This window comes from Neovison vison, chromosome 7 (assembly GCF_020171115.1).
Source record: "Neovison vison isolate M4711 chromosome 7, ASM_NN_V1, whole genome shotgun sequence".
In the NCBI taxonomy this organism is placed as follows: Eukaryota; Metazoa; Chordata; class Mammalia; order Carnivora; family Mustelidae; genus Neogale; species Neogale vison.
The window spans coordinates 136,328,874-136,400,962 of record NC_058097.1 but is presented as its reverse complement, the minus strand read 5'-3'; the positions used below and the strand labels follow the sequence as shown (position 1 = coordinate 136,400,962).

The window sequence follows — 72,089 nt, the reverse complement described above, 5'->3', positions numbered from 1 at the left end:
TCAGTCATGTTAATGCTGTAGAGCTCAAGGAAATCCCTTTCCTCGTCATATTCTTATGTTTTTCAATTTTCACAAAATCCGTTACCTCTTCTTGAGTCTCTCAGTCTCTGTGTGACATTCCGAAATCAAAAGGAGGGAGGAAGAAAGAGAACTTAAAATGGGCACAGGTGTGAATTCTGCTTAAATTATATTGACATTCCATTGCTATCAATTAGAATCTCCTGAGGAGAGTAAACAAATCTAGAGTATGAGTGTAGTCGAATTAAAACATGAGAAGTTTCACATGCGCATACCTACACATACACAGAGTGGGCTCCCTTTCAAGGGAGCTCAATGAATGAGAGCATATGTTAAAAAAATGCCACAACACTTGTAGTGATTGACATTCTCTTAGGACAAGAGTGTTGGATCTAATCTCTCTAAATCTAAATGTATGGTTGCTACAGTAAAACCCATGGTACATAGGTCTATGCGATACTTGTCTTGCCTTGTGATAATCTGAGTTATAGTTCGAATATCAGAATATCTGATCAGAATAATAACAGCATTTACTCAAGTTCAAGATTCTAGGGACTCTTCTAAATGCTTCAAATAGATTACAGCAGTTCTCCCTTATCTGGCAGAACAGGTTCCAAAACCCACAGTGGATGCCTCAAATGAGAAACCCACATCTACTGTTTTTTTCTATACATACTTCTGTATGACAAAGTTTAACTTACAAATTGGGCACAGTAAGAGATGAGCAACAGTAACTAATAATAAAATAAAACCATTATAACAGCATTCTGTAATAAATTTATGTGGATGCAGTTTCACTCTCTCAAAATTTCTTATTTTACTGAGTCACCCTCCCTGCGAGGACGGGAGATGATATCAAGCCCGTGAAATGACATGAAGTGAACCACGTGACACAGGCATATGTGACACACCAGGGTTAGGCTCCTGAAGGAGGGTCATCTATTTCCAGACCAGGGTGCCTTGGGAGTAACTGAAACTGTGGGTGAGGCAGGGACTACTGTAGATACTTAACAAGCATTTATGGTAGTGGTTCTCAACTTCCCTTAACCCATGCTTCCCTCCCCTCTTTCCTTAAGTAGGCTACATGCCCAGCATGGAGCCCAACATGGGGCTTGAACTCTTGACCCGGAGATCAAGACCTGTGCTGAGGTCAAGAGTCAAGGTCAAGGCTTAACCACCTGAGCTACCCAGGTGCCCCAACCCAAGCCCCTTTAGTAAGTACTAAACCATCACTCTCTTCTCTTCCCATCCTCTTTTATTCTCAGACACACACCAGTGACATGACATTTCACCTAGCACCTTTCCCCCTTCTACGTGTTACTCCCATCAGCCATGGCCCTCTGTTGCAAATCCAGCCCATGAAATTAACTTCTTCATACCCCATCCAGAACATTTTTAAATCATCTTAGATTTGTATCACAAAAATATTAGGTATTTTCATTTTCTAAATATAAAACTGTAAGATTGAACATTTTCCCTCTTGTCACCACTGCTTTGAGATTTTAATATATAGCCCATTCCCTCTTTCACTCTTGAAAATTTTTGATTTAAGGAATCTCGTATTTATTCAAAGTCTATGTATTGGTCCTGTGTTTGTGCTTTATATACTATGTCTTTAAATTCCACAGCATTACTTCAAGGTAAATTTATAATTTTCTATTAAAGATGGGTTATTTAAGACTCAGAGGTACAACAACTCACTTCAACAGTAACAAGAGCCAGGCCAAGCATTTGAAATCTAGTGTAGCAGAGACAAGTCTACCCATTCACCATCCATTTCATTTTCTGACAGTACATTTCCCAGGCACTCTTACAACTCGGTGGAAGGTTCTAAGCTCTGGTCAGTTCATTGTGGACAAATGTTATAGGGTGGGCTTTAGAGAATGCTTTTCAGTCTTTTATGTTCTCTCCCTCCCCTACTGCACACCCAGATACAGGGGACTCCAAAGTGGTGGAGTGACATAAGGGAAGAAGCCAAAATAATTGAATTTCTGCTTGTAGAAGGGGTGGATTGTAGAGTCACCCAGGGACCAGATCACAGCTTCATTTAAATAGAAGTGATCCTTCATTATGTTGTCATTAATGGTTTGTAGTTATTTGTTTCCACAGTTATCATGACGTCTCCTAATTAACACACTTGGCCAGTTATCAGCTTATTGCCACTGTGTTCCAAATCCATGCTCTTTTCCTGGCATTTTGATTCTACAGCTGGACACTACAAACATTTCTCCTTTGCCAGCAGGCACAGTGTAATGGCTTTGCCAGTGCAGGGTGCTAGAGGAATACTGTAGGAAGGAGGGGACTGTTTTCCTAGAACCGATGCTGCCAGAGGTCACCCTCCTACTAGCAGACAGGTTTCTTGCCAGAGGCCCTGACAATGACAGAGATCTACCAGTGCACACCCTCCAATGAGTTTCAGCAGCACACCATCAAGCAACTTCCCAGAAAGTGGTTCTCTGCTCATCAGCCAAGGCAGGAGGCACCCAAGTGAACTTTTCCACCATCCAATGGGCCTCAGCAATACCTTCCATAACGAAATCTGGATGTCAGCCTCGGGCAAGAAGTAGGAAGTGGGCAGGCTCTGCCAAGCATTTTCCTTCTTTGGATGCTCTCCTTCAGCCACAGAAGTGGTGGTTTTCCCCTACACCTGCTATTCCTATAGAGTTCCTTCTAACTCTCTTCATAATTAATTTGCTTTTACTAGTTAACAATTCCTTATGTTAAATGTTCCCTACTCACTGTATAATGTCTGTTTCCCTACTGAAACTTAACCGATTACATACATGAAATTTACTTCTTAAGAATTGGTGCCAGCTAAACGTATTCACATAAAATATGGTCCCATGGAGGCATATTGAAAATAAAGTCTTTTGAGTAAGCTAGTCTTGAGTTTGAGGACTGGCTTTGTCACTTGCTAGCTGCGTGATCTTTGGAGAGTCTCTAAATATCTCTCTGATTTGGAGTCTCTAAATATCTCTGTTGCTATGGGGATTAAGTAGTGTATGCACATCCTTGGCACAAAGTAGGTACCAGATAAATGGTATTTCAAATAATAATTCACTACGAGGATTTTTCAGTACCTGTGATTGAGCATTATTTTCTTCTCTTATTTTCAAGTGACTGTGTTCCCCACAGTCTCACTGTAGATCTTTGTGTACTTATGTCTAAATAAAGCATTTCTAAATGTAGCTTAAGTTTTGTTCTCTCACTTCATTTCTTTTGCCAAAGATTACAGTTGAATATCACTTCCCTTAAAATTAATCAGTATTGAGGCACCTGGGTGGCTCAGTGGGTTAAAGCCTCGGCTCAGGTCATGATCCCAGGGTCCTGGGATAGACCCCCACCCCAGCTTCCCACTCCCGCTGCCTGCCTCTCTGCCTACTTGTGATTTCTGTCTGTCAAATAAATAAATAAAATATTTTTTAAAAATTAATCAGTATTTAAGGAGTTTGTCAAATTCTTTCTTATAAGAGCTTCTTTTGGGAGATTCTATGACCCCACATTAACGTTTTCACAAGTTTTTTATTTCCCATCCTTCTTTGATCCCACTCAATATTCTCTCTCTCTCTCTCTCTCTCTCTGAAAAAGAGATTCCCAGATCCTACTTCATGGACTTTTAAGAATAACTACGTCCTGATTTTCACAGGCAAACACCATCTGGTTAAAGCATTTTTTAAATTAATTTTTAAATGTTAATTTAAATACAACATGTGGTATGATGCGTCTATTAGAACTTCCTCTACAGTAATTTCACAATGTCACCTAGTCCCCAAAAGTATTTATGCACTTTATTTTATTCTGTAAACCACTTGTCACTATTTATCTATTTATTTTGGGGATACTGACTGTTCAGTTATTTTTAGCATAAAGCACCTGTTCTTCCCTCAACTATGTCTTTACATATTTCCCTACTAGAGGAATATTTGAAGTAAAGCTTCCAATGCCTATGAAAGTTTTCCATTTAAGTGCTAGCTGTTGTTGTAAATAAGCATTATGGTCAAGAACATGAACTGGGAGGACCATGTCCACAGACACATTGGGTACAAGTCTTAACTCCCCTTTTCTTATTCAAATATAATTAACTTAGTGTTATATTAGTTTTAGGTACACAGTATGATTTAACAATTCTGTACATTTCTCAGTACTCATTATGATAAGTAAACTCTTAATGTCCTCTATCTATTCTACCCATCCCGCACCCACCTCCACTCTGGTAACCACTACTTTGTTCTCTGGGTTTAAGAGTCTGGTTTATTTATTTGTTGTCTCCTTTTTTCCTCTCCTTGTTCATTTATTTTGTTCATTAAATCCACATACCAGTGAGATCATATGGTATCTATCTTTCTCTGAATGACCTATTTCACTTAGAATTATACTCTCTAATTCCATCCCTGGCATTGCAAATGGCAAGACTTCATTCTTTCTGTGGCTGAATATAATCCATTGCATGTGTGTGTGTGTGTATACATACATATATATATGTATGTACATATATTGCATCTTCTTTACCCATGCATCTACTGATGGACAGTTGAGTTGCTTCCACAATTCGTCTATTATAAGTAATGCTGCAATAAACCTAGAGGTGCACGTATCTTTTTATATTAGTGTTTTCATTTTCTTTGGGTAAATACCCAGTAGTGAAGTTACTAGAATCAAGTGATAATTCTTTTTTTAATTTTTTGAGGAAACTCCACATTGTTCTCCACAGTGCTGTGCCAGTTTGCATTCCTACCAATAATGCTCAAGAATACCTTGTTCTCTATGACCTTGCCAACACTTGTTTCTTGTGTTTTTGAATTTATCCACTCTGAGAGGTGTAAAGTGACATCTTGTTGTGGCTTTAATTCGCATTTCCCTGATAATTAGTGATGAATAGCCAAACAAATCTTTTTTTTTTTTTAAGATTTTATATATTTACTTGACAGAGAGTGATCACAAGTAGGCCGAGTAGCAGGCAGAGAGAGAGAGAGGGAAGCAGGCTCCCTGCTGAGCAGAGAGCCTGACACAGGACCTGATCCCAGGACCCGAGACCACAACCCGAGCCCAAGGCAGCGGCCCAACCCACTGAAAAACAAAGCTGGAGGTATCACAATCCCAGGTTTCAAGATATACTACAAAGCTATAGTAATCAAAACAATATAATATTGCTACAAAAATAGACACAGAGATCAATGGAACAGAATAAATAGTCCATAAATAAATCCATAATTACATGGTCAATGAATCTACAACAAAGGAAGCAAAAAATATACAATGGAAAAAAGTCTCTTCAACAAATGATGTTGGGAAAACTGGACAGCTATATACAAAAGAAAGAAACTGGACCACTTTCTTACACCATTCACAAAAACAAACTCAAAATAGATTAAAGAACTAAATGCGAGACCTGAAACCATACAATTCCTAGAAGGAAACATAGGTAGTAATTTCCTTGTCTTCAGCCATAGAAACATTTTTCTAAATTTGTTTCCTCTGGGAAATAAGAGAAAAATAAAACTATTGGGACTATATCAAAACAAAAAGCTTTTGCACAATGAAGGTAGCCATCAACAAAACAAAAAGGCAGCCTACAGAATGCGAAAAGATACTTGCAAATGATATATCCAATAAAGGGTTAATATCCAAAACATAAAGAACTTATATAACTGAGCACACAAAACCACACAAATAATCCAAATTTTAAAATGGCAAAGAACCTGAAGGGACATTTTTCTAAAGGAGGCAAACAGATGGCCAACAGACACATAAAAGATGCTCAACATCACTAGCTCCACTTTTCACGACCATGTGGGCATATTAGTTGGGGTGTCTGAGTTACAAGTGGCAGAAAATCAACTCAGTCTGCCCTGAACAGAGGGAAAAAAAGAAACCAAAGAGGAATTTATTGCATCACACACCTTAAAGGTTAAGTCAGGTTTCAGACACAGCTGGGCTAAGGGATTCCGATCAGGTTTTCATTTGTTCCTACTCTCCTTTCTCTCCTTCTTAACTTTTCATCCATATTGGCATGTGCTTACCAAACTGTCACATTCTGTGGTGTGAGCAAATTGTGACTATTTCCCATGGCCCCCTATCTTAAAGCTCTGGAGGGGAAGGCACAAGAGAGCTTCGACTGGTTTAGTGGAATCACCAGCGCAACCGTAGATCTGTTACTTTAGCCAGGAAGAATGAGGTACTCTGATTAGCCTACTGTGGCCAAAAGGGCAGATACACTGACTAAAAGTTCCATCTAGAATCATATAATATATGTGACCATTGTTCTCTATCATCCTGTTTTCTGACCCATAAATCGTGAAATCACCTGCCGCCCCATAGGGAGATCATGATGAAATGGCATTTTGTTTGGGAAAGATATAAGACTTGAACAATAAATATTAACATTTATTATAATAATAAGATAAAAATGAAGAATATCATGTAGTAGAGACAGAAAATGACCTTTTTTCTTTTCTTTTTTTTTTTTTTTTTGATCTGTAACTGTATCTTTTGCCTGTCTTGTTAACTCTTACCCATCTCCCCGAGGAAATAGCAAAACTTAAAAAGCAGGGACCCATGACTTTTAGTTCTCATGTTTCCATGACAACCACCATCACAGAGAAAGGAAAGACACTAACATATAGTAAGCACTATGCATTTTAGTAGAGACCTTGACATGGGATCCACTTAAACGCACCAAATGCAGCAACTTGTTCAGAGTAGTCACTTGATAGCTGTTTGATTTAAGTTCAGGGAATGCAAATTGACTGATGTTATACACTTGGTATAAAGTAACTTCTTAACAGTGCAGTCCAAGAAGAAAATAGAAGACAGTGTATTGTATTACAAGCAATAGAATGCTTTGATATTTCACATTTTTTAAAAAAAAAACCACTTTCATAAGCTTTCTTTAAGCCCTTTTGTAAGAACATTTTGTTCTAATAAAAAGCATCATCTGGGCCAGTTGGCAATAGGAATTCCAGAGTCTTGTGCCTACCATTAATTACAGTTTCAAGGAGTACATTGCACTTAAGAATATTCTAGGGCCTGCACCTGGGGATTAATATTCTGAAAATCAATACAATTGAACAAAATAAGTTGGTTTGTTGAAATGAAATTTTCAGACTCATCAAGTGTGATGGTGTGTATAAACTTATCAGAAATACTTTGCCCCCTCTTTGACAGTTACATAAGCTTAGCCCATCAGCACCTCTGACATTTCTGCTGGGATTCCTTACACTCCTTTCTAATGTTGGAGAATTCTCTGTGCCTGGGGTGCCCAGAAAACAAAGGATATTCTCAGACCCAAACAGCTCAGATGCAGCCGAATCCAAATCCAGGTATAATACTCCTTCCAACATCTGAAAGCAAGTCATGAATTCAGAAGTGATGACTACCAGGACAGATGCCAGCAGTGGTAAAGGACACCTTGTGAGATTCCTTCCTGGGGACTAACAGCAGGACCAGTCTCCATACGGGGGCAAGATAATGCACTGGGGGAAATGATAACCCCATACCAATTTCTCCTATGGCCCTAGTTTTTTATCACAACTTTATTATTTATTTGCATATCATACATTTCACCCATTTAAAGAATAACATTCAATGGATTTTCATAAATTCACAATGTTGTGCGAGCATCACCACAATCAATTTTCAATCACTACCATCACCCCTAAGAGAAAACCTATACCCTTTAGCAGTCACACCTAATCCCCTCCAAGCCTGGGCAACCACGAATCTCCTTTCTATCTTTATAGATTTGTTGTTCTAATTTTGGTACCTCCAAAAATATATGCCATTTTTATCTGGCCGTTTTATTTCCACTACTTGGATTTAATAAATAACTAAGCAGAAAGAACAAGATTACACGTATCAATTTCTTGCTATGGTTTCAGAGCTATGCTAAAGTGTTCTTCATGAATCACCACAAGAGGACACCACCTCTCCCAGTAGGTAAGAGAGGTGTTTGGCAGCGTGCGGCGTATGGTAAGGTCTATTGGCATTTCCCGGGCTGACTATTGTGCTCTGTGCTCAAACAGTGCCCCCTCCAGAAATCTAAGAGGAGAGGGTTTTGTGTCACAGTTCAGAGCAGGGACATTGTGATTAGGCTTTCAGGGGTGGAATCCTTGCCTTGCCAGTCTGTAGCTGTGTGAGTTTTGGCAAGTTGCTCAGTATCTCTGCTCTTCAATTTCTACGTTTGTAAAATGAGGCAATGCGTAATTCTTTGTAGTGTTGTTGTGGGGATTAAATGACATAATAAAGAAAGGCTTACATATCAGTGACTACCCATGGTGTGTATTCTATAAATAACAGTGACTGTATCACTATCATACAGCCTGTGACAAGAGCTAAGCAAACGTGGAAAGAGATTTGAGTTACTTAGAGAGACCTACAAGGCTGCAGGGCTCTGCCATTAGGCCAATCCATGAAGAAGGTTAGGATTTCCAGGCCGGAATAGGCAAAGAATATTGTCAACAGACAATATTGTCAACAAAGAATATTGTCAACAGAAGGAAGTGTTAGCTGAACAAAATAGTCTAGTGTGGCTAGAACTGGTGTTTCAGGAAGAGAAGAGTAGACGCGTAGAGTCTATTTCCTCAAACACAACTGGAGCTGCAGTCTCTACATTTAAAAACAGCCGATTTCTTGAAAGAGATATCTTGGTTTGGACATTTGACTTCTCTCTTGATACATGGTAAACTGTTTACATATTTGAATTCCTACCTTAAGATCTGAGACCATGGGGCTCACCTTGGCGGCACATATACTGAAATTTAAATGATACACGGAAGATTAGCATGGCAATTGCAGAGGCATGACATGCAAAATTGTAAAGCATTCGCTATTTTAAAGGTTATAGGATCCGCTTGCTGAAAAAATAAAAATAAAAGATCTGAGACCACAACTTAGTTATTTGTATATCCAGAGAAGTGTCTAGCTGAATGCTGGGAGTACAGTCATTGTTCAATAAATATTTGTTGAGGGAGTAAGGGAGTCAATAAATCAATAGATACTCATTTTGAAGACTGTGTAAATAACAATTTTCTGCGGTGGATTAGGGCAGTTCTAATCTTATCATGCATATTTTAGACACCACATTTCAGTGGAGGTTTAAGAAAGAAAAGCAGTGAATTAGAGACTCCATGGTAATGAAAATTAATGCCTGAATGACCTGATGTTTTAAGAACTATTAGCAGTTGAAGCTCAATCAAAAATGCAAATCCCCTGGGGTGCCTTGGTCACTCAGTTAAGAGACCAACTCTTGATTTTAGCTGGAGTCATGATCTCAGGGAGGTGAGATCAAACTCGGTGTTGGGCTCCGTACTCAGCATGGAGTCTGTTTGTCCTTCTCCCTCCGCTTGCTCTCACTCTCTCTCTCTCTCAAATAAGTAAATAAATAAAATCTTTTTAAAAATGAGAATCTCTTCATTGGGAGATGATCCTTAGAAGTACTGGCAGAGGAGTAGAGAAGCAGGGCAGAAAAGGAAAGCAGGAAGGTCGTGATAACGACACTGTGTGAAACTTTGCCTCGGTCCCAGGGCAGGGTTGCAGGGGCTCTGGGAGTTTCTAGAGTAAGCTTCAGATTTATTCCACCTGAGGAGGGGAGGACTACTTACCTCTCTGTCAGCCTCAGATGAGACTGCTCCTGGCAGGGCTAACTCTGTGGCACTGGGTCTGTCCAGCATGCATGGCAAATACAGCCCATGCTTCTGGACAATGCTCAGGCAGAGCTGCAGGGGATTACCATCAGAAGCCGTGTGCTGAGGAGATGTGGGCATTTCCTTGCTATGCCTTGCATATCTCAGACTCACTTACACTGCATGTTAAGTTCAGTCTGTCCTTTCACTGATTTTTTTTTTTTAGGGAAATTATTTGTCATAGTTCCGAGAGAGAGACAGAAATAGAGAACTTATAATAAAGGCTTGGTAGGACAAGCTATAAACTCCACTGCTGTAGTTAATCCTGAGACAATATTCGGTACCCAGCCTTTTCCTCCTCTACCATTTCCATTCCCCTGACCTACCTGCTCCTAGGCTAGGGTGCCTGCGTGGGGCAAGAACTGATAGTTTTCTTCCTGAGAGTGTGAGGCCCTGGTTACATGTTCTCATCAAGATGTTATCAGGTCACATGCCCTATCAGTTCTCACGAAGCAGGGAAGCATCAAGAGGCATCCCTAGGAGTCCCCTGATTTCCAGACTCACCCCTCCCCGTTCTGTTATTTGGCAGCAATTCTATGCTCTTGGTAATCAGGACAAATTACCCCTGCCTGTGTAGTAACCTAACCACCTTCTCCGACAACAGGCCTGTGGGCACGAGGAGCCAAAAGTAATCACGCAGCAGCTGAAGCTGTAGATTCAGCCGAACCTTGACCGTGTCCCCTGGTGGAATTATCAAGACCTCTGACTCTGCAGAACGTGGGCTTGTAATGAGAGGAAGCTCACTTTCTTACGTTGGTTATTGAAAGTGAGAGTAGGAAGCTTCACTCCCACTTCGACCTTGGATGCACTCCAGGACCCCGCCCTGAATATACCAATGTTGGGTCAGAGGAGTACCACATGGTGAGCCTTAGCCATGTCGGTGTCATTCCCAGTGAAACACAGCAACATACTTACAGTCTCAAACCTGCTACAGAGAAGAGCCACCGCTGACTTTCTAATCAATCCTGGTATCCCTCTGGTGGGGACACTTCTTACTGTCTTCATGAAGGGGGTGTCTTTGGGTTTTCCTGAGGAACGTAATAAACTGATAGTTTCTCTGACATCACAAAATAAATACATTATCATATGCCCGCCTTTCTGAGACCTTGGAATTCTCCTCTAATACTTTGCCAGGGTAGTTCTGGCATCTCCACATCATTCATTTTAGGCCAACATTGTTTCCAAGCTTCAAAGAGCTATTTCTAGTAGCACATTGGGATCGGCTCCAAGTTCACTTGCCAGAGTGTTAAAAATTAACTCATTAAAGAGTGCTCTCCTAGAAATAGATTATCCATCATCTGGTGCTACATTCTGTCCTCCCTGATTGCCTCTCAAGACCAAATCGGGAACATTCTTCAGATTCCTACCAGTACTTACTTATTAGCCAGGCTCTGTGGTTCATTTGATTAATAATCCATCTCATCCTGCATACAGAACTTTGCTACTTTTCTACTCAGCTTGAACTGAGACTTGATCTTAGTTATTTGTCTAGAAGCAATGAGGGCAGATGGGAGCAGAACTTGAGAAGGAAAAGCATCACCTTATAAAACATCCTCCTCAGGTTGGAGTGTTGATGTGGCAAGTAGCTGTTCTCCCCTAGGGAAGGGTAAGGACCTTTTTTTCTGGGCCACAGTTTCAGAAGACTCTTGCGGGTCAAGACTCCTAAGAGCATCTACCCAAATATTTCCTTTTCTATTTCAGTGTCTATCTCCTGTCCTACAAGAATTCTGATTTTAGTGGAGGGGACTTGCAAGCTCTGTGAAGTCAGTCTCCTTTAAAAGTCTGCTTCTCCTAGAATCAAATCTTGGGCCTGATTTTCAGTATATCCTCTCTACCCTGTAGTGGCAGGAAATGAAGATCATTTTGATTATTGTTTGGAGGTCTTAAAGCTTTTACACCAAATCCTGAGATGACTGTTGGCTGACTCAAGACTATAAGGTTTCCTCCTACAGCGTTTCTAGAAGTTAACCGACTCTACAATCTCATGTCTTCCAAACACAAGAGCAATAGACTTTCTTTCCTTCCATATTCTATCCCAATCCACCTGATGAGTCATACTAGTTATGGTGTTACTGTTTACTGGGGATTAGCTCCACCTCATTGTTTACTAGCAATGGAGTCCTTGTTGCCACTCATGTACTGAATGATTCAGTTCAAGAAGCTGGTGCTGAGAATCTGCTTCTTAGGCCATCTTTGTCTCAGCTAACTTAGGCTAGGTTTGGGCTCCCATAAGACCCTGATACAAGGACTTGAATGAAAGTAGCTTATTTGGGAAGTGAACCAAGTTAGGACCAGTAGAGGAAGTGAGGAAAAAAGAAAAGGAAGCCCATATAAGATGAGTCAGATAGAAGGTTCCCCCTGTGAGAACCAGGGGTGTAATCCCACTGGGGACTTTTGTGAGACTTCATAAAGCATGACTGAGAATGTTGTTCTTGAGGGACAAGGAACCTAGGCTACTCAACCCCCAATTCCTACTATCACTGGTTGAGAGCTGCTCCTGGCGACATTCACTCCTGGAATTTCTCACCTACCTGCCTCATATGTCAAGTGCTTCAGAGGCCAGAGAATGCCCTCAGCAAATGAGTCACAAATACTTCTAATAAGAATCTGAGTGGTTGGTGCTTATAGAAACAGTGAATGCCAAGATAATATCTGGACGGAACACTCAAAAACATCTGTTACAAAAGATAAAGTTCCTGTGTATTATGTCAGTGCTGCCTTTTTTTTGGAAAGAGAGAGAGAGCATGAATGAGGAGAAGCAGAGGGAAAGAGAGAATCCCAAGCAGACCCCATGCTCAGTGCGGAGTCCAATGTGGGGCTCCATCTTGTGATTCTGAGATCCTGATATGAGCTGAAATCAAGTCAGACACTAATCTCACTGAGCCACCCACACGGCCCTCAAAGGTGCCATTAAATGCCATTAAAAACTAGTAGCTAGGGCGCCTGGGTGGCTCAGTGGGTTAAAGCCTGTGCCTTCAGCTCAGGTCATGATCTCAGGGTCCTGGGATTGAGTCCCGAGTCGGGCTCTCTGCTCAGCAGGGAGCCTGCTTCCTCCTCTCTCTCTGCCTGCCTCTCTGCCTACTTGTGATCTCTCTGTCAAATAAATAAATAAAATCTTTAAAAAAAAAAAAAAAAAAGAGGTAGCTACCCACAGCATATCAGCACCATAGCCCTTGTGTAAACCAAATGGTACCATGCATATTTAAGTTGTTTCTTTGCATGTCGATGAGTGTGGTACCTTTCTTGACCAGAGAATATGAGAATATATTCCTCTGCTTAACCAAGAATGAATAGATACAATGCTTGGCCTAGAAGCTGATATGAACAATAGACAGACTCATCTCAGTGTAACAGTGCCCAGAAGTTCTTTCAAGTGTATGTTTCTCATCCCCTTTCTGAAGCAAAATTTTAGAAATGGGTCTTGAGAGCCACGGACACATAGTCAAAGAAAAAAATCACAACACTAAGACACTTAGAGCCTTTTCAGAAATAGGGAAACAGCATCTTTTAATGTTTTCTTTTCCACTTGTGAAAATATATATATTATATATTACATGAACAGAAGAGTCCCACAGCTTGAGTCAGAGAAAGCTAGCAGAAAGGCACATATGGAGACAGGTCTGTTCATATAGTTTTCAGTTAAACCGACATTTAGGGCAGGGCGAGTGACAATAAAAGCAACAAAAGCACAGAAAACCTATGTCCATGACTCTGAAGGGCTACATTGGAGACAACTCTTCAGTCTGTTGAAAATGGAGGTCATCTCTGGAGAAAAAAACTGTTTCTACTTAATAGGCCTGTCAGCCCAGCAGAGAATGCACTGAAATCTGGACAAAGGCACCAGAGCAAAATGAATACCAGTGCTCAACTTGACAGCTAGTCTGCTCCTCTCCCCTTTCTCTTTCAGACCTGAGGCCTTGGCTGATTTCAAGAAACAAGTAACAGGGCCGATGCTGGCCCTACAGAATTGCGGTTGGCTACAAGACAGAATTTTGTAACAGACTACATATTTAACAAGCCTGTAAACACTGTGCTGATACTGGCAGAAACATAAAAAAGAACATTGGCTATTTTTCTCTCTTTCAGGAAAGGTACCAGCATAGATCTTTGGCTTGCCATGTGTGTATCCCCATCCTGACATTTACTCAAATTGGTAAGAATTGAGATATGAGATACTGGGATTATTTCTGTCAGATGCCAGCAAAGAAGCCTACTAGGATTTGGCACAGCTGGAGCAGCTGACAATCTTGGGCGACGTGAGATGGGGCTTCACGATGTCAGGCTCGATGGACTCCATTAGGTCACACTCATTTGCAAGTATATGTTTCACCAGGCATCTGGAGGCTTCATCAATGTTGATATTCTCCTACAGATGGGAAAAAAACAAACAGCTTTTCTTATCAATATTTTAAAATAATGGCAGAGCAGGGATCTATAAGTGACAAAGGACAATATTTTTTTGGCAATTCCTTTAAATACCTCTTTTATACCCTATCCATGTATCCTCTATCTAGTACCCTCACTCTCATTCCTTCCACGGCCTTACTTTTTAGTCCTTCACCAAAACAAACAAACTTGTTTTGTCCTTCAGGAGAAATCGTATTTAGTGGGCTCACTTCCTTTTAGTAGGTTGAATTTAAGTTAGAGGGAGATTTTCTAATTTTACATACTCTTACACTGTAGCATAATTTTACGTGAGGCACACAAGTCTCCAGGCTGACTTAGGTTCATAACTGCCTTCTGACACATACTACTTTTGTGACCTAGATAGGAAATAAGAATAATAAGAAACCTCTTCTAGGAGTCAGCAGTGATTTCACAGGTATTTTCTGGCTGGCTGCCTTTAGATCAAATGGTAGGAGCGCACTGCTCGTCACATCTTTGGAGTGAGTCATGGACATGTGACTTTCAGCGGACAATGAACTGGAAGGAAAAATGACGTGTCTCACTTTCATATAGAAGTAATAAAAGGCAATGCTTAATTCGCCATGCTCATTTCTCCCTGCCTCCGCAATCACAGAAGCACCGAGATGGAAATTCTCTTGGCCTGGGTCTATGAAAGAGGATCAAGAGAAGCCAAGTATTCCATGAGGATGTATGTAGCACAGGTGAAAGTTACGACCCTGTTGTTTCAGGCCACTGAGATTTAGGGCCATCACTATTATATTCCCTAGACAATCCAGATGGATGTAACTCTTCAAAGGAAAATATGAAATCAGAAATCTGAATATGCTGTTCAAGAATAAAATAAGCTTCAATTTGGGGAAAATATGGAGCAAACATTTAAATCTAAAATACATTGTTTATTGAGGGGCTGGGATAGCATTATCAGTTAAGAATCCAACTTTTGGTTTCGGCTCAGGTCATGATCTCAGGATGGTGAGATCAAGCCCCATGGTGGGCTCTGTGCTCAGCATGGAGTCTGCTTGAGATTCTCTCTCCCTCTGCCCCTCCTGCTTGTGCTCTCTTGCAAATAAATAAATAAATAAATAATCCTTTAAAAAATAAAGTATATTGTTTATTCAGTTACTCTAATTTTTTTTTCCCCCTGCTAATCAGAAAACTGTGAAATACAGAATATTCACTACTGGCATACTAAACAAAAACACCTTCATCTCCAGTAAAGTCAAATTGCTGATCTCCAGTAAAGTCAAAGTCAGTAAAGAACGTCTCTGAGTGTTTCCTCATAGTCAATATAAAGAGATAAGGACTTTATAAAATTGTTTCACTACAAGACCTTCTCCAATCTGAAGTATAACTACTTATCTCTGAATTCTGTATGTATGTTGAGATCACCGCATGAAGCCATACTACATGGAAAATGTAAGAGGTAGTGATGGTTTTCGATTGGTATCTATGGCTAATGGCACTAGATGTAAACATTCATTAGCATATTCCCCATCCTTCAAGTCCAGTCCTGAGTTCACCTGCTACAAAAGCTTAAGGTAATTTCTGGAGTTCCAGGAAATAGACTGATTATTTTCTCTCATTTACAGAGCCTTAGAGAAAATGCTTTTTCTAAATCTAAAACAAGATCAAATTCTAGTTGCTTTTTTGGCTTGTTTGTCGTGTCCTGGTTGATGGTGGTTTTTATACCAGACCAGAATTCATGTCTCTGAGCCCTCCATTCCTCATTTACACATCACTCTTGATGACAATATGTACTTAATGAAAAACTGCCTCTCCTCACAGGAGACAGTGGTCATTGGTGCTTGTATAATGTATACATGCTCGGTACTTTATACACATAATCTTACTTAATCCCATTTAAAGCCCTGTAAAATAAGAGTTTGTTTTTTCTTACTGATTCTTTTGTTATTGTTCAGCTGGGCCTGGGGATGGCCTTGCTACCTTTGGCTCAAATATGTGCCTCATTCCATGGAAGCCAGTCCACAGAGATCAGCCTCCTTCTGCCCTGTTTCCTACTGGGTGGGTTACTGGGCCTTCAAGTCACTGCCCACACTTGGCAAGCCTCCTGCCACTCTTCCTCTTCCTGGTGTCATGCCTGGGGGGTCACACTTGAACTATCAGCTCTCAGGCAGTAATCTGATCTAGACGGGCCTGGCTCTTTGGGAGAGACTCAGCTCAACAGCTGCTCTTGAGCCCAGTCGCTTATGTGACCAACTAGAAGCCTGGCCCAGGTTTTCTACTGCCTCCAATTCTAGGAAGTGCAAATGGACAGCCTCACTCAGCCTTCCAGGCCTTGGCTTCATGGGCCAGCTCATCTCACCGAAGAAGCCCTACATTTGAGTGGTTTTAAGGTGCTTGCCCAAGCATTAGTAAACCAACACTTGGGTTCCCATTTGGCTATTGCTTGTGTTAGGGAAGGAGACAATAAAATTTCACCTCAAATACCAAACATAGGATGTCAATATATCTGTTTACAGATAAGAAAACTTATGTTTAGGTAGATTAATGAGACAGGGAAACCAAAGGATTCCATAAAAATCCGCTTTCTGCTCCTTTTCCTCCTTCTATTCTTTTTTTTTTTTTTCCTGCTTCTATTCTTGATAAGACCTGCACCCCACCCCACTTTACACATGCCTCAGGATGCACAGAGTGTATGTCCTTGTAAGGGACAAGGAGTTAATGATTTCTCTAGAACAGATCCCACGTAGGGAAGGACCAGGTGAGGATGACCAGTCAAAGCTATCACATGTGTATTCCAGACATCTTGACACAAAGGAACCCTAGATCCAAGGAATGACACCTGGGCCCTCATCTCTGTTCTAACTAAGTTCTGGATGCTTCGGAGGGCATGTACACCAGATCACTGACCTCAGTAAAAAAAAAAACCCAGACCCTGAACAAAGACAAGACTCGTGTTCCTTTCCTTTCTGAGTCTCCTGGATACTCTGTCTATATCTGTTCCTCTCTGTATCTTCAACACTACTCTCATCTCCTGCTGGCTCACATTTGATTCCCATCCTATGCACAGCCAACGACACTCTGACGGACCTTCTCTGGGTCCCGGGACCTGGCCTGCCAGCACCGTTAAGGAACTTCCCAAGATTACAAAGTGCCTGGGTTGGGGCCAGAACTCACACCTACGTCGTCCTAACATCAAAGCATGGCTTTTACCATGCCATACTCCTCTCCAAGATTGTTTTGAAGATCAAGTGCAATAACAAATAAAAGTTCTTACCATGGTGTTAGGCCCAGTAGGTGCTAAATAAATCTTAGTTCCTTGCTCTTTCATATATTAGAAGAAAAACATGTGCATGTGGTAGGAAAAACACATTTTAAGCATTAAAAATGCCCCCCTACACATACAATGTTAAGTTAAACTAATCAGTAGTATTATTTAAACCTCCACTCATATTAGCATGCCATTAAGTAGGGTGCTCTTTCCTCAGCGTGCACCGTGGCAAACTCTACTAATGAGGTGAGTGAAATGCGAGTGTGGACAAATGTATGAAAGTTTATCAGCATTAGAGGAAAGACAACAAAACCTAAGCCCAATTAGTGGCAGCCTCAAAGGAATGTTTTAGTAAAAGAGAAGACGATGCTGCTAAAGTTGTTCGTGAAGTTTAACACACCTAGTAGAGGCTAACTGGTGTCAAGGCTAGGACATGAGGTCATGAGGGACAGGGCTGTTGACAAAGGAAACCATCAGAGCCACAGACCGGCAGTGCCTGCTTTTAGGTGCATATATACGAAAAACATAAACAACGGCAGCTCAAGACGGCTGAGTGACATTCATTTGCCCGTCCAATTGATATTATTCAGATTCCCACTAAGTAGTAGACATACCAAGAAAAAGGTGATAAAAGAAGTCCCATCCTTAACTGAGCTTAAACTCTAGCAAGGTTCATGTAAAGAGCGGAGCTATGTGGTGAGGGGGGGAAAAGGCATCCTGCACTGGACCACTGTGGAGTCTTGAATGCTAAAGGGGTCAGGTAGAGTCACTGAGGGTTTTCTTCAGGTGAAGTGTCAACAGACACAGTATGATACGCATCCGGGACTACACAGAACTGGAGAGACCATTAGCGCTCCATTTGATCAATCAATCTATCAGTAAGTATTTAGAAAATACCTATGGGACGAACCATGGTGTTTTCGCCATGGCATACCTAGTTTAGATTAGAAATTGAAAGAGGACTCTCTCTCTCTCTCTTAAATAAATAAATAAAATCTTTTTTTAAAAAATGGGGTGGAGAACTCCCTCTGAACCCTGGCTGCAACAGCTCCCGGATTTCGGACTTCCAGCCTCCAGAACAGTGAGAAAATTAATTTATGTTGTGTAAGCCTCCTGGGCTGTGTTGTTTTGCGGTGACAGTGTGCACTGGTGAACCCATCTTAGGTTAGCTTTGAAACACCTATTAGCCTGCAAAGATAATTAATAATTTTACAGTTAAAAATTAATTAATTACTTAATTAATGGGGCGCCTGGTGGCTCAGTTGGTTAAGGGTCTGCCTTTGGCTGAGGTCATTATCTCAGGGTCTTGGAATCGAGGCCCACATCAGGCTCCTTGCTCAGCAGGGAGTCTGCTTCTCTCTCTGTCCCTGTCTGCCACTCCCCCTGCTTATGCTCGCTCTCTCTCTCTCTCTCTCTGAGTCAAATAAATAAAATCTGAGAGAAAGAAAGAAAGAAATTAATTGAAAGAGGAAGCCTGAAAGAGGAGCAAACACTGTTATTTACCACATGCATTCTACGAAAAGGCCTGGTATGTAGTGTTTTGAGCACAGGCAGGAAGCCAAACTTGACCTTGGAAGAATTACTTTAACCACTCTCCATGCCTCAGTGTCCTCATCTGTCAACAAGGAATTAAGAAATCTACTTTACAGGTGATTGTAAGTTAATACACATTCATATTTAGAACACGTGAACTACTTAGACAAATACTCAGACAAGGGCACAGCATACAGATTGAATAAATGTTATCACAATATTCTCATTGAATCATCAGAAGAACACAAGAGTGTGTGTATTCTATTTCTTCATTTTGCACTTGAGGAGACAGGGTGATTGGCTGACCTCAAGACACACACTAGTTAGTCATGGGGCCACAAGTGAGTCCAGGGAGAAGAGTCAATAAGAATACCTACCACAGTATTTACCATATGCTCACAAAAAGCAAGGTATAAAATGTTGAGAGCACACGCTTGGAGCCAGACCCTCATCTCAGCTCCTCCAAAATAGTTCCCCAAATATATAAGAACAGTATGTCTGGAGAACATGTTTCCAGCATAAGAAAAAAAAAAGTAAGAGCCCTCGGTCAGGGCCTCCAGCAAAGCTGATCTGTACTGCTGGTCCTACTGTCTTTCTACACACCACCGAGGTCACAGTCAAGGGCTTAGAAGAATGGCAAGACGGAGCAAACTTCCGCTCTCCTTCTGTCCGTGGCTAGCCTAGATAATCAAACCTGCCTGGCACAACTATAGGCTCAGACCCTTTGGGCGATGATATTGCAATGTAATTGCCTGAGCTACTTGGCATCCAAGCAGACACAGCCAAGTCCACGTCTTCTAGGTGCTGTGAAGACACACCGCTGCGGGCTTAATTGCAAAATACGACCTGGGGGGTTTTATTTGCATTTTTTCTAGACGCTAGTAAAGTCTCCAGGAGGAAATTTATATATTCCATGACTTTCAGGATATGTACACTTAGACTGAATCTGACTGACTTATTTACAGACTGCAGTGTGACAAGATGTTCTATTGCGCAGACTGTGTTAGGTGTATGTGTCCCCGTCTTCGTGTCTCTGTTCAGAACCGTTTCATTCGTATCATGAATGTAAGCATGCCTCAGAAAAAGGCTTAAAATTCCTAACAAAGCATTTTAGTGAAAACAAATGGTAGTAGCTATTATTATTGGTGTTAAGTGTCTACTCCATGCTGGGCAGATAGTGGGTGTTATGAAATATTAGTTATGAAATAATGCTCACATCCAATCCTCATAAAAAATCTATTAAAAAACTAATTGCCATATATTTTTTAAAGATTTTATTTATTTATCTGATAGAGAGATAGAAAGCACAAGTAGGCAGAGAGACCAGCAGAGGGAAAGGGAGAAGCAGACTCCCTGCCAAGTAGGGACCCCGATGTGGGGCTCGATCCAAGGACCCTCAGATCATGACCTGAGCCAAAGGCAGCTGCTATTAAGCCATATCTTAAAGGTAAAGAAACTTTAACCTTCAACAAGGTTAGGTAACTTACCAAGAACACTATGTGATCTCAGTCAATCTGTCTTTCCAGCCAAGATTGGTCGACCTCCACTTCCTATCCTGTTCCCATACATTACACTGCAATGTCTTCCAGAAATAAGACAGATGTTAAAATAATTTTATTTCTAAATCAGTAGTTGGCAATCCTGGCTGCATATTCAAATTATTTGAAGGGTTAAAAAAAAAAAAAAAAAAAAAGATCTATTGCCAGGGCCCTCCTCCTGGGTATTGAGATAATTGGTCTGGGATGGGGCCCAGCATGGATATTTTTAAAAAGATTCTCCATTTCTTTAAAATGTGCATCCACATTTGAGACACACTTGTACAATTAAAAATGTCTTTAATGACACTGCTTTTTATTTCAGTAGTGAACTTTCTGGAAGTACCATTTAATAAGTGATTTTAAGCTGCACTGATTGTAATCTTCCCGTAGAGGATGGCATATTAATCTAACTATCTGAGGTCTTGGGTACTTGTCAGTTTTTTAATTAGCTCTTCAGAACATCTGTCTGGTGGCAAATTATTTAATCTCTGACCCCCGGTGCCAGAGAGCAAAAATATTCTAGCGGAAATGCTTCACATCTGCCTAGTTAGGAACTGGCAAAGAATTCATCCTCCTTGTTTTTCTGAAAATAAATAAATTGGAAATAAAAAAAATAAAAAAAAAAAGAATTCATCCTCCTCTAATCTTTCCAAATGCATCAACCTCAAACAAAACACCAAGTGTACCAGAGGCTCTGAGGTTAGGGCACTAAATTCCTCAGCTCTGTGAAGTTTTAATTAGAGCAGATGGCCCCCGGGATACCACCACCTCTGGAAGAAGTCTCATGCAGAACGGGGGTTTTCAAGTCCTTTCTCTAAGAGTCAGGGCTTGTTTATTGAGCACATAAGTGCTAAACAGTTTGCGTGCTTTCATATGCTTTAGTTCACATCTAGTATGGGGCGGGCAAAGCAGACACCTGCACCTTTGTCTGCTTTGCGCTTCTTTCCTTCCCCACCCCTAACATCGCTCGCCGCATCCTTCCGGTAACTGCTTCTTCCCAATCATGAGCTTCTACTGGGGCTCCTCTAACCTGAGCCCTCTCTCTCAGACGTTGCTCTCAGAAGTTGGCATTTCATTTAATTTTCACAAAAAAGCTGAGGCAGGAGGCATTGCCCTCCTTATATGGATGAGAGTGAGGAACACAGAGGCTAAATGACACATGCAAGGTGTCCGGGTCAGGAAGGGGCAGAACCTGGCTTCCAGCCCCAACCCTCTGAGCTTCTGTCTTGTCTTTTCCTTCTCCCTGCTGGCTTCTTAGCAGCTACGACCAATAGTTGGTTAGTGCCCAAGCAAAGGTCTGCCTGAATCCAAAGCCCAAGGTTTTACACTGGAGAATGCGTTTCGGATAAACCAGGTCCTCGTGATGTCCTGTTGTCTGAAAGTCACTTTTAGTCTACCTAACAGGCACTGCGAAGGACAGATTGAGCCATGCTGACATTCACTTCAACGACAGGACAGAGTCACAGGTCCGAATGTAGATACTAGTGAAGAAGAGCAAGTTCACAGATAAAAGCCATTCCAAAGACTGTGTCCCACTGACAAGCTCCCCGCCGCCCCACCCCAGGCTTGCCTCAGCCCTGTCCAGGCACTCGATGTCCAACTTCACTCCTTACCCCGTTTCTCCCCTCTCCTCTGTAGCTCCAGGGCCTCGTACCTTACAGCTCTCTTCCCTATTCTCTCCGTCATCCTTCTAGCAGCTCGGGAACGCTGCCCCAGTCGGGAAATACCTCCAGGCTTGCCACTTACCAGGGAAATCAGATATTGCTAATTCAACCTGCTCTCTTTGACACAACCAGAAATCCAGGCAACAGAGAAGGTAAGTGACTTTCCTGGCATCACACAGACTGCCTCTTAGATCTTGCTGTTTGCATACTTAAGCTTGTTTCCAGAAGCCTTAACTCTTCCGAGCAGCCTTCTCTCAGCACCATGAAACGTATCGTCAGGGCTCCTTGGCACTTTCTACCCACCTGGCACTTACCACAGCCTATCCTCCGTGCCCTTAAAAATGGATTTTACCTTATTACGTTTGTGTTCCCGGCTCCCCGCACAGTGTCTGGTGCATAAGAGGTCCTTAAACAAAATTACCAAAGTTAGCTGACACCTGGGAAAACTGTCACGTCATTCACCCTATGAACTAAGCTAACCCTCATGAAAAACTCAGGGGAGGAAACTGACAGACGGAGGGTTTAAAATTTTTCCCAGAGTCACACAGCCAGCAAGTCAAACTTTCCGCACTTGGTTCCCCAGCCAATGCTTGGACCCTTCTCCTCTGACCTCGGAAAGGTCAATGCTATTAAACGGCAAAGCCTGACTGGAGCCCAGAGCCCTTGCTCCCAACCCAGGGCACCACACTCCTCTCCATAAACATCTCCGGAGGAAATGACACACATCTCCGTGCCTAAGAGCCACTGCTTTCTTCCTGCATTTCAGAAACTGTGAACGAGCCGTTGCCACGTGGTACGTCTGGCCCACAGGTATTTATTTATTTATTTTTAACTGTAAATGTCCTTCAGTGACACAAGGACACACTCTCCAGTTTGCCACCTACCTTACTCATTCCTTAACTTCCTGGCTTCTGGAGGAATGTGAGTTTCCCCATCCCGGTCTCTTCTCCCATAGTGGACTACCAACCCTAGGACCAGGCAGGCACAGTTCCCAAGATCTTTCATAGAGTTTACCATTCCTGGACACATGGGCAAATGCAATATGCAATGTATGACTTTCTACTAAATGGCTATAAGAATCAAAACCTTGGGCGCCTGGGTGGCTCAGTGGTTTAAAGTCTCTGCCTTCGGCTCAGGTCATGATCTCAGGGTCCTGGGATCGAGGCCCGCATCAGGCTCTCTGCTCAGTAGGGAGACTGCTTCCCCCTCTCTCTCTATCTGCCTCTCTGTCTACTTGTGATTTCTGTCTGTCAAATAAATAAATAAAAATAAAATAAAAATAAATTAAAATAAAGAATCAAAACCTTTCTAGATTTTGCCTCAATCAACATTTGGCTTTAATACAGTGTTTTGTTTTGTTTTTTAATTTCCCTCACTGTGAGTCCCATACTGAAACAGTGATAGAGTACCAATAATCAGTCTTGAAAAGAAAACAAAGAATAAACATAAGCCTAAAAACTATCATTTAGCCAGACTTTATAAACCCCATTAATAAAGACACAGCAACCTTCAGTTACAATACTTGCCCATACATCAGTTGAGAGGATAAATGGCCCACCAGACACAAAATATTAATATTATGCTAAAAGTTATGTATGTAGCACACTGACGATGGAACACTTAGGTACGATGCTATGTAAGCTTCATGAATGACCTCATTTCACTCTGAGTGTAGGCTGGGAGGTGGATTTATTATTAATCTATTCCACAGACTAGAAGCCTGGGACACATAAAGGATAAGCTGGGTGTCCAAAGGATTTGCTGGACTTACTCAATTCAAGTTCAAGTCTCATTTATCGAGTGCTAGCTGTGAGCAGAAATTATCTATTTAATTTAATATCTATCTATTTAATAATTCGCTTTTGTGATAATTAGATGCTTTCATTCTGACACCTCCATGTACCAAATCTGAGGCTTGAGACTGGAACATCGTCATCCCAGAAAGCAGCAGGATATAATGGAAAAAGCAAGATTTGGAGTCAAGCTTTAAACCTGATATTGTCCCTGTCTGTGCGGCCAAGGGCAGATCCAAATCCTGAGCCTCCCCTGCTTAATCTGTAAACTGAGGCTAAAGATAACCACACATCATAGGGTTCTTGTTAGAATTTAAGAGTTAAATGCTACACACGGAAGAAGCACTTAGACATTACGTATACATCCTCAGATACACACAAGCCCCCCTACGATGTCTGCTTCTTTCATCTTCTCCCTTCAGGTCATTCTTCTGTGATCACCTTTCACAAGAAGTTGCCTCTGACTCCCCCAGGCTGGGGACAAGCACCCCTCTACTCCAGCACCTGCCACGGGTCAGTATGTAATAGCTCGTCAGTCTGTAACCTCGACTGTGCTGAGGCTTCTGTGGGCTTCCTGGTTGCAGCCCAGTGGTGAGCCCAGTGCCCGCAGACAGTAGGCACCTGGACCATACCAGGTAAACATCTTTGGGTAGATATCTTTGGAAGATATTGGTAAAGATAATGGGTAAATGTGTTAATTCTAACACACAAATGCATAAACAAAATAACAAGGGCCCTGCAAAGAGTAACAAGACCGGTTTCAACCTGAAAACAATTTTAGGTGTGGGCGATTTCTGCAGGGAGTGAAGAGGAAAATGTGTTTACCACAGAATTTATCTCTCAAGTCAAACTGCCTGTTCTTACCTTGTTTTCCAGGGATAATTTGACACCATTCTTTTTGGGTGAAATGGAAGGAAGACTGACTGAACCATTTTATAAAGATCGGGCTGAACTTCTAAAGGCTTTGCAGTTGAGCAGACCTATATTGGATGCTGATTCTGCTCCTTGAAAAATAAGTCTTTATATCCCAATGTTTCAAAACCTATTCCAGGTGATTTCCACGAGTTAGTAACTAGATGATGAACTTGGGCAAAATAGTCACTTTTCTTGGGTGTCACCTATAATATAAAGATAATAGTACCCAACAGAATTAAGAAGATTAGATATAATTATATATGGGGCAAAAGTAGAAATGGGGTAGTATCATACATATTTATGACTATATGTTATATATTAGTATTTTAGTATCATCTTTTCTTAACAACTTTTGTGAAACTGAATGATTGGTCAATTCAAACTTCACAATTACTTTTCGGGTCTGTCCTTTATCTTTTTTTAATATACTGCCCTTTTGTCTAGCCCTCAACTATCTAGCAGAGAATTTGAAACCTTTTGCTTTTCCAGATAGCATAAATGAAGCTCTTTCCACCACCATTGTTAGAATAGCATTAGCTTGGGTGAAAATATATAGCGATAAAAACTATGTGTAAAAGGTGATCTGTTGTTAATACTAAACAAATCCTTCTTTCAGCACCTTTTTTTTATGTTTCAATGTCATGCTATTAGCAAACTATCAGAGTTCTGGCCTCAAACCTAGGACCCAAGTCTACGCTTCCCTACCACATCTCTTATGTCTGACTCCTAAATTCCACACTCAGCTAACAAGTCATTCTTAGACTGGGCAACCTCCCTGCAGTAGCACTCAGCATGGGCTAAATAATTTTCCTTTTTCTGATGTGGAATAACCCTACCCTTTTCTTCATTCTATAAACTTATAGTAGCAAAGAAGGAGGAAATACATCACAGTTCCTATCATGTAATACTGAAGCATCATATAACCAAATGAAATCATTTATTATTCCACAAATAATCATCGATCCCTTTTCATGGACAAGGTACTTTCATGAGTCTCTACCATCTTCACGTTAACACACTATGGCGCCAGTCATTATGTGATTATGTTATTAGTCCAGGCCTCTCCTGCCTCTGCTTAGAAACAATGATAGTGAAGTGCTCCATCTCACGGTCACTGTGACCTATGTAGCCAGGCCCTACAGAGTCTCTTCTATGATCTCATGCCTCCATTTTTCTTCCCATGGCCATTGTCTTCCATGTTCCTTCCAGACTGTCTCCCGACTACTCTAACTCAAGAGTATGACAGACCTCACCCTGATTCCCAGCTAAAAACTTTGCTGGCTCACATTGCCTAATCAGAATCAGTCCAAAGCACTAAACTGATGGCCAACCAACAGGGCTCCAACTTAATTCTCCTGGCTCATGCCTACCGACGCCCCTTACATTAGCTGGGCTTCAACTGAACTGTGCCAAAGTCCATTCCCTCAAAATGCTTTGCTTGGCTTGTTCTTACTCCTTCTCTATCTGTAGGCCCTCTGCCTACAGAGTGAACGTATCTCATTTGGAAGCAGTTAGCTACTGACATCTAACTGATTCACAAGAGCTTCATTTTACTCTGCTTTGAACATTCAAGTGAAATTTGGATACAATTCCCAGTTTCAGAATCTTCTCAGTATCTTGGATTTTGATTCTTTGTGTATTTACTTATTTAAGAGTAAAGATGCAGTAAGAGAACTCAGAACTAACCTAGTTGCTAGCTACATAACCTCAGGGAAGTCACCAAAAGTCACCATGCATGCAATTGTGCATGACTGGTGCCTCCATTTCTACACCTATAATTGTGGTAAAAAATAATGTCATTTTCACAAGGTTGTTGAGGATGTTAATAAAACCTGGTGAGCTATGTGAAAGAACTCAGCAATTGTGTCAGTATATAAAAGCCCTGCAAAAAAACAAACAAACAAACAAACACTTGAGGAATAGCACAACATTGCTTAAAGATTAAGTTAGATATGAGAATGTTTGGAAGGACAGGCATAACATACTTCTTTATTAGAGTAAGGTATGTCAACGTGGGTTCTGAAGTTTCATAACATGGTATGGGGGGGAAAGGGCATCTTATGGTTAAGTAAGTTCAAGTAAAGTTAAGTTAAAAATGATTCAAAGATGTTTCGTGAACCCTGGTTTCCTCAGAGTCCTAGTAGCTCACAGAACGTGGCGTGGGATTCAACTTCTTGTATTAAATGGAGAAGAGTTTTGGCATCTTGAGTGGGAGGACGTGAGGGGAACAAAAGCAACACAGCAGACGGGGGAACAGAGGGTAAAGGTCCACAACAATAATGTGAATCTAGGATTCACATGGGGGTGGGAGGGTTGGAAAGAAGCAAGCAGTTCCCCTTTCCTCTTCCATCTCCGAGTAGAGAACAAGTGTGTATCATTGCATCAACGCATCTGATCACAGAACTCTCCTCTCGTGCTCTTACAAAGCTGGTGTTGCCCTACGCACAATCTGGCGTTACTGATGGGGAGCAGTGGCAGCATATCTAGAAAGCAGTTGTGGATGGCCAAGGGGTGGAGTGGATAGAGACATCTCTGTAACAGACTCTCTGTTCTACTTCTGGTTTTCTACCTTTACCTAGGTGACGCAAGGTGTTTTTACCTTTTCTTGTTTTCCTGAGCCTAGCCCCAAATGAAGTTTGTGTGACTTTTAAATGTGACTAAGAGAGTTGAGAGAGATAAGGCTAATAATAAAGTAAGAGACATTGGGCCTGGTTGGTGATGATAAGTTCCTGACATTATCCCCTCTGGGAGCTTTCCCTGGCGGATGTTTGTTGGGGCTCTTTGGTGCTTCCATTGCAACCTTCGTGGTCGCTTTAATCGTGCATGGTTGCAATGACTTCCAGCCCATTACTACATATTAAACTTATTGAGAGCAGAAAATGGCCCTTTTTTGTACTCGGAGTGTAACCAGCAGCTTATATAGGGCCTGTTGCACATACGTGCTCATCAAGTACTTTATGAATGAAATGAGCTATAAAAGGGAAAGAGAAATGGACCAATACCAATTAAAATCACAAGAAAATATTGTGATCTCTTTTCTGTTGTTGTCTATTACACTGAACTTCCTTTAAACTCAGGACAGCTTTAGACAGATAATTAAGGGAGCTGGGTCCTAGCCCTGACGTCATGACAAACTAGCTGGGTCACTCTGAACAGGTCAAGTTTTCTCTTTGGCATCAGTCTGATCAGCTGTGAAAGGAGAGAATTTATATTCTGCCTTCCTTTCAAACAGGAATGAAGGTGACTCGAGACTATCTTCAGCCCTTGACTAATGCAGTTAAACTGGTGGAAGTTCTAAGAATAATGTTTCCTTAAATGGGAACTATTTCTCAAATTGAGAGTTTAAGAACAAGACACTTACTTAAGCAATCACTTACTAGAGCAAGTGCACTCTATCAACATGATTAGCCATACATTTTTGGTTGCAAGAAATCAGAAACCCATCAAAGGATAGCTCCAAGGAGCGACAGAACTGCTGAAAGATCCAGACAGGGCTTTCAAACACCACCAGCTCAGCTTCATTCTTCTCTATCTGCCCAGCAGCTTTTTGCGTAGAAGGTGGGAGAGAGCTTCCAGAAGCTTCTGGGCTTACATCCTCACAGCTTTGCCCCCCAAAAGGAAAAGGCCTCTTAACCCCAAACTTAGCTGTAGGAGTACTGGGGAAGAACCCGAATGAGCCTGGCCACCTGTTCAGACTCAAAATTTTGAGACTAAAACAATCCTGAATCCACGAGAGAATGGCCCAGGACCAGCCCCATTCAGGTCATGTGGGCATGATTAGCCAATTATGATGGCTTAAAGACAGACAGTATGCGGGAAATGGTAATTTCCATTTGGATAACCTGTGGGGGACATTTGGGAGCAGAAGCCCAAAACTGGTCACGGAGGAATCAAGGCAAATCGGGAAACTCTCTGTTGCATTTACTTTACAGCTTTTTGGACATTTATAATCTCCTACACTAATGTGTGCTCGTATTGTAGACAGACATAAGTAAGGTATGATTTTAAAAGAAAAAGAAAAATATTTTTTCCATAGAGTTGCACATTATTAAACAGATACAGCTCTAGTGGCATCTGATAACTTTCACATATGCAGAATAACTGGATGACTGAAGCTCTTACATTGGCCATGCACAAAGAAGTAAGTAGAGTTGAAACATACATGATCTGAAAAGAAGTACCTCTTCAGAAAGGTAGGAAGTAGTTGCTTAATAATTTTTTTTGAAAAGGAATAAAAGAGGCTCTTGGAACTTAAGACTTAAACTTAGTTCTGATTTTCTGGTTATTTTTATAGATTTCCATGGAATTAAGCCAATTCAAAAGAACGAGAACTTTGCCAGGTAAAGCAGATTTCTGTTTCGAATGCAAACTTTCAAAATCTTAACTGTGTTCCTGAGAACCATTTAAGATGTACTACATGCTTTCTTCCATTACATGATTCAGAAGACAACTTAGCTTTTCTTATGGACCCTGGGTTCCTTTTACTTTTTCTCTCTTCCTTCTTTTGCTGGTGTTGTGTACATGTAGCTTTAGGTCTACAGCTATAAGATACAAGCCAATTCTGTGTGTTGACAACTTAAGAGTAAATACAGCCTAAAATGGAGAGAACAGGGTACTTTTTAATAGACCCCTATTTCTGACTAACAGAGACATTAAAATGTTAACAGTGAAATCAGTTGGTGGTTTGATTATAGATAATTTTATCCATCTATTTTATAATTCTGGTTACTTTATAAGTTATTTATAAAGTGTACATACCATGTTAGCATTCACATTCAGAGGAGTGATTAATCTTGAATCATGAATAGTGTAGGTCCTAATATCTTTATTTTACTTTCAAAGCCCAGAAAACAGGAAGGAAACAGCACATCTATAAATATTTCATGAACTGGAAAATAAAATTATGGAGTATGAATGGAAACTTGTGTAGGTTTTACTCTGAGATGTAAAGCAATCCATAAGATTGAGTCTAGAGAAAATTAAGGATGAAAAGCTCAGATACAGAAATTCTAACTCTACAGTCATGAGTAACCCAGTGAAGAAAAAAGAGGAAGGAGATCAAAAAGAAACCAGTTTGACTACAGGAACATCTCAGTTAAGATTAGGTTTAAAAGTAACATGTACAACAGGTAGGCGAAGGAAAATAAACCTGAGCTCATCCAGATAGGGTCAGGATGCACAAACCAAGTCTAAGGATATGCCTGGAGAAAAAGATAAAAGTAGAAGAAGACAGTGCTGGGGTTTAACCAGAGCCAAAGAATTGATGGCAAAGGGAAAGCCTAATGCCGAAATAATGCGACGTGAGGTTAACAGATGACACAGAGAAGGCCAGGCTAACACAACAAACTCACTTCCCTCTCTTCTAATAATAATGATTTCAGATTGAGCAATCAGGAGCCTACCTTTCAAATGTTTTGTTTAGTAAATGCCTCTCACCACGTCCTGTGAACAGGGGGCTGTGGACTGGTTCCAAAGTAAAATGAGTAGATAGTGCCACAGAGCTCAAACCCCTGTTGGGACCTAACCGCATTTTTATCAGAACTTTGAATGAAGTCATAAAAGGCATTATGAGCAAATTTTTGTTAGCCCCACAAGTAAGAGACGGAAGTGACGGGATGAAGTGTGGATTTTAGAATGTTCTCAGAGAGATATAAACACCAGGCAAGTATAAATTAGCTCATCATTTTTGAAAATCTATATGAATGTATGCAATCAGAACTGTACAAACATCTATTCCCTTTGATCTAATAATCTTTTAAGAATAAGACCCCATTTAAAAAATCTTAAATACATAAAATAATTGATGTATAAAGATATTCATAATGACATTATTTATAATAGTGACAACTGAAAACAGTCAAAATGCAGAATAAGAAGAGGAGGGTCAAATAGAGGGGATGCTATGGCGCATCCTTATGGTGTGATATGATTCAGCTACTAAAAATGACATCTACAGAGAGTTCGCCATGGAAAATGTTCATGATGAATTTTAAAGTTGTATATGATACAACGTAATTAGGAAATATGATGCTAACAGTGATCAATCCTGAGTGGGAGCTTCTGTGTGATTTTGTTTTTCATTATCAAGTCCCATTTTTCTAAACTAGCTAAGATTTACTTTATCCAAATTGGCATTTCCACTCATGCCCTGATTATCTACACATTATACAGTAGCTCCTCTTCCTTTCTAACAGAAACCTGATTAGTCATAGGTAGCAAAAACTGGATTTCCCTGGCTTCTCTGTGCTAAGGGTAGTTATGATTAATAAAATATAAGCAGAAATCTATTTGGTAAACTTCGGGTAAAACTATTGTTTCCTAAACTTTAAAGAGGAGGTGGGGTGGGAAAACTCCATTGTTTACAGGTCTTTGCCCTTACCCTATCCAGAATACTTGCTCCTGTCTAGAAACCAGTATAACAGGCATAAGTCTAAGCTGCCCCAACATTTCCACCTCCCAGGGTCCATGACCACTGAGTAGAGATAGGACTTACGAATCTGATAGGATACTCACTCCCCTAATTAGATTACCTTACATAAGACTCCATTATATGGGGCGCCTGGGTGTCTCAGTGGGTTAAACCTCTGCCTTTGGCTCAGGTAATGATCTCAGGGTTCTGGGATCAAGCCCCGCAGCAGGCTCTCTGCTCAGCAGGGAGCCTTCTTCCCCCCCCCCCCCGCACCGCACTCTCTCTGCCTACCTTTCTGCCTACTTGTGATCTCTGCTTGTCAAATAAATAAATAAAATCTTTAAAAAAAAAAAAAAAAGACTCCATTGTAGATGACTGGGGAGAGATTCTCCCTCTGACCTTGAAGAGGTAAATTGCCATCTAGTGAAAGGCCATGTGGCTAGAAACTGACGTCAGCCTCTAGAACCTGAGAGCAACCCCCAATCAACAGCCATCTGTCATTGTTTTTAGGGTCTTTTCCAAACGTGTATGGATATAACCTTAACTGAATTTGACATTTTACTTTTAGCAAAAGTAATAGATTAAAATGAAACTGGAATCATAGATTAAAACCTCAGAAGAGAATTTAATAGATAGTAGTATAAAATCCAACACTTGGGCCTAAATGATCAGCAGCTTAAATCAGTAGTCTAAGATCTTATCTGACAACTTGCCAATTGCAAAAATAAGGAGGCTTTTCAATGACCATGAGTGTAGCATGTGTCAACAATTTGCTATGGCTGTTAAAATAAATTAAAGCAGCATAATACTACAAAAAATTAAAAATGTGATCAAAGTAAGGTAGGTTAAAGCCTCATTATACCCTGCTCTGTCTAGTCTGTCTGGTATATATTATCAACAGCCCTGGCCACTACACTAAAAAAAGGCAGATGGGCCGATTACAGAGCACCCAGGTAGGGAATCCGAATGACGAGGGTTCTCAAAGCCACTTCACATGAACAATGAGCAGGAGTTCTTAACAAAGAATTTCACAAAAGAGTGAAGAATCAGAGGATTTGTGAAAGTCATTAAGAAACTCAATATTAGGGGCGCCTGGGTGGCTCAGTGGGTTAAGCCGCTGCCTTCAGCTCAGGTCATGATCCCGGGGTCCTGGGATCGAGTCCCACATCGGGCTCTCTGCTGAGCGGAGAGCCTGCTTTCCTCTCTCCCTCTCTGCCTACTTGTGATCTCTCTCTGTCAAATAAATAAATAAAATTTAAAAAAAAAAAAGAAACTCAATATTAGAAACTTCCAAAATGCAAGTACTCTTCAAATGTTAAATATCATCATTTTGAACATTGTTGGCAAATAAAAGCTGATTTGCAGTCTACATGATGAACTTAATTTACAAAGTTTGTAAATGAAACTGAAGTTTGCATTACTGCTCTTAGAGGTCGATCTGAGTATCTCCCACCTCTGTAAAACCAAGTGAAAGCCATGCTCCAATCATCTCCTGGAGACTGGCCTCCGTGAGACCACCCACGGACTTGAAAGAAAGTGCACTGTTGATAGCATTGAGGGAGAAAACGATTTTATCACTTTCTTACTTTGCCTTTTAGACCCCTCAACTAGCAGAAAGGCAGCAAGTAAACCCAAATTGATGCCTTCAAGAGAGAGCCTATGCTGTGTAATCTTTTCTTGTCCATCTTTTTCCCATTTTACTACTAAGAACAGCACAGGAAAAGAAGATGAAATTTCAGGCTACTTACATGTAATCTTATTAGGGTTCTACACTGAGAAGAGTTCACCGAGTTCCAATCTTAGCTTTTCCAGAAAATACCTGGGCCATCTACTACTTCCGCTCTCCCTGGTCTCTTTTTCCCATCCAAATGTGGGAGTGCCCAGAGATCAGTACTTGGTCCTTTGACCTGCCACCTGGACTTTTCTCCTCAACCCCAGAATGAGGCACAACCGTTTGCTGGACATCTGCTCTTAGGTGTCTTCTAGATGTTAACATACACAAAACTAAGTCTACCTATCTCCTCACAGACCCCTCCACACCTCAGGATTCCTACCTCAGAAAATGGCAACTCTCTTCTAGCGGCTCAGGCGAAACACCACGGAGCCCTGCCCAAATGCTCTCTTTCTTGCAGAACCTTCCCTCAGATGGTCAGGAAATCCTATCTGCTACCTGTTCAAATCTACGTATAGAGTTTGACTACTTCCCACAATTTCTCTTTTGTAGGTGCTGCAGTCGAGTCCCAGCTAATGTCCTGCTTCCAGTTTTTCCCACTACAATCCAGGCTCAACATGACCACCCAAATGATTGCTTAAATCAAATCATATCACATCCCATCTCACTGGAAGCAAAACCCAAAGTTGTTATAATGCTCCAAACCCTCAGCATGATCCCTGTCACCTCTCTGACAAAAAACAAACAAAAACAAACAAACAAAATAACACCTCTGAGTAGAGTGAAACCTTCCCTCATCACCTGCCTGAAAGGGTTCCCCTTCCTTTGAACTCTTTCCTGTATCCTGTGCATATGCACCATACTAGCTCTACACTCCTTCCTTGCTTGAATTTTCTTCTCAGCATTTAGTTCCACAGACAAACGATACATTGCACGTATTCATCTTTTTATTACCTGTCTCCACCATGACAATGCAGGCCCCAAGAAGGCAAGGATTTTATTTGTCGTGTCCCCTGGTATAACTCTGCTGCCTAGAACGGTGTCTGTCACATAGAGGAGAGGTACTCAGTGACTATTTGAAGAATGAATGAATGAAACTATAAAATAAGTAGTTAGACCACAAGATCATTCCCAAGTCCTCTCCAGATCTATCCTCCTGTGTTTCTGCTCAATGGTAGAGGAAGACATAATGACATGATAATCTGGGGGTTAAGTGTGGGCTTCTCTTACTGTGGTAACAGTAGACCTCTTTAGACCTTGATGATTTGACATTATTGTTCACATCTGTCCTTTACAAAATCTGAAACACAAGAACTAAACTTATAACCAGATGAACCAGAGGGTAATAATACTCTTTCCAAAGAACTCTTCCTCTTCAAAGGGACTTACCCAGGGAAAATGGTCATAATGAGCTTTTTGAGGTATTGTTAAAAAATGGGACTTACACAGTGTTTCAGAAACATACTGTATGCATAATGCTAGGCACCCCATTGCTGACAACCCACTCTTTTACCTTGGGAACCCTGGGGAACATGAAAACCAGAGGACTTGCCCTTTGGTTCACAAAGATTGTGCCCACCCTAGAAAATTCAAAGGGATCAAGAATTAGAAAAGTTATCCATAGAGAAATTCCTTCCCCTAGAGCAACCTTTGACAGGCAAGTGATTCTCAAAAGATGATTCTACCTCATTTGGTTCAAAGAAATAGATTTACAACCCTTGATTTTTCTGTCACTGGCTTTTCTACCTTATACCTAGGACAATCTAATCACTTCAGGATATCCCTGAACACGTCAGGCTAACCTAGTCTTCGAACAGTGTCCTAGCATGTCAGGTCAATGGACAGGCTGCTGAGAAGCAGCTGCTGCTTCTCATTTATATCTAATGGATATTGCTTTTTCCTCCAATCCCAGCAGGCTAGCCCAAGAAATCAATACCTCACAAGTCAGTGAGGCAGACAGAGAGGAAACAAGAAGCCTTGGGAGAGCAGGGCTGCCGCCCACAAATCTAAGGCCATTTGCTTCAAAGATGGCAAACAATACATATCAAAGAAGGTAAAGGACCACAAAACAGGGACAAACAAAATCAATACTGAAAAAAAAATGAAGTAACACAGCAAGGGGAGAAAGCAAATATGTCTTAGTAACAAAACCCCTCCTGACACAGGAAGCAGCCCTTCCCAGAAGGTTCTGGCAATGGTTCCGACAGAGGAGACACAGCTTGTGCCTGTCGTTTTTCTCTTCAAGGTGGAATGCTAGTACAGAAAACACCAGGCAGATCCAGAATCAACCAGACCTAAGTGTAAATCCTAGTTCTGAGACTCAGAGTTGTGCGACCTTGCGTAACTTACTCAAATCCTGTCGTGCTTTAATTTCCACATTACAAAATGCGGATAAAGTCACCCTAATGTTCAAAGAAACTCTAATGAGTTAAACTATATAATGACTAAGATTGTGTCAGAAATAAAGTAGACCAGCAACAAAAGGCCAAAGAGTACGTGCACCTTCTAGGTAAACATGACAGACTTGCCAAAAATGCTGAAAAATTGATTTCAAGGAAACAAAATATTTCACTTAGAATCTCAAGAATTAAAAGAATGTGAAAATGTGCAGCAGCATTCAAGAGATTTCAATGCACTTTTTAAGGAATCTGAACATAATGAATAATATAGTGGATTTACAAGAACAAGGGCTTTGAATAGAGGGATCTGGGTTCTAATTCCGACTCTGTCCCTTGCTACCCATGTGATCATGGGTAAATCATTCAAACTCTCTAAGCCTCAGCTCCTTAATTTGTAAAACAGGCATAATAACAGGATCTCATTCATAAGGGTTTGTGAGAAGTAAATGAAATAAAGCATTCAGGACAAGGCCTGGTAAGAAGAGTAAGGGTGGGCTACATAAATATAAAGTTTCACTATTATTCTTAATAGTAAGATATTTTGTTGTCCTGTATTGACAATTTTCTGCTGAGTGATAAAGCTATTAATTCTGCAGCAGTGACATGTTCTTACTTAAGATATCTCAGAGGGGCGCCTGGGTAGCTTAGCTGGTTGAGCCTCCACCTTCAGTTCAGGTCATAATTTCAGGGTCCTGGGATCGAGTCCCACATCAGGCTCCCTGCTCAGTGGGTGGCCTGCTTATCCCTCTCCCTCTACCCCTCCCCTCACTCAAGCTCACTCTCTCTCTCTCCTTCTCTGTCTCTCCAATAAATAATAAAATCTTTAAAAAAACAAAAAGAATTATTAGAATAAAGACAAAAAGCTTATCTTCACTTTTAAGAATACCCAGGATCTCCTAACGGTGGCTTCTAATGTCCCTCTGCACAGCATCCCTTGAAAAGGAATTCCTCTCACTAGTCCTCCTTGAACTTTCCACTGGGGACTTTCTCATCCTTGGTGACAAGGAAGCTGTCTCACTCTCAGGCAGAGGCAACAGCCTTTCCCTCAAGTGTCCTCACAGCTTGCGTAAAAGTCACCAATTTTTTATGGATATTGATACTGTATTATAATTATTTGTCTTTGTGAGTTTCCTTCTAGGAGACTTAAAACTTCTTTTTTACTTTTTAAAGATTTTATTTATTTATTTGTAAGAGAAAGAGAGCGTGTGCACAAGCAGGGGGAGTGGCAGGTAGAAGGAGAGGGACAAACAGGTTCCCTGTGGGGCAGGGGGAGCCCGAAGTGGGACTCGATCCCAGAACCCCGGGATCATGACCTGAACCGAAGGCAGTTGCCTAACCAACTGAGCCAGGCACCCCAACACTGGAAACTTCTTAATGGGAAGAATCTGTGCCCTTAGGCATCAGGGCCCCACTGCTTGGCGAAGCAGTCTACATAAATACATAGTAGCCATCCAAGGACTGCTTGAGGGATGAATGAATGAATGAATAAATGAGTGGATGAATTAACAAAATATAACACAAGTCATCTTAACTAGGATGCTTATCAAAATCACCAGAGAACTATTTTCCAAAGACATATTTTGTGCCCCTCCAGACACCTCAGAGCAAGGCTGAGCCATGTGCAATCTTGGCACGTTCCTCAGAAGTTCCTGATCTATACCTCTTTAAGAATCATTGTCACTGGGGCACCTGGGTGACTCAATCGGTTAAGCATCCAACTCTTGATTTCAGCTTGGGTCATGATCTCAGGGTGGTAAGATCGAGCCCCATATCAGGCTCCATAGTCAGTGGGAAATCTGCTTGAGATTCTCTCCCTCTCCCTTCCCCAACCCAACACTTGTGCTCTCTCACTGTCTCTCTGAAATAAATAAATGAATCTTTTTTAAAAAGTCATCGTCACTGGATTGAGTTCTGGACTAGATATGAAGTCTCAGCCTGGTTTCTCCACTCAAAATCATTGAAAAGCTTCTCTGCAATTCCATTTTACCAGTAGTAAGAAAAAAACAGGATGATAGCCATTGCGCGTGGCTCAAACGACAATTACTGAAGAAAATGAGAGATGACTGTAAACAAGATGACAGGAATTTCAATGAGGAGAAAACTGCTAAATTGTGATCCTGGGGTGTGAAGGAGAAGTATGCTGGATAATAAGATCCACAGGCTAATGGGAGATTCTTGTGGGCTCTTATGTGGCATGACCAAGCAAACAATCCTGCAGTTCCCAGTCTAGGCCCTAAGGCATGAAGTGGGGGAGGGGGTGTTTCCCTCATCTTCATTTTCCTTCTCTGCTCCCCCTCCACACTGCAGGGCACTACAACCTCCCCGCTGTGCAAAGTGTCTATAGAGCTTTCTGGATGAAAGGAGTTATATAATGGAGAGTTCTCCTGGGAAATACAGCAGTAAATTAATTTTTCTGCTTCTGCACAACTCTCTAAGGACAGAAATACCCCACCAAGGGTAGGGAAAAGAATAACAAGTAAAAGAATCTTCTGAAAGAGTCCTTGAAAAGCAGTGCAGCAAAATGTTCTGTCCTATCTAATAACAACTTACCACATGACCACTCTGCGTGTGCAAGCCACTGAGCTGGTGGACAAGATGGAGGGTTTCCCAGTGCAGTGCAGGGACCAGGCACCTAAAGAAAGAACCTTAACATAACTGTGGTAAGAGATGGGGGAAACTACCTGAGAGTCGGTAATGGAGAGCGCTTGAGCCGAGTCCTGAGGGAAGACTTGAGAGAGACAGGTGCATAACTGTAGGAAGCATGTCCCAGACAGGGGGAATAGCAAAATATGAACGGGGGTGTGATGCAGTTTCGTGTCATTAGGGGACAAACAGAGGGACAAGGTAACCAGAGACAGAGCCTGGAGGGGCAAGAAAGAGCCTCACTGTGGGGTTTTCTGTGCTCAGGAATGGAGGGGTTCTGAAGGATGTGTAACCGGGTTCTAAGGGACCATGAGTTAGATGTCCGGGTGGATATGTGGTCTCCACATCAGATGATCTGATGGGCAGAAAAGCTAATGAATTTAGTTTCAGATGTATGGGTTTTGAAGAGTTGTCTAGGCGATATCCAGGTAGAGATCCAGAAGGGTATGAAGCCTGAAGTTTGGGAAGGAAGTCTTGGTTGGAGATCAAGATCCAGGAGGAAAAAGGACTCCAGAAATGTAAATTAATGAGCATGGCTGTGGTTCCGATAATACTTCATTTACAAAATATGGGGCAGGCTACCTCTGGGCTGCAGGCTATAGTTCACTGACCCCCATTCTAAGGTGTCTAAACTTGAGTCAAGAAGTTGAGCCTACAGAAGATCTTGGATTATCTTGGGTAGGTTGAGTTTTTAGCACCATACAGTATAGACTACCGCGGGCAAGTTTTTAGAACCATACAGTACATGTGCAAGTTTTTAGCACCATACAGTACAGACTACCATGGCACAGACTACCATTTAAGGCCATCATTTCCTTTCCTTTTTTTTTAATGATTTTAAATATTTTATTTATTTATTTATTTATTTATTTATTTGAGAGAGAGAGCGGGGGGAGAGACTGTGAGAGAGGGAGAGAAATTCTCCAGCAGAGTCCCTGCTGAGTGCAGAGCTTGACATGGGGCTCAATCCCAGGACCCCGAGATAATAAACTGAGCTGAAATCGAGTCGGCTGCTTACCCAACTCAGCCACCTAGGCGCCCACCATCATGCCTTTAAATGATGTCTTCTAACTTTGCTCTGATTTCTGATTGGGCCCTTCCTTCAATGTCCCTAAGTACAGACAGCTCTCGTCAAATCACCTAAAATTCCAAGGTTAAGTGTGCTGGGAGCAAGTAAGTCAGTGAAGGCACACCTTACAAGCTCATCTAAATTCTTTGGCAAGGGATGCCTAAAATCTGTAATATCTATTTCCTATAGGAAATTCCAGCATTTTAAGAATAAGAACTGGCACCTCATAGCATATCCTGAACTCAGAAAGGCCTTAATATACATCATTCCCCACACAGACCTGGACAGTCACTCAATACAAATTGTGTTGAATCAGTGAATGCACCAGTGACTGTCGAGAATTTTCTCATGGTTTGACATTTGAAAAATGGGAATAATCAGAGATGGCCTACTACCCAATTTAAAAATAAAAGGGTTTTTTTTTTAATGGTGTTCTATATTTAACCCACTAAAAAATGAATTAGAATGACTCTCCACTCATACCCAGGTAATTATCTATGCATTTCCAATTTGTATAAGGACATTATGTTTCTAAGTGCCTATTTTCCAGAAGCTTATAAAATAAATGATAGGTGATACTACTCTTCAAGCAGCTTCCAGAAAAACTAGCCACTTCTTAACTGCTGCGTATCTCAGCCTGCAGGGTAATAATGATGATGATGATAATAACAATAAAGAACTCATAAACAAGGAAACACAGAAAACTTTTCCCTTAACTGAGAATTCTAGGCCAGCATTTCCTAAGCATGCCCCACTCCTGTGTTAAGTATTGCACATGATCAAACGTATTTAGGCACTTCTGCTTGGTGTCGTCTCTCTTGGAGAACACACTAGAAAAAGCCATTATTTGTATGGCACACCATCACTTTAGAAATCTACACTGGCACTGGGGCATATTTTGATTTTGAAATGTTAACATATGAAAGAACAAAATGAGCATGTTAGAATAAAAAAAAATAAGATAGTGATTATACAGCTTTAAAGAAGTCACCTACATCTCAACTTTTTATTTCTTGCAAAATAGTGAATAAGAATAAAGCCTACACCATAGGCTCAGGCTAAGGCACAAAAATCTTTGCATGAAGCTCCCATATAGCAACCAGCAAGAAATACAGCCACAGTTCTTACTGGAGATTCAGAATGCATATTAGAATAGCAAAGTCCCGAGAAGTCCCACAGCAAGGGAAGCTATAGTTCAGGTTGGTTTTCTCAAATGTATTTGACCATGTGTATTAATCCATGTTCTCTGTTTCAAGATGGAATCTGAAGCTAGCTAAGTATGAAATAGTTTATTCAAGAAATACTGTTTGTGTAGTTTGCAGGATGATTTAATAGTCTAAAGAAATGGGTTCAAGCCTAAGTTTCCAGAAACTCAAACCCCACAGAGAACAGGCCTGATGAGGACACAGCTGCCAGCCACCATGGAGCACTGGGTCCTATAAATCCACAAAGCTTCAAGGAGCTCAGCTTGAATGCAACTTAACCCGGGACCAACAGTGTTTCTCTTTCTGGGTCAAGCACGGGACCTTGCAGACTCTGCTGCCTCCCAAGGATGCAGGCTGCTCTTCTTCCACCTACTCCCCACCCCCCAACAAAAAATGGATTTGGTATTGCACCTTCTTCTAGTTGCTCAATCAGTATGACTGGTAGAATCTAGGTCATATGCTTGGGCTTTGGCTGCAAAGAGAACCAAAGAAGGGAGTTTTATGGGTTCTTCCTGGGGAGGTAAGCCGGCTGTGGCTGGAAGTTCCAATCCAAAAACATGAAAAATATCCACTATGCTGAGGACCACCACTCCTCCCCGTAAAAAATGAGTAACTTCTTACAGAGAGCCCTGCTGAGTATACTCCTTCCCCCAGAAGGACACACGTCAACATTTTTCTCTTTAACTGCAGGAAAGACACTAAAACTGAGTGCAGTTTAATGTAAGAAAGTTTCTTCCTGGGGTGCTTATTGATTTTAGAACATTCTGAGAAAGAGGGCGGGCCTAAAAAGTCACTATATCTAGGATAGAAATCTGCCAGGAGTAGGCCACGAGGTGGAGAGGCACTGCAGGTCTGCGATCTTGGTTCCTGTCACTACCACTGGAGAGATAATTACTGTTCCATTATTTCCCATCTACCCAGGCATTTTTTTGGTGTCCTGTTTCTCAACACAGCCACACGTGAACCACTGCACCATAAAAGCAGGATGGAACAGTCTGGAAAGGACAGAGATACAGAAATAGACTCTTCCACTGAGTGTAACTGCTGTGTGCACCAGAGCTGAGTATGGATAGTGACATCTAGCCCCATGGATGGGCGGAGGAAACAGATGACAGGGATGTTATGTTTGAGGGGTAGCTTTGGTGTATATGTGTAATAAGGCATAAGGTAAATATTATGTCACTCAATGCTCTCGACAACCCTAGAAGGTGGGTGAGTGTGGCCATAAAAGCAAATCTTAAAGGAGTGATTGGAGGATATTCAGGCCATGGCACAACTATATACCAGGTAAATGGGCCAGCAGGTAGCAGAGACCCACCGGCCACTAAGAAGGACCCAGAAGATAGGAATCCCAACACTGGGGATGGTCCAACAAGAACAGACCAGCTCTCATCCTAAAGAAAAAAATCTACCAAAATGTATTTTGAGGACTGGGTTTGGCCACAGAAATACATAAAAGAGACATTATTAGAGTTCAGGTATGATGCAGACAGGGAGAGGTTCTGGAGCTCCTGATCTATAGGATGATTGTGTAAATCTATATTACAACCCAGGAATGGGGGTGTTACAATAACTATCCTAGGACAGCAGAATAAACCAGGAATGTCCTTGGAAAATGGGACATGTGATCACTACAAGTATCCATTATCTGGTCCTAGTGAATCCACAGGTGGAATTCAAGCAAACACAGCTGAGAACACTAAAAGAAATTCGACTTAGGAGAGACAGTTTTCTCTTTTATTCCTTTGGTTTTAATATTTGAAGAGATGGTGTAAAAAGTCAGTGATGCCAGCTAGCATACATTTTATTTTTTTGCTCTTAATGCACAGCCAGAGGCTACCATGAGTGTTCCAGCAACATCAATGAGACAGGAGAACTCTCATGGAAAGTCATTCCAGAAGACTGAAGAGCAAGAGGGCAAATTTCCTTTAGCAGTAGGGCCAGCAGCAAGATGGAGGCTAGTCCTAGTGAGTGAAATTCAGCTTCAGAAATGGCCAAGCCCCAGTGCTGTTGCAAGACTTGGCCATGGAGACAAAGCCAAAGGTGCATTTAAGTTGTAGAGACGTGAAAAAAAAGGAAATCAGATGTTTATCACCAGACAGAATGATTACTACATCACTCAAAAGGATAATTATTAGTAGCTTCACTTTCTAAGAGAAAAGTCTCTATGGAAAATGTTCCCCAATCCTAAACGTTGTAATCAAAGAAGAGGAGGACTGTAGTCTCCAAATGCTGCCATCTTGTCTTCAGGTAGACAGTCTGATTTTAAGATTTTATTTATTTGAGAGAGAGATAGAGAGTGAGAGAGAGACCACAAGCAGGGGAGAGGGAGAAGCAGGCCCCCTGCCAATGGGCTCCCCCGCCAGGGAGCCTAATGTGGGGCTCAATCCCAGGACCCTGGGATCATGACCTGACTCAAAGGCAGAAGCTTAAATGACTGAGCCACCCAGGAGCTCCCAAAGATTTTTTAAAAAAGACTTTTGGAGCAGTTTGACACTCCAGCATCCACGCTGCAGTACTCTTCCAGAGATTCAAGATGCTGACTTTGCATACTAACCTGGCACCAGGGAGACACGTTCGTTATGAAGACATTCAGGACAATTTCTATAGCAGTACATTTGGAGGGAAGAAGATGTTGAATGCAGTACAATGAGGCCTTGTGCCCTCTTTAGCATTTCAGCGCACTTCAGGCTTGTGAAATCCCTCCACCCTCTCTCTGTACAAAGCTTCTCTTTAAAGTTTACACTAGCAGGGATTTGGAGGATTAAAAATCCCATATCTAAGTACCGTGGGTCAGTCAGGCCTTAAGTTAATGAACCTCATGCTCTTAAGCAGAGTTTGACTGCCATGGTCAAGCAAGAACCATTAGAGTGAGGTGAAAGAAAACATCCAAGAGTTTCTTCAGTCCACAAGCAATTCTAGCTCTCCCTGCAAATTCATAAGTCTCTTTCTCTCTTTTCTTCTCCTTTTTTTTTTCTTTTCCTAACATTTTCCCCCCAACACCGTATATATTTTACCTATACATTATTGTTTGTTATCATTATCCACAAGGTCAGGATTCTGTTTTATACATTTCTATATTCCCAGAGCTTGGTACATAACAGCTGTTCAGTACCAATTTATTGAATGAATGAATGAATGAATGAGTGAGTGACGGAAGACTCCCTTACCACAGAGATATGAATCATTCATTCCAGTTTGCCCTTCAGATGGAAAGTAACCTATTGAGGGAAGGAATTCTTGAAGGAGAGCAATTCTTTTGAAAGAAAGGAATTTGAAGGAATATACAGAAGCCGTATAAGGAAATTGAGCATGGAGCTAAGAAATAAGAATAGGTAAAATCACATGCATTTTTTGCCATGTAAAATGAAAAAAACCGGACTAACATCCAAAATCAAACTATAAAGAATGTCATATTTCTGGGGCACCTGGGTGGCTCAGTCAGTTGAGCATCCAACTTTCGATCTCTGTTCAGGTCTTGATCTCAGGGCCATGAGTTCAAGCCCTGCATTAAAAAAAAAGTCCTATTTCTCAAATTTCTAAACCTCATCAGACCTTTGAGTTTTGCTCTACATTTTTCTCTTTATAGGAATCATCCCTCAAACAAACAAACCAAAAGGGTTCACTGACAAGAAAAGTAGAAAGACAACAGTAAGTGATGGATACCCTGTCGTGAATCAAAGGAAAAATCCTAAGAAATAGGGAGAAAGAAGGGTTTTGGAAGAGAGGAGAAAAGCATACTAAAAGTGCTCCATGGCTCCAAGAAGGAAGGCAAAAACCCCAGGAACTTCTGGAAGTAGCAACTTCTATACACAGGCCAACTCACAGATACCACTGAGACAGGAGGTAGACACTGAGACCGTCCAGGTCATGCAGCTGGAACAAAAAAGTCTCCCAACTATGACCAAGAAAGTGGCACCACCACGCTCTTCTATCATCCCGCAGACCACGCAGTTGCTTAATCCCCATTGGTGTTTAAACTTCAGCGAGGGACACCTGGGTGGCTCAGTCAGTTGAGTGTCTGCCTTTGGCTCAGGTCCTAATCCCAGGGTCCCGGGATCGAGCCCCATGTTGGGCTCTCCATGCGGCAGAGAGCCTGCTTCTCCTTCTCCCTCTGCCCCTCCCCATGCTTGTGCTTACTCTCTCTCTCTCAAATAAATAAATAATTACCTTAAAAAAAATAAACTTCAGTGAGAGTCTCAAATCAGGTTTTTTTTCCAATCCCCACCATTTACCCTCATTCAAAGCCTCGCCATTTTCCCATAGGAATGTAATGACTACCATGTTACTCTGCCTCTTACCTTTCCCTAGTCCCTAGGGAAAATCTGACCATCCTGCTCTCCAGCATAGAATGGGTCAGAGACTCCTTCTCAGTCTATTTGAATGATGTCCATTCACATTATATTTTCAAACCATTCTCTAATGATTGCTTAAATGTTTACAATAAGGCCTTCGTGTGATTTCCATAAGTAGAGACAATGCCTATCTTTTTCACAGCTGAATCCCAAGCAACTAGCACAGGGTCTTTGCTCTGTCTTTAAGATGTTTTCCATAAATAAATAAAAATGGGAAAATTATGATCTAAAACTATGCAGAATGCATTCCTAATAATGTAAAATTTATACATTTATATGTAAATAGATACATATTACATAAATATACAATATAGATTTCAATATACATTTCATTTATAAATATAAAACATATAAATTTCATATATTTTATATTTATATTTTATTTCATATAATTATATATTAAAAATATATTAACATAAAATATATGCACACAGGAAATAGAAAAATACAGTGGAACATTTATTTTTTTAATTTATGCTTTTTTTAACTTCCAAATTTTACCATATAAGCTTTTTTCTCTCTCTCTGAGATAAAAATATAGGCAAAAACAAAAAAGAGCAGAGCAAAAACCATGCCTCTGACAAATCAGATAGCAGCATGAGGCAGAATGGGAAGAATAATGTCCTTATCACGCCACACTGGTTCTTCATCTTCCCACCTTGATTCTGCCCCATGCCCTGCTTCTCCTCTGCCCACCAGAAAGGTGAAAAGTGCCAAACAACATGGTATTATTCACAGTTACATTTGCTGCCTACTCTCTAATTCTACTGTTCCAGTATTTCCAATGTGATAGTTCCACATTCTTGCCACCTTTTCATTTTTAGGGCAAAGCACACATTAAATATTGATGGAGTAAATTAATTAATACATGGATAAGGCAGTGACATTGAATGTGAGACCCATTTTTTCACTGACTCTAAAATCATACTTACCTAATAGGATTGTGTGAGGACTAAAGGAGAAAATGCATATAAAACACGCCTAACAGATAGTAAGCGCTTGATAAACAAACACAGTTATTAACCATTATCACTGAGATCATGTACGAGTCGCTTTTTACTCTCTTGGGCAAATACATCTTAAATTGTGGATAGTAATTTCTGCCCTGCCCACTCATCCGCTTGAGATGAGAAAGAGCTTCAAGCCATTTGGGAACCACAAATCACTAGACAAACACATATTAACATCATGATGATGATGACAATGATTACATGATTATTTTCTTTTTGCATCTTGCCTAATACCTTTCTCCTTTAAGGTCACATTACCTTTGCTGATGTTTCAAACCATCCTACGAAACCGTGCTCCTTGCAGAACTGGTCCATCTTGAGGCCATTGTTCATGAGCACGTCCTTCCCCTGGTCACACTTGTTGGCCAACAAAACCACTGAAACTGGTTTGCCATTAGGGAGACTCAACTTTGAGTCCAAATCATTCTTCCACTTTGTCACTGCTTCAAATGTAGCTGGCCTGGTGACATCGAAGACAATAAACGCACCCATCGCTTCTCGGTAATAGACCCTTGTCATGTTCCCAAATCTTTCTTGACCTATCACCAAAAAGAAACAGAAATCAAAGCCTTATTACAATTGTAAACAGAAGCACATCCTGGAGCCTCAGGAGGCCTCCAGGATGAGCAGACCACTCAGGAAAGCACTTTAGTGCCTCACTGTACAGAGTCAGCTCAATACATAGTCGCATACCTTTGTTTTTGATCTTGGAGTCCAGAAGGGATTCAATCATTTAACAAGTATTTTATTTACTAAAACTTCTGTATACCATATAATGTTCTAGAACTGTGCTAGCAGGGCATGCCACTGGCCACACACAGCTACTTAGGTTTAAATTAATTAAAATTAAATCGACTTTAAAATTCATTTCTTCAGTTACACTAGCTACCCACATTTCAAGTGTGTAGTAAATTAAAAAAAAATTTTTTTTTTAAGTGTGTAGTAACCACGTATGGCCAGTGGCAACAGGATCAGATGATACCAATATATCATATCTCCATTACTCCTGTATGTTCTACTGGACAAAACTGCTCTAAGCACTTGGGATATAACAATTAAAACATGAAAGTCCCTGTCATCGTGGAGCTTACAATTTAGTGGAGTGATGGATTATAAATGATAAACATAATAAACATAACTAAACTATGTAATATGTTAAAAGGCACCCACAGTCAATCCAATTAAGGATAGTAGGAGCTAGCATTTAGTTCTATTTACTAACGGTCAGAAATGCAGCTTACATAGAAAATCATAAAGGTCCGACTATTATCACCATTTTACAGTGAGAACGTTGAGACCGCCAGAGCCTAAGTAACTTATGCAAATTATACAGATAGTGAGCTTCGGAAGTTGGAACTCAAATCTGAACTTTCTGAATCGAGAGCCCATAGTCACTTGCCAACACTGAATCCTCTCAACTACCAAGCCATTAGTCTTAGACTATCTCTCCTCCAGGCTTTTGTGCCATGAGTGTCCCACTCAACTCCGCTGAACAGATAACAGATATTTCTATCAGTGCCGGTCTCCAGACTACATGCTTGAAATACAACAGTAAACCAGATGGCCTTAAGTACTCTACAATCTATGGGGGAGAAAAGCCCTTTGACAGAGAAAGAGAAAGAGAGAAAGGCAGGCATGCAGGCACTGGTCTTATTCAGTTCAATCAACTAGAATCACTTTTGTTCTGATTCTTAATTTTTTAAGTGAATGTTGGCCATTTTGTTAAACACTCTAAGGTTAGTCTTCCTCATCCGCAAAATGGCAGCAATAATGTGTACCTCACAGGGCTGTCAAGTGGATGAAATGAATGAACATATAGAAAGCACCCATTATGGGACCTTAGAACTAACTGGTCCTTGAGGTTTCCATGCCTTTCTTCAGCATGTTAAAAATTATGAAAGACAATAGGGCATAGGTAGTGAAATCAGATCCAGAGCAGGGTTTACAGCAAAAAATTACTGGACTTTCCATCGATTAACAAAATGAAATGAATCCTATTGCTTTTAACCCTAGCCACTACTAGTAGCAGAAGACAGGTGCTTAATGAAGGCTGGGTTTGTGTTTTTTGAACCCTAAACTCCAGAAGTGTAGGACCAGACAAAGGCCTTTTATTCTGATTTGGTCACTTATTTATGGTAGAGTCTAATAAAGTTATATAAATTAAAACAAAGCAAGGTGTGTATTTAATAAGCCATTGTGTAGCAAAAGAATAAAATGCCAAAACTAGTGGGTATCTCAGAAGATCCAGGTCAATATCTCGAAGAACACTTCACACTTAACTTTGAACACAAGATGTTGTGGTGGGGAGTTTTAATTCATGTTAACAAACTCTTTTGCAGGTACTTGAGTGGCTCAGTTGGTTAAGCGTCTGCCTTCAGCCCAGTTCATGATCCCAGAGTCCTGGGATCCAGCCCTACATCAGGCTCCTTGCTCAGCAGGAAGCCTGCTTCTCCCTCTCCCTCTGCAGCTCCCCCCTGCTTGTGCGCTCTCTCTCTTTCTCTGTCAAATGAATAAGTAAATCTTAAAACAAAACGAAACAAAACAAACAAACAAAAACCCTTTGCAGGTTGTTATAATCACATGAGCATGCACATTGCAGAGCACTGCAGATTCTGAGGACATGATCCATGAGCACTGAGTGAAAATGGATGCAGGTCAAGATTCCATCTTAGTGGTCCTAGTGGACAAATGTTTGTGTTTACACATGTATCAGTGGAAAGAAGAGCATTCTGTAAGGGCCAGCACATGACAACCCTAAAACATTTCTTACATGGTTTTTTACCACAGAAGCCTTTCTTTGTCCCCCACAATCTAGCCGATGAAAGAAAGTGGCTTAATACTCTTCATATGACACAAAACCCGCAGTTGAACTTTCATTTCTCCCAAATGAGTTTTAGATTTCTTTTATTTCATTTCCTTTTTTAGTTCCTAACACAAACAGTAATCCCCTTTAATACTGCTCAGGATGGCCATGACATTTCAAGAAGAGAGGGGGGAAAAAGCCCTCTGTGATCATTCAGGACTCCAAAAGCCTCTGGGCTTTGGGCAGTTGTCTTATGATCCCTTGCAGGAACTAATCAGATGAAAGGCAAAGTCATGGGTTATTCAATAATCTACTTGTCCAGAGTTTTCATAGTAGAGTAAGGAGGTCCTCAAGAAGAAAAATTTTTACAGTTCCAATACATGGGAAAAGGTCATTTTGAAGACCATGCAAAAAAGCAATGTATATATAGGCTTAACACCTTCATAGGAATTAAAAAAGGACAATCTGTGTGTGTGTGTGTGTGTGTGTGTGAGTTTGTGAGGGAAAGTGTGCCAGATCAGGAACAAAGGGAGAAAAAGTGATCTTTGTAAATTGAGGTCACTGAGCCCACAGACTTTAAAAGTTTGTATTTCCGGGGTTCCGGCAAGAGGTCATGTTCAGACAAAGGCATTTCCAGTGCTCACATTTTATCCTTCCTTTGTCAGCTGATAGCTCTCTCTCTGCTGCTTCTTATGAAAAGAATGAGAACCATGTGACTCTTCATGAGTGCCTACGTATGGGCAACATAGAGACCTGGTGAATTTATCAAAGGTAATTTACTTAAAACAAACAAACAACAAAAAAACACAGTTCAAAAATTTCCAGTGGGGTTAGAGCACTCGTTCAACGCACATTTACTGAATAGCTAATACAGGCTCTGTGTTTTCTGCTGCAAATACATAGTTTTTTGCCCTTGAGGAACTTCTAAACTAAGACATGTCCTATTGGATGCCTGCACCGAAAATGACCCAATTCACCATGTAGGCTCCCATTTCTCTTAGACTCTACACACACATCCATGGCCATGTCAATGTGACTCATGATTCAGTGTCCAGCTCCCAGACAAGTTCAATGACAAAGCAATGAACTGAATCACAAGAGTTAACACTGTAGCTGCAGCGATCATTTGGACAATCTTACTGCAGAAGGCAATAAATTGAATGGCCAGAGACATGGGTTTTAGTCTTAATTACTGGTTACCAGAGCAGCCTTAGACAAATGCATTTCTCTCTTTGAGACTCAGTTTTCTCACTTATAAAATGAATTTGTTCTAGCTGACCTCTAAGGTCCCCTCCTACTTTCCTGCTTCTAGAGTTAAAATATTCCTAGTAAGTCAATGCTTGGCCTCTGTCCCAACAGCCTTCAGTGGTCCGTTTTGTGTCACAGACTCAGCTAAAAATACACACAGGTAATAGAGTCATAATGTGTATTTAATGGTATTTTCTCTTGGTAATTAATACTCTAGAGATATTCTCAGTGGGCACAGCCAAGCCAGGAATCGTCTACATAGACATAGAAACAATGGGAGGAAGCACCCTGGATGTTCTGTTAATCTGGGCACATTCTTTTTGCCACTCCACCACTAACCTACGGCTCTGTGAGCTCAGATTAGCGACTCCATCATTCTGAGTCTGTTTTCCTCATTGCTAAAATAGTGGTTTGGATACCTGAAACTAAATTCATTACTGCCTCTGGCAACCCTTCCAATCACCCTCCACGGATGCAGGCAACCAGCTCTCCGCTTGCTACGTCCCAGTGTTCCCTCCAGTGCTCAGCATCACTAGTTACACTGCTCCCCTGAGCGCTACCGTCAAGTCATCTTCTGACTCTTTCCTCACCCCTCTGCCTAAAGGGTCTCCAACATTCTACCAATGCTTCTGCTTTAGAAGCAGCTCCGGATCGTCACCCCCTACCCCACCATCAGCACTGTTAATGCTCCCATTTAAGCCCTCACCTGGAGCCCTGACAGCTCCCCAAGGAGGCTCTCGGCATCTCAGCTCTCATCGCTCCTGCTCTCCCTCAAAATAAATACAAACACAGGTCTTCAGACCTTTTGGCAGTATAAGAGATCACCAGATGGGCACCCATTGGGAGGAAATGAAAACACTATCTTCAAGAGCTATCTGCACCCCCATGTTCACTGCAGCGTTGTTCGTAAGGACTGAGACATGGAAACTTCTTAAGTGTCCACCAGTGAAGGAATAAAAAAAGAAATGTGGTATATACATGCAGCGGGATATTATCAGCACGGAAAGGAAGGAAATCCTGCCTTTTGCAACAACATGGGCAAAAGCAATGAGAGCATTATACTAGGGGAAATAAGTCAGAGAAATAAATACTGTAATGATCTCACTTATATGTGGAATCTAAAAAAGCCAGACTGGTAGGGGCACCTGGGTGGCTCCGTTGTTTAAGCATCTTATTCTTGATTTCAGATCGGGAGACTGGCTCCGTGATGGGCATGGAGCCTGCTTGGGATTCTCAATCTCCCTCTCCTTCTGCCCCTCCTCGCCCACCCCCCATCACTCATGTGCTTTCTCTGTCTCTTTCTCTCTAAAAAAAAAAAAAAAAGCCAAACTCATAGAACAGAGAGTATAGACAGGTGGTTGCTAAGACAGGGAGTAGAAGATAGAGGGAGATGTTGGCCAAAGGGTATAAGCTTCCAGTTATAAGATAAATAAGTTCTGGAGATCTAATGTACAGTAGGGTGATTATAGTTAAAAATACTGTATTATATACTGCAAGCTGCTAAGAGAGTAGCTCTTAAGTATTCTCACCACATACCAAAAAATGGTAATTATGTGAAGGGATGAAGGTGTTCATCCTAATGTAATCATTTGAAAATATATAAGTATATTAAATCATCACGCTGTACAGCTTTAATCTACACAATGTTATATACCAATTATATCTCAATAAAGCCAAAAAAAAAAAATCTTCTTAGGTATTTAGAGAATACTCATTCCTGGGCCCTGCTCTTCAGAGATTCTTACCCTGCTACTTTTGTGTGGGGTCCAGGAAGCTGTTTTGAAGGCCTACCTAGGTGAAGTCTTTAAACTCTATTTCTTTCAGAGTCCACGTTCAAAAGGTAAACAATACCCATATGCTCCACTGCCTTAGCCCGTCAGCGACACATGCTTAGAAACAGACACCTTCGGGGCGCCTGGGTGGCTCAGTGGGTCAAAGCCTCTGCCTTCGGCTCAGGTCATGATCTCAGGGTCCTGGGATCGAGCCCCGCATTGGGCTCTCTGCTCAGCGGGGAGCCTGCTTCCTCCCCTCTCTCTGCCTGCCTCTCTGCCTACTTGTGATCTCTGTCAAATAAATAAGTAAAATTTTTTAAAAAATAAAAGAATAAAAAAAGAAACAGACACCTTCATTATTAACAGTGCACAAGGAGACTTTGGCTCCAACCACCTTTCCAAACTCCTCCTGTCACTTCCTTCAACAAGCTCCATGGCCATGCCACAAGGGAATACTTATTCTCTCTAAACACACCCTCCATTACTGCCTCGGATTTTCTTGCCTTTTTATACCTCTGTTCCCAAAGCCTGAATTCCTTCCTCACCTTTCCTCTTACTCTGTTCAGTGAAAACATATGCATCCTACAATTGTGCCCTAAAGTGAAATGTCATATATGCATTTATATATATATTATTATATATAATAATAAAATACATAATACATATATACATAATGCATATAATACATACATACATAATACATAATATATATATAATATATTATATATATATATAATTTTTTGAGAGAGAGACAGCCATAAGCAGGGGGGTTGGGGGACAGGCAGAGGGAAAGGGAGAGAGAAAATCTTAAGCTGGTTCCACCAGTGCAGAGACTGACACAGGGTTTCATGACCCTGAGATCATGACCTGAGCCAAAATCAAAAGTCAGATGGAAGACCTGGTGGTTCAGTCAGTTGAGCATTTGCCTTGGCACAGATCATGATCCCAGGATCCTGGAACTGAGTCCCACATCAGGCTCCCTCTTCAGCGGGAAGTCTGCTTCTCCATCTCACTCTGCCCCTTCCCTCTGCTCAGGCACACATGCGTGCTCTCTTTCTCAAATAAATAAATAAAATCTTAAATTTAAAAAAAAAAAAAGAGTCAGATCCTTAACTAACTGAGGCACCCAGATGCCCTGATTATAATTTAACATTGCAAATCTGAGGCCTATTCTATACTTGTATGATATAGTAAATACTCAAGATACTCTTGTAGAAATAAGCTGAAATTAAAATTATTTCTTTCTCTAAAATACATCACCATGTGTTCATGAACTAGTGTTCATGAACATGTTCATATGTAACTAGTGTTACGTACTAATGCACTTACTCTATATTATAGTCTCACTTCCAATAAGTAATCAATAGTGGAGAAAATTAACATTATGCTAACAGGGTTATGCACGTATCTGTTGCAACAAGTTTCACATTGGAATGTTATGTTTTTGTTATCATTCTCATCTTCTTAAGAAATAATCCCTTAGAATCAATTTACTCTACTCAAAATAATGTAAGTTTTGGGTCATGCATAATCCATAAAGCTAAAAGTACCAAGATACTCTCTTTGTTTCCAGGGAATAATAGCATGAAAAGCAGGAGGATGAAACCAAAAGTATGTATGGATCTGGGACAAGGATCTAGAGGAAAACAAATCCATCTGATTACTGTGATGGCCAAGAGGACACTGAACTTACAGTAGGTTAAGGTAGTTTTGAAGACTCAGGGAAACCCACAGATGAGGATCAGAGTCTGGTTAACACGCTCGTGAGTAGGTTTTCTCCAGGTTTTAGGAGCCCATCTGACCCTGCGGCCATATTTTTGAGACTCTTCCCTCTTCTCTCTTCCCTACTTTGCCCCCACCAAGCCAGCGACAGAAGCGCATAAGCCATCACTCTTTTTCCAAGACCCCTGGGCTGAAACTGGCATTAACCATGGGCAATCATCGCTCACAAAATTACAAGTGCCCCTAGCCAGAACCACCTTTCAGCAGTCCCCATGACACGCATTTTGTGTACCAGAGTGTGCAAAAAGGTCTCCTTAGTAAGTGAAGGAATAGTCCCTAATTCCCTCCCTGCTCCCGGCAGATACATGCAGACTTAACAAGACGGTAAGAGCCACCCTCTGCCATGTCCCTTGCCTTCATCATCATCACTCCAGTGAGGATCACCCCATCTCGCTTCATTCATTCACTGAACAACTAAGTTTTGAATGCTTGTTATTTTTCAGGCACTCTTCGAGCAATGAGCAAAAAGAATTAGAGGTCCTTGTTCTAATGAATCTCATGTTCTAGTGGAAAAGACAAAAAGCTGGTAAGGTCCATGTAACACTACATTAGCTGGTAAAGTGGTAGGGAGGAAAATAAAGTAGGAAAGGAGAAAATGGTATGTGAGGGTGAGGGCCAAGTTATGCAGGATGGATAGTCAAGGTCCACAGGGAAGTGGTCACTTAAGTAAAGACCCGAAAGAGATAAAGGAGAAAGTCGTATGGATATTTAGAAGTGCGTTTTTTGAAAGAACACCACCAAGAGAGAAAGACTCCGAAGCACAAATGTGTCTGCCAAGTGTTTAGAGAAGAGCAAGGAGTCTATCTGGAGAGGATGGAGCAGGGGAAGAGGAACATGCGGTAAGGCAGGCAGATCTCGGGGTCCAGACTGGAGCCCATTTCAGGCCATCATAGGAAAGCTGCCTTGTATTCTGCAGGAGAGAGGAAAGCACTGAGGACAGGAGGAGTCCTGAAGGAGCAGATGAGAAACATGAATGAAATGGACACCATGGCTGCTACAGTAAGGAATGATCCACAGGAGTCAAGGTTGGAAGTGGGGAGACAATCATTCCGGCAAGAGAGAATGACGTGGACAGATGTGGTGATGGTGAACGCTGGTAAAGATGGGTTTCTTCCTAAATACATCTGGAGGTCGAGATGCTCGTGGAGACATTGTATATGAAATGATTCAAGCAGGACTCCAGAACTTTTGGCTTCAAAGATCAAAAGTACGGAGTTGCTATTAGCTGAGATGGAGAAGACTTTTGCAGGTGCAGGTTTTGTGGAAATAGATCAGGATTCTGATATGTTAAGTCTGAGATGTCTGTTACGCTGAGATGTTGAGGAGGCAGCGGTGCACACAAGGCTGAAGTTCCAGGGGGCGGTCAGCACTGGAGATTGAACTGGTACTTTAATTTCCATACACCTCTGCCAAATTCACCTGATCATTTCCCTAATTAAACACTTTCAGGGATCTACTACTGTTTACAGAAGATGCCACAAACTGGAGGTTGGTTGGGCTGCTAACATGTTCTGTGGCCCATGCAAGACTTAAGGCAATTTGAACAATTTGCCAACAGTTATAAATTGGAAGATCTCTAGGGGGTGCCTGGGTGGCTCAGTCGGTGAAGCCTCCAACTCTTGGTTATGACCCAGGTCATGATCTCATGGGCAGTGGGACAGACCCTGTGTTGGGATCTGAGTTCAGCGCAGTGTCTGCTTGAGATTCTCTCCCTCCGCCCCTCAACCCACTCACACGTGCCCTCTTGCTCTCTCTCAAATAAATAAATAAATCTTTTTTAAAAATTGGAAGATCTCTGGGGCACCTGGGTGGCTCAGTGGGTTAAAGCCTCTGCCGTTGGCTTGGGTCATGATCTTGGGGTCCTGGGATCAAGCCCCACATTAGGCTCTCTGCTCAACAGGGAGCCCGCTTCCCCCTCTCTATCTGCCTATCTCTCTGCCTACTTGTGATCTCTATCTGTCAAATAAACAAATAAAATCTTTTTTTAAAAAAATTGGAAGATCTCTAATAAAACAGATATTGGAATGTCTTGAAAACTCAGAGCATTTAGAGTTACAATGTCCACATCATATGAGTAAAGTTTGGGAGTTAATTCACTTGAGCTGAGTAGTACCAAATACCCACTTTTAAAGGCAAAATAATTTGTTCACATGCCATTTCTTTTGCATTGTCACATATCACAGAACACTGCCTTAAATTTAAATGTGTGTAATTATATCCATTTTATAATAATAACTCCAACAAAATATTTAGAATTTAATGAAATTGATATGACTTCATTTTAAAGAAATTGTTGCTACTGATCTGTTTTTCTTATGGCTCTTGTAGGCTCTAACAAATGGTTACTTAGGATCCCATGTTTGTTCATTTTTGCATCAAAATACTCTTTAGCACATGGGCCTGTTCCAGTAGATCCATCTAACTATCAGTAGAGTTTTACAAAGAAAAAAATGTGAGCCAGGATTATGGGGAAGCTGTGTTCCCATTTCCTAAGGAAGCAAGGACCAGTAGCTTTGGTGGTCCTAAATTGGAAAAAGATTTTTCAGAGAGAAACTCATCAAAATAGGAGCAAGAGTTTGCCAGGCAGAGAAAAGAGTTCATCTACTTTACCATCTGGGCTCCCAGTGATTTCTTACTGGGGAGGGGGCACCCCAGGAGGAGGAGTGAACCGAATAAAGCAAGGTCTTGATCCCACCCACTTATTTGCTATGCTTGCTTAAAATCCTGCTCATTCTTAAGATTCACTTTGAATCAAATCTGTCCCCGATTCAGAACCACCCAAGCTCCTTCTGCAACTTCTTCGGTTTCCCCATTTCACCCCACTACTGGTTGTCATCTCTTATAGGAAATCTTACCTCTGTTCAACAAGATGGTAAAGCTAGAGGCAATTAAGCTAAAGCGTGCAAGAGTGAGATGACATAAAAAATATCAATTGGTTTTTCAGGTGTCCATAAGGGTGGGTGAATTGTAGTGACCTATTTTAAAAATAAATTTCAAAATATTCCAATTCAATTCTATATTTATATTTAAATTTTAGGCTGTGTACGGGGTGGGGGAAGAGAAACAGAGACAGAGAGAGACAATTAATACCCCAGTATCCCAGATTTTTTGGTCAGAATTTATTTTGACTGAGGTCTGACACTACTCAGCTTAGATGACATAATTCACTTGAATAGAGAATAATGTAATGTCAAATACTGGATAGTGGGAGGGAATGAAACCAAGTCACAGATGAGAGGTTGGCATGAATCAAGATAAAACAATCAGCACCCCATGTTGTTAATTTAACTACAACTTAAACAAATACCTAACAAACAACCTAAAAATACCTCCATTGAACTATAAGCTCAAATGTGTTAAGAAAAAGGTATGTTTGAATTACTTAGCATTTGAGACATCATCTCTAAGTAACCTTTAAAGATTCTTTTATAAGTAACTCACAAGACAGTAAAAAGTCAGGATTTCTAACACTTTTACAAATAACTCACAAGTCTAGGACTCAGAACTAGACTCTAAAGGTTTCACTCTTGGAGCGCCTGGGTGGCTCAGTGGGTTAAAGCCTCTGCCTTTGGCTCAGGTCATGATCTCCGGGTCCTGGGATCGAGCCCCGCATCGGGCTCTCTGCTCGGCAGGGAGCCTGCTTCCCCCTCTCTCTCTGCCTGCCTCTCTGCCTGCTTGTGATCTCTGTCCCTCAAATAAATAAATAAATAAATAAAGACTTCACTCTTAAAGAATTTCCAGATTCCTTTAGAGCTGTAGTTCCCAAAATGTGTACCAAGGTGCTCTGGGGTGTGTCAATGAACTCACAGGGGTGCAAGTGGATAAACAGGATATCTTAAAATTTCAAGGTAAACATGGAGGTACTCAAGCTCAGTCAAACACCTCAGGAACTGCTAACTTGAGATAGTTCACAACTTTTACATTAGACCATGCTACATTCCTTCTAATGCGATCCTATCTTTTTGAAACAGGTGTTCATAGTTTGTGTGATATAAAGCAAGAGTCATGTGAAAATCAACGTGAAACAGGAAACGAGGGGAGTGATATCTACTCGGACTCAAAATTCTATTCCATGGCCCAAAGGCACACATATACCAACAATAAATAATTATAGTTATTAAAAATGAAATTCAAAATCTTTTAAATTTGTGTTCCAATTTTTTTCAATTGGCTACTAAGTTGTTAGAACATAATACTTATTCAATTATTTGGTGCTAACTACTTAATAAATTGAACTTGGCGGGAGGGGGGAAGCCTGGGTGGCTCAGTCAGTAAGAGTCTGCCCTCGGTTCAGGTCATGATCTCCATTCAAGTGAATTATCTCATCTAAGCTGAGTAGTGTCAGACCTCAGTCAAAATAAATTCTGACCAAAAAATCTGGGATACTGGGGTATTAATTGTCTCTCTCTGTCTCTGTTTCTCTCCCCTCATCCCATACACAGCCTGAAATTTAAATATAAATACAGGATTTAAATAGAATATTTTGAAATTTATTTTTAAAATAGGTCACTACAATTCTTCCACCCTTCCTTTCTATGATATTATTGTTTCTGGATACTTGAAAAACCAATTGTTACTTTTTTAAATAGAGATTTTATGTATTTATTTGAGAGAGAGAGAGTGGGAGTCTGGGCAGGGGTAGGGAAAGGAGTCTGTTTCTCTCGCTCCCTTGCCTCCGGCCACCACCCCTGCCCAGGCTCACGCTCTCTTTCTCTCAAATAAATACATAAAATCTTTATTTAAAAAAAAAGGATGGTTTTTATTAAGCCAAGCCATCCCCATGGTCTCAGCAGTGATGTGTGCAAAGAATTCAGCTCATTTAATTCTTAGCTCTATCTAAAACTATCAAGATTCAAAACATAATTTTTCTTTTAAAATAAATAATGTGTATCTTCTAAATGCCACTTAATCTCTGGAATGGGAAAATGACTGCACTGTTGTATCACAGTCAGGAAACAGTAGAACAGAGTAGTCAGAAAACAGCAAACAGAAAACATCTCTGTTCCTACCCAGCACCATCCCTCATGACCTCTATGACTTTTGAAAAGTTTTTTGTGTTTTTTTTTCTTCCTTGACTATGTTGTTTTCTAGCTCATCTAAGCAGTTCTCTTGGCTCTGTGATGGAGGTAGTGACAGGACCTACCAGATCCACTCACTGTGAGCAATAAATGAAAGGATACATAAAAACACTTAGTACTGGGCACCTGGGTGCCTCAGTCGTTAAGTATCTGCCTTTGACTCCATCCCAGGATCCAGCCCCGCTTCAGGCTCCCTGCTCAGTGGGAAACCTGCTTTTCCCTTTACCACTTTTCCTGCTTGTGTTCCCTCTCTCGCTATGTCTCTCTCTGTCAAATAAATAAGTATTTTAACAAAACAAAACACATATACAGTACCATGCCCGACACTCCATAAATGTTGGCTCTTTTTTTTTTTAAGATTTTATTTATTTATTTGACACAGAGAGAGAGAAAGATAACAAGTAGGCAGAGAGGCAGGCAGGGAGGGAAGGGCAAGTAGGCTCCCTGCTTAGCAGAGAGCCAGATGCAGGACTCCATCCCAGGGCCCTGAGATCATGACCTGAGCCGAAAGAAGAGGCTTAACCCACTGAGCCACCCAGGCACCCTAAATGTTGGCTCTTAATAACACATTACATTGTACAGAAAAATAGTCTTCCCAAAAAATAATTTGTCAATTTCCTTTAAATTTTGCGTGAAATTAGACTGCAAATTGCATGAATCCCTCTCACTACGGATATTCTCTTTGTCCACATTAGGCTGAGGGATTACATAAGAAGCTAAGTTTTTCATCACTTTTCTTGAGAGAACAGTTTTGTACAAGGCTGATGAGGAAGAAAGGTTAATAATACATCGGGCTACGGGCTCCTGGGTGGCTCAGTGGGTAAAGCCATTGCCTTCGGCTCAGATCATGATCTCAGGGTCCTGGGATCGAGTCCCACATCAGGCTCTCTGCTCAGCAGGGAGCCTGCTTCCCTCTCTCTCTCTCTCTCTGGCTGCTTCTCTGCCTACTTGTGATTTCTCTCTGTCAAATAAATAAATAAAATCTTTTAAAAATAACAATAATAATAATATATCAGGCTAAAAGAGGCTACAATAAGTAGGGACTCGGAGCAAAAAGAAAGAACTCTGATTTCTCTGAAATTATTGACCATCCTCTCCTAAAATTCTTTCTCCTTTGCTTCCCAAAAAACCCACACTTGCTTGGTTCTCCCCACAGTGTAGTACTTTCTTCTTCTCTACCTCTTTGCTGACTTCACAGTCATTTCATTAAATCATGTCACAACCGTGGCAAGGTCTGCTAAAGCACACCACGGATATGGGAAAGGTGGGAAATAACTCTTAATACAAGGCTAAAGGAAGAAGTGCTATAGGGAGAAAAAAAAAAAGGTTGCATGAGATTCAAGAGAAGAAGAATGAGAGAATTAGGGAAGTCTGCAGAGGAGTTGCCCTTCTAGATGAATCTTTTTTTTTTTCTTCTAGATAAATCTTAAACATTAGATAAGATTTGGATATGTGGAAACAAAGTGAAGGGTATGTGAACCAGCAAGAAGGGAAGGAGCAAGGCAACGAAAACGAGGTGTGAGCAAGGAAGCAAGAGGTTCAAATGGCCAAATTTTCAGCCTCATAATGGAGAGCAGAGGAAATAATATTAGGGATGTTATTTGACCCAGACCTGGAAGTCTCTGGGTATTCCCAATCTCATCATCCTGTCTTCTGCACTGCATAAATTTCCAGAGGCTGGGTGCCCTCTGGAATAAAATTCAATTACTTTTGTGTCTCAGTGCTTAAGACTACACCAACACATCTAGTGTTAAAAAATCAGCTTTTAATTTTTCAAATTTCATCACTAATAACCCAGAGATGCCTGCATTCTGGTTCCGGATCTACTATTAACTCGCTCTAAAAGCCTGAGGAATGAAGGCAAACCCAGAAAGCACTGCTTTCTCTTCTATGAAAGGAAAGGTTGGGTTTGATGAACCCTCAAGATCTTAACTTTGTGAAAATTACCCTTCAAAATTATTACTTCTTCTAATGTGTCAAAAAATCATTACAATAGTTTTGCCACTTGACCTTCAAATGAATGACACTTCATTCCAAATTATAAAGACATGGTTAAATGATGAAGTGCAGCTTTTAAGAATGGTCTTTAAGGTCACTCCCCAGTTTTTATGATGAAAAAATGAAACAGAATGCTACTTTCAGAAAAGTGACTACCATATTTATCAGATTTATAGTGTCTACATTTTTAATACATTAATATTCACTAAATTATGAAATCTTTCAAGCATAAGCAAATTAAGGGTTTTTTTGTTTTGTTTTAATGAAGAAATTTTTAGGTCAATGATATACCTGAGAATTGAAGCCATGATGAAATAGTTGACTAGAAAACTTGAATGAACAAACACTTGAGGCCTGCTAACTACCAAGAACAACGCTGGGAGCTAGGGTTATAGATTGGAAAGACATTCCAGTAGAGCAGTAGAAGGCTTCTAAGCCGGGACAAGCATGGCTATTACAGGAACAGAGAAACAGTGCCTCCACGGGCACATGAGCTCCACAGACATTTCTTAAAGGAGGTGAGATGGGCTGAGTGACCAAGAAACCATAGGAGTTATCTAAGTGAAAAAGAGGAAAGTATATTTAGCCAGCGACTATCATATGAGCCATAGCACAGAGGGGGTGAGAGGTGAATTGAAGCCACCGAAAGAGATCTGGAATGGTCAAGAGTCCGAGGTATGAGAGATGAGGCTGGAATGGGTGACCTCAAACTTCACGGTAAAAAAGTTTAGCCTCTAATTCTGAAAGAGATGGTGATCCACCAAAGAATGCCAAACAGGAGCATTTCTGATTGGAGAATGAAGTCATGCTCAAAACTCACCTCTGCGGACTATAAACCGATGGTGGGGGCGCAGAGCTTGAGGAAGGGACGGGTGTTAGGAAGCTGCTACAGTGGTCCTGATGAGTGATGAAGACACAGGCCACCACAAAGGGATAACACGGAGTTAGTTTTCAAGACAGAAGAGATAGAATTTGATTAATACCTGCAAGTAAGAAACTAAAAGGAGTGGGGAATGCTGGAAGTTAAAACCTGAGTTATTTTCAAAGAGTAATTTACGATCATATTCTCTATTAAATTTACAAACAGTTAAAAAAAAAAAATGGTGGGGGACGCCTGGGTGGCTCAGTTGGTTGGACGACTGCCTTTGGCTCAGGGCGTGATCCTGGAGTCCTGGGATCGAGTCCCACATCGGGCTCCCAGCTCCATGGGGAGTCTGCTTCGCTCTCTGACCTTCTCCTTGCTCATGCTCTCTCTCACTGTCTCTCTCTCAAATAAACAAATAAATAAAATATTAAAAAAAAATGGTGGAACTCAGTAATGTAAAACCCAGGCTACAGAGTCTTGACCTTGCCAAGTCAGACACTACTCTAACACACTAACCTAGAAGATGAGGATCTTGCCTTGATGGAATAAACATGACTTCTACTCCCAGGAGAAGCAGGGCCAGCATATACCTCTGGGAGTCTCGATCTCAGAGTTAAGAGAAAGAAAGAAAAGTAAAGAGAGGCAGGGGCAGGGTGGTTCTTAATGACTTGAAAGCTTATGATTCACCCCAGAGTGAATCATAAGAAGATGGAGGGAAAGGGCTCTAAGCCTTTCTACAAAGCAACTACTCTCAAAAACTCTTCAGGTGAGTGATGACTCCAGTATCCAACCACTGTCAGTGAGCGGCCACTGTGGGCCAGGCACCATGTTCTACTCAGGCTTGGTCCAGTTTCCTCACCTCCAAAATTAGAAATGATAAGACCTATTTGTCACAAGCAGTGTGATGTTTAAATTGCAAAAACTGCCTTGGCAAATTGATCAATGTAAGAGATTACCTTTGACCTTTAGCTTAGCGTATATGTCCTTTCATGGTTTGTGTGCTGCTCCCTCACCAAGCCCTCCTCCCATATTGTAACCTGTAGCGATGCCAGATTACCACTGACCACACCATGTCTCCTCACCTTCACACCACAGCTAGGGTAGGTGTCCTGTTTTGACTTTCTTTTAACACTTCCCCTTCAGAACACTCATCAAAACAGTGATCCAATAATTATCTCTCCGCTTTATGTACCACCAGACTATCATATTCCATAATTGCAAAAATTGATCCACTTTGTTTATCCCTTAGTTCCTATTCTCACCAAGAGAATGAATAAATTTTCCCAGGCAAAATCTTACACCTCTCAAATGCTCAAATTTTAAAATGACTTTATAAATAAAATTCAGAATAATAAAACAAAAACAAATCTTTAAGTACTGCTTCAACACTCAAAGACAATAGCTGTATTCATGACAAGCCACAATGACATGGATCCTATGTTTCCTCTTGACCTGGTCAGGCCTCAAGGACTCCCTGCTAGGACCTCACCCACTCTTCCCTCAAAGGTTCTGTGACTTGAAATCTGTCCCCTTTTTTGCCATCAGCCTTCCTATCACCTCATCTCTAGTGTTTTAATTCCTCATTTCATGACATGCATAATCTATAGGCAATAGGGAGCCACCAAAGCAATGTTCCAGAAAGATGAACTTGACCTTGGGACACATAACAACTGAAGAAAGAAGAGACTAGTCAGATGGCTATTACAGAAGAAAAACAGGGAAGTAATAATAGCACTGTCCTTGGTCTACAGCAGTGGCAAGAGAAGCATAATCACTATCTGAGTTGGGAGGGTCAAAGAAGAAAATATGGCAGAAGTTTCAAGTCCAAGTGACCATGGGAAAGGTATATACCAAGTCCAGAGAATGGGGAAAGATGCCTAGTTTAGAAATATAAAATGTCATCCTTTACTACTTATCATTAAGAGGGATGATTGTGCATTGGGGAGGGTATGTGCTATGGTCAGTGCTATGAAGTATGTAAGCCTGACGATTCATAGACCTGTACCCCTGGGGCAAATAATACATTATATGTTAATTTTTTAAAAAAATTTTTAAAAAAGAAGGATGATTGCGGATGTTCTCTGTATTCTCTGTTGTTGTTACTGTCATTTTCTACTTTATGATTTTGCTACATTCAGCATATTTTACTTCACTAATAGAGAAAAAACAACAATCTGCTTTTTCATGCCACTTTGCTATAACATACTGATCTTGCCAGATATATGAGAGATCGTGATGGAGATGGCCAGCAGGAAGACCAAACTGTAGGTCTGAAGGTCATGGAAATCAAAATTAGATACACGTTTTTGGAGACACCTGCATGGAGTTTAAAGCCATAGGAACATGTAAGACTCTCAAGAGAAGGAGACAAAACTGAAGAGAGCCAGAGGATGAACTTCAGCCTCAAGCTGTAGAGCCCTGAAATCACTGATCACAGGGTGTAACAGGCTGTAGGTAAGAGGACTGGAGATATTCCACGAGCCAGAGGCTTTACCCTACCTGCTCAGTTGTTGTTTTTGTTTGTTTGTTTGTTTGTTGTTTTTTAAAGATTTTATTTATTTATTTACTTGACAGAGAGAGATCACAAGCAGGGAGAGAGAGAGGGAAGCAGGCTCCCCGCCGAGCAGAGAGCCCAAAACGGAGCTCAATCTCAGGACCCTGGGATCATGACCTGAGCCGAAGGCAGAGGTTTAACCCACTGAGCCACCCAGGCGCCCATACCTGCTCAGATTTAAGCTCAGAGCATGGACAGATGTGGTACAGGCAGGATCTCTGTGCCACCAGAATATTTTGGAGTGTCCTTCTTGATACAGTTTATTAACTGTTCCAGTGATTTGCTTTGGTGCCACACGCCCATCAAACCGTGAACTTCTTGAGGTCAGCAACCATGCCTTGTTCGCTTCTTTATCCTTCTTTGTCTTCCCCTCACCCAGACCTGTCTCTAACACATACCACCCCTTTCATATACATTTGTGCGGAAGAAACCAGCCACACACCTTAGAGCTATTCCTCCCCATCCCGTCCTTCTCTCAAATGACTTAGCTTTGGTCAGACTCCTATGCGCTCTCCTGTCAGAACTAGTCCTCTAAAATGCAGATGTCCCACATGCCTAATGCTCACATGTCTGTGACAGAGTTTCTATTGCCCTGCAAAAAGCCCCGGGGTATTTGCCCACACACCATTCACCCTACTTAGAAAGTTCCCCATCTTACTGCGTGTACACACTGCTTACCTCTAAGCACAAACCATGTTAGTCCGGAAGGTATTTAGAAAATCTATAATTAAAGAAAAATTTTAAAAAATTTTTTAAAAATTAAATCTATAATTAGCCAGGCTAGAAGCAAGGCAATAAACTGCCCAGCAGAGAGTAGCCCAGACTTGACACACATTTGTTTGTTTGTTTGTTTGACATATGGTTGCCAAATTTAGCTCATTCTACATTTCTAGATCTCTTATGTTGACATTTAAGACCCTTCTTCTAAAACTCCTTGGAGAATTACAGTCTTTAAGAATTAGACACTGAAGAGAGTCAAGTCTAAAACCTGCCTTCTCCACCCCCCCACCCCCCCCACCCCATCGAATTTCACACTGCGGAAGCATTTCATAAAACCTGAAACAACAAAGCGCTGTGATGCAGATGAATCTCGTGAATCTCATGGGGACTCCATGTCCCGGGGCTCCTGATTCTAGGCCCAGGCTGCCTCCCCATCACTCTGCCTGTTAGATAATGTCCTCCAATGTTTCTCTGTCACACAGTTTAGGCCGGGAAAGTTACCACAGAAGTGCCTGATGGAAGTACTTTTCCTTGGCCACTTGCTGACTCTTGCAACCCTGGGCAAGTCCCTGACCTCTGATTCTTGTTTTTCTCTAATATAAAATAGGTGTAATACTACCTGATCTGTGTATACCCTCAGCGATGCTGGGCAGATCAAGCAGAAAATGTACTTGAAGGTAGTTCGTACTAACTTAAGAACAGATTAAGAGCTAACATTTATTCACCAGGTGTTATACGTCAAGCAGGCACCACTTCCCAGGAATTACCTCGTTTTATTTTTTTAACAACTCTAAGGAGCAGGTTCTGCTACTGTCCTTGGTTTACAGACAGGAAACCACGGCTCAGACATGTAAGTGACTTGCACCCATCCCAAAGCTGGCAAGGGAAGAAGTTGGAAGAAGCTGGCCCATATAACCTGGGCACACTGAAAATACTTTAGAACTGGCAGAAACTGCATGAGATTACATAATACAAATATGTGATATCCCAGGAAAATGAAACAAGAGCCTTTTTGTAGATGAGGCATCTGAGGTCGAGCAAGGTCTAGCAACTGAGGTCCCATAGTTTGCCCAGCGTCAAGTAGTATATTTTTAAAAACATATTTAGAATATGTCTAGGGATGCTTGGATGGCTCAGTCGGTTAAGTGTCCAACGCTTGATTTCAGTTCAGGTCCTCATCTCAGGGTCATGAGATCAAGCGCCACGCCAGGCTTGAGCGCAGCAGGGAGTCTGCTTGAGATTCCCTCTCTCCCCACCCCTCACTGACTCTCCTCTCCACTCTCATGCACTCTCTCTCTGAAATAAATAGATAAACCTTTTTTAAAGAAAGAATGTGTCTAAAGTATTTTATTTTGAGGGCACCTAAGTGACTCAGTTAAGCGTCTACCTTCGGCTCAGGTCCTATTCCCAGAGTCCCCGGATCGAGCCCCACACTGGCTTCCCTGCTGGTGGCTGGTCAGGGAGCCCACTTCTCCCTCTACCCCTCACCCCACTCCTGCTTTCTCTAATAAATAAAATCTTTAAAAAATAAAAAAAGTATTTTTTAATTTTTTTAAAAGATTGATTTATTTATTTATTTGCGAGACAGGGAGCAAGAGTCGGGGAGGGAGAAAGGGAATCCCAAGCAGGCTCCATGCCCAGCATGGAACCTGATGTGGGGCTCGATCTCACAATCCTGAGATCAGGACCTGAGCCAAAATCAAGAGTCAGATGCATAACTAACAGAGCCACCCAGGCGCTCCCGAAGTATTTTATTTTTAAATTGTGGGAAGTAGAGCAAAGCTGTTAGAAACCTTGGTACTGGATTCCATGGCCAAATTTTAAATTCCAGCACTACCACTTAACCAACTATGTTACTGGGGAATTAAAAATTAAGTATGTGTATTATACACATAATAATAAATGCTTAAGAAATGTTAGCTGCTATTACTACGACCATCCCAAATCCTCCAGCTGTGCTCCCAAAGCACACAAAGAGTTGTACCATTCTCTTTGAAAATGGTGATGGAATAATTACAGTAATCAGATTTGGAGAGGAACAGAAAGGAGAGTCTCAAATGTGAACCTTTTGCTTACTTTTTTTCCTGATAAATCTATTTTAAAAACTCTACAACCAAGAATCAATTTTTCAGAAATAGATTTTCATTTTATTTCATCCCACTACCTGTACAGTCGTTCTGATTAATATCCAGAAACACGTTAGAAATAGGAAGAAGGCAAGAAAAACCTTAGGTAAATCTAAAGAAGCAACATGAAAGAAAGGAAGGAAGGAAGGAAAAGAAAGAATAATACCTTTCATTGCGAGGAGGGTATAATCCAGGGGACCAACTATGACCCAGGCACTCACAGGCCTGTGGTCTCTAAGAGCATGGCTTGATTCCAAGTCACACAGAACTGTATTAATTGGGCTCTTCCACTTAATAGGTAGGTGGCCTTGGGCGGAGTGACTTAATTTCTCTTGACACTGTCAAGTGCTCTGGAAGCCAGAGCTGACCCAGCTGCTCCTCCGTGATAGAATCTTTGGGACTCAGGATGATTGCCATTCCCTGTGAGGTTTGTGGAATTTACCATGTTGGTTTTCAGCCTACTTCACAAGCCCTGAGAGGTATTTAAAAAAAAAAAAAAACAGTTTTCTGTTTTTTGTTTTTATTAAGTAATCTCTATGCCCAGTGTGGGGCTGGAACTCATGACCGGGGAGATCAAGAGTCACATGCTCCACAGGCTGAGCCAGCCAGGCACCCCCTGAGAGGTATTTTTTGGAGTCTTTGAGGAATAGACTGGTCAGTCAAAGTGGCTACAAGAGATATATCACAGAATTTAGTTGGACACGTACAGGCCATGAGTTGGCATTGAACAAATGAATATCAAAAATCTCATGAGCAAAGATTCCCTCCATTGCAGATGGATACGATATTCTATCAATGACAGGGCCTGTCCTCTCTATGTCATCCATCCTCTCAACCACCTCAAAGTGTGGCCCTCCTGTTCACACTTTAGCCTCTCCTGTTCTTTCCACACACACAGCAGAGTTGAGCCCAAAGGAGAAAGAGAAGCATTCTTAGGTCCGGACAGACAGGCTGATCTGAAGGTGCTGTAAGGTACGCTTAGCTGACTAGAGTCTGAGTGGGTACTTGAGGTTGAATTTCGTATGAATTCACTCCTCACAGGGCTACCTATGTAGCTTGAAATATGTCACCACGATGTTCCACTCAACCTTTCCACAAGGGCCCAACTTCCCCACAACAAGTAGGGCCTGATTCCCAGCTTCTAACACAGCTCATGAGGGCCTTTGGGCTGGAGGTTGCCAAAGGCAGGTTACCACTGAACATCAGAGCCCTGGGAAAAAGTAGTTCTCCTCCTGAGATACTACAAACCACTACAGCTGTGCAACCGACTTTCCAAATGCCTCAGATTTCTTATTTGCACAGAATTCTGTGGCTATAGCCTCCCCAGCAACTTCAGTCCAGAACCACAGCTTCAGAGGCATTTCTTCTTTCTTTTTTCTTTTTTTTTTAAGATTTTATTTATTTACTTGGGAGAGAGAGAAAGCACAAAGGGAGAGGGGGAAGCAGGCGTCCCGCTGAGCAGGGAGCCTGACATGGGGTTCCAACCCAGGACCCCAGGTTCATGACCAGAGCCCAAGGCAGACACTTAACTGACTGAACGGCCCATGTGGCCTTCTATGCAGTCTCTTAAAAAAAAAAAAAAAATTGACAAACGATTACTTCATATGAGACTAGAGAGAAAGCAAGAAGCTTAGTGAGGAGGTTAATGCAATAGTCCAGGTGAGAAAAGAGGGTGACTTAAAATGAGGTTGACACCCAGGTGCCTCCTCAGGAGGCATTTCGAAATTTGGTGCTTAAATTGTTCATGACAGCATGCTGTACCACGGATAAAGCTGAAAAATGATGCCGGGTATTCTGGACCAGATTATAGATGTAATATAGGACTCATTTATTATGACTTAGCACATTCGTATCATGCCCTTCTTGCCTACCATTATACATGTTATTGTCACAATAATCCCTGAGGTTCTCCTGGATAGTAGGTACTGTCACCTTTAGGTGGCATTTGTTGGTTGCCCATTTCTTATTTAATGGGAGAAAGCATCCTGCCTAATTTATAGATAAGGCAACTGAGATCAGGAGGTTAAGAAACTTGCCTAAAACAGCTCAGGACATGTGGGGTAAAACAGGGATACAGTCAAAAGTGGTTCGCCTCTGGAATTTAGACTCTTAATTACTATGCCTTTCTACCTTCTCTGTTAGATCAGGACACTGAGATTCACGGATATTCTCTAACATGCTAAGGTCACATCCCCACTTGCGTTTGACACAAAGTCTAAATGACAGCTACATCCCCTTCGAAACAGTAAGTTCCTTCTAAACTTGAGTTCTAGATTTATCAGCGCAGACAGAAGAGTTTTCAGTGAATAAACCATCCAACAAACAAAGTGCAGAGACTCACAGTGGCTTTTCTAGATGAAAAGCCCAATCAGTGGCTGATGGCATCGTCTGGTCCCTGATAACCCCCTATGCCACCAGAACTGCTGAAGATGACTCCAAATGTAGGAATCTGTTCACATGCCAAAAGTTTTATCATAAGACTCAGCGGCTCATGATTAAGGAGGCACCGGAGTCCCCAGAAACAGAAATACCCTTTCAGAAATTTTCCACATTTATTCTTGCTTCCAGCCATGATTAAGTATTTCCCAGACAAATACACCAGCTAAAAAGGAAACTGTTTTCTGAAAGAGAAGTGGCGGGTTTGGGTCCAGCACTTAAGCAAAGGCTCCTGGTACCACATGAACAGCCAGAGGTGAAGTGGCACTGTTCACAGAGAATCCTAGAGGACCTTGAAACGTCAGAGCAGGAAGATTCCTGAGCTGCCATGGCCAATCCCTTTTCACTTAAGAGGGATGCAACTGAGCAGAAGGGACGTGTCTGGAGCCACTGGGCAGGTTGGTGAGTGACAGAGCCAAGATCTGTAATGAGGGGTTGGACATAGCCAGGTTGCAAACAGCTTCAGTCCAAGGGCTCACACATTTGCCTCACGTTTGCCTGACTCCCCCGCCCAACTTGGGGGACAAACGCTCAGAAGTAAACTCTGGTTTCAAACATTGTAATGAAGTTTCTCATTTCCCAGATCTCTCAGTGAAAACTTAATGGGCAAATCAAGAAATCTTAGGGCTAATGTCATAGACTCTTTGACAAAAGTGCCCCTAAGGTAGGGGCATGGCTCCTTTTCTTTTTTTCTTTAAGATTTTATTTATTTATTTGACCGGGAGAGCACAAGCAGGGTGAGTGGCAGACGGAGGGAGAGGGAGAAGCAGGCTCCCCTCTAAGCAGGGACCCCCATGCAGGGCTCGATCCAATACCCGGGTTCTGCTCAACCGGCAAAGCCACCCAGGCGCCCCCCCCCCCAAAAGCCTCCTTTTCATAGACCACAGAGAAACACGGAAATAATACTTTGCTCCAAAAACATATACACGAAGATCCTTGGCTTCAGGACTTGGAATGAACTAAGTAAGTAGTTAAAAACAGCAGTTGGGGGGCGCCTGGGTGGCTCAGTGGGTTAAAGCCTCTGCCTTCGGCTCAGGTCATGATCTCAGGTCCTGGGATCGAGCCCCGCATTGGGCTCTCTGCTCAGTGGGAACCTGCTTCCCTCTCTCTCTGCCTGCCTCTCTGCCTACTTTTGATCTCTCTCTGTGTCAAATAAATAAAATCTTAAAAAAAAAAAAATACAGCAGTTGGAGGACAACAGGTGGGTAAGAGCCCTTCCAGCCCGGAAGGCTCCTGCCCGCTGTTAACCGGTCTCAGGGCTTCCCCCTTGGTGGCTGGCATGACACTAGGGGCCGCGTCACCGGCAGCGTCGTCCACGCCCGGAAAAAGAGCCAGAGACCGAGAACTCCAGACAGTCTCTCCCTGGGTCCCTGGGGAGGCCCGCACGGGGTCGAGAGATCCCAGGGGAGGGTGTGCGAGGGAGTTCGAGCAATAGCGCCAAAGCGCCAGGGAATGCACTTGAAGTTTCAGTAAGCGAGACAGAAAAACTTTTGTTTCCTCGGAAACCAAGTTTTCAGCGCACCAGGAAAAGTCTCGTGCGGGCGCCCGGGACCGGCCCGCAGCCCCCCCGCCCCGGAACTGCAGGGCCGCGGCGAGGCCCCCGTGCCCTCGCCCCTCCCCCGGGGGCTCACCTGCGATGTCCCAGAGCTGAAGGCGCACCACCGTCTCCGGGTCCCAGTGCAGCACCTTGAGCGCGAAGTCCACGCCGATGGTGGCCCGGTAGTGCGAGGAGAAGTTCTGGTGCACGTAGCGCTTGATGATGCTGGTCTTGCCCACGCCCAGGTCGCCGATCACCAGCAGCTTGTACAGGTGCTCCTTGTGCGGGGCCTGCATCCTGGCGGGCCGCCCGCGTGCGGTGCCGGACCGGGGAGCGCAGCCGGGGCCTGGGCGGGAGACCGACTCCGGGAGCACGAGTGCGGGCGCAGTGGAGAGGAGCGGCGGGGCGGGGGCGAGGGGCGGAACTCCTCCCCCGCAGCCTGGAGAAACGCCCAGACAGGCGCCCAGGGGTTAATCCTCCTTCCTTTCCCGGGGCCGCGCGCCGCCCTGGAGGGGGTGGTGGAGAAGGGAGCGTCTCCGGGGACTGGCAACCAGGGGGCTCCCGTCTTAATGCCTGTTGCAAAGGTTATTCGTGCAGCACTTTACAGTCTCCGAAGCACTTTCCTCGCCTGTGATCCTGAACACAAAGCTTTGAGGTGTGGGCTTTGTTTTCCACGTTTTCCGTGCAGGAAAACTGCGTGTGGAAAAGTTCAGCGCATTGCAGGAGATGGAAGTGACAAACCCGGGGAAACCCAGGGCTCCTGAGTTTAGAGACCCGCCCCCAGCCTCTCACTGTAGGGAGAGCTTGGAAGAGAGGCAGCTGAGAATACAATTTCAGGAGGAAGGGTCGGGGTCTGGGTTCCTTATGCACTGGTTTTTTGAGGTGAGTGGCCCTGGGCAAGTCATTTGACCTCGGGCAAGCCTCAGTTTGCTTTCTTCCTCGGTGGCAGTGGCGTGATAATGGTAATCCGAACCTGTCACCTCTCTTGGAGAGAAAACACTGAGCGCTTTCACACCTATTCAACTGTCAGTGGCCCAACTAGGGGGACCATAGAACTGAAAACGCAGAGGGCATCCTTAGTTTTTAGACTTCTCTCCTATCCTAAAAGCTCTGGGCAACACTGAAATACAATTTCAATAACTATTCAGATTAGTTTAAATGCTAACAATAGCAAGTATTTATCCAGCACTTGCTGTGTGCCAATTTTTTTTTAAAGATTTTATTTATTTATTTGACAGACAGAGATCACAAGTAGGCAGACAGGCAGGCAGAGAGAGGGAGAGGAGGAAGCAGGCTCTCCGCAGAGCAGCTGTGTGCCAATTTTTATATACTTACCACTTTATTGCCCTAGCAGTCTTAAATTGATACCATTATTCTTCCCATTTTACAAAGGAGGAAAAGGAGGCCTAGACATTTTAAGTAATGTACCCAGTATCAACCACTAATAAGGAAAAAGCCAACTTAAAAGCCAATTTCCTGAGCCAGAAAGGGTTTTTTTGTTTGTTTCTTAATGTACTCTTTTAACCAATCTGTATTTGTGCTTGGAATGATACAGAAATAACACAAAGATTCCTGGTCCCCAAAACTTTACCTTCTTGCGGGAGACCGACAAAAATAAGTAAGTAGGA

General features: G+C 41.8%; 1 protein-coding gene and 1 non-coding gene across 2 annotated transcripts; one reads left to right on the top strand and one right to left on the bottom strand.

The window, feature by feature from the left end:
* Positions 1-8,743: 8,743 nt before the first annotated feature.
* LOC122914828 lies at positions 8,744-8,850 on the top strand. Its single transcript, XR_006385899.1, has one exon. It is a non-coding gene; the product is annotated as a U6 spliceosomal RNA (small nuclear RNA).
* A 4,325-nt stretch (positions 8,851-13,175) lies between these two features.
* On the bottom strand, positions 13,176-70,836 carry RAB38 (RAB38, member RAS oncogene family). Its single transcript, XM_044258350.1, has 3 exons — positions 70,556-70,836; positions 45,801-46,081; positions 13,176-14,064 (listed from the first exon to the last, which is right to left on the bottom strand). The coding sequence occupies exons 1-3, from the start codon at positions 70,755-70,757 to the stop codon at positions 13,912-13,914; spliced, it is 636 nt and encodes a 211-aa protein (XP_044114285.1). The 5' UTR covers positions 70,758-70,836; the 3' UTR covers positions 13,176-13,911.
* Positions 70,837-72,089: the final 1,253 nt, after the last annotated feature.

Coding starts and splice junctions, on each gene's coding strand:
- RAB38 (XM_044258350.1), bottom strand. CDS start 70,757: ATGCAGGCCCCGCACAAGGAGCACCTGTACAAGCTGCTGGTGATCGGC. Junction 46,082..70,555: donor TCAGCTCTGGGACATCGCAG/GTGAGCCCCCGG, acceptor TTTTGGTGATAG/GTCAAGAAAGATTTGGGAAC. Junction 14,065..45,800: donor GGTTTGAAACATCAGCAAAG/GTAATGTGACCT, acceptor TCCCATCTGTAG/GAGAATATCAACATTGATGA.